Raw genomic sequence first — 53,862 nt, 5'->3', positions numbered from 1 at the left:
CTTCCTGACTGCCTTTGGGCTGACTCTCTGGCCCAATTGCTGTTGGTGGGACTTGAGAAGAAAGCTGCCCTGATCTCCCTCCCAGAGGTTGGGATCTGGCTCAAACCCATCCCTCTTGGGGCCAGGCCTAAGTCTCTGCACCCTGAGTTGGGGAGGGAGAAGGGACCCAGGGGCAGAGGTTTTCTGTTCTCTTCCCAGGCCAGAGGCTATCCCACAGGGTTCTCCATGGGGTGAGGGGCTCCAGGGGTCACCCAGGGCCAGGCCTGCACTCAGAGGAGAGCCTGCTACCAGCAGCAGGAGTGGGGGGCATCTTGGGAAGAGAAGAGGCCTGTAGGGGCAGATGAGCCCCTCCCTCTGTTCCTCCTCTTCTTCCCCCTCCCTTCTCCCATCCTCCAGACCCCCAAAAGACAGCAGGGCTTCGGGACCGCACATGGGATGGGCCCAGGCAGAGTCCCCAGGGCTGAGGGTGGGAGCCCAAAAGCTCCAGGCAGGGAAGGAGCCTGTGTGTTCTCCCAGACAGGGGCGCAGGGAAGTCTAGGGAAAGGGAGCCAAGGCAGGGGTTGGTCAGTGAGGAGATAAAGGAAGCAGCCGCTGAGGGATGGGGCTTTTGGCCTCTAGGATCTCCGGAGAGCAGGACGTCTGGCTCTCAGGCAAGGGGCTGCTGGCAGTTGGCTGTCTCTGGTTTAAGGAAGTTCATTCGTTTGTTAGCGAATATTTGACAGGTAGAGTAGTGTAGGTTAGGCCGGCTGTGCCAGGCAGAAGAGCCTGTCCTGAGAAGACAGCTGGAGGCAGTCATTGGGTATCGGGACTCGTCTCCAGGTTACCGAGGATGTCTTTGTGGGCTTTCATCTGTGATGTAGATGAGTGTGCACAAAGACACTTGGGCGTGACAGGATTTACGTGGAAAAGTCGATGCACAGGGGCAGTCCCACTCTCTCTGGCCTGGGTCCAGTGGCACGAAAAGTCGGTACACCTGGTTGACCGGGTAGAAGATGAACCTTGTCTCTCCTCCCTGTCAGAGGCCTACGTGTGGGCGGGGCCTCTTGAGGGAGGAGGAAGGGGCGGGACGGGGGCGGGGCCGCAGTGAGTGCGGAGGGATGATGGGCGGGGTGGGCCTGCAGCTGGAGCAGGGAACATTGAGGAGGGAGGGGGGAGGCTGGGCTCACACTGGAGGAAACGGTGCCAGAGGAGCGGAGAGGGGGCGGGTCAGTCCCAGGCCCTGAGCAGGCGGCGCGGAGGCCTCTGGGAAGCCGGAAGTGAAGGTGGCTCCTCCCCCTCCTCCTCCTCCACTTCCAGAGATCTTTCCGCTTTGACTCCTTTACGGGCCCTAGAACTCCCTCCGCGCCGCGCATGGAGCCTCGGTAATTATCGCGGGGAGCCGCGGGACAGCGGGAAGGCGGGCCCGAGTGGGAGGGGCCGGAGGTAGAGGAGCCGGGCTCCTGCGGGGAGAACGGGAGGCGGACGTCTCTTCCCGCCGCCAGGGTACAGTCACGGGCAATGTGTGTGTGTGTGTGGGTTATGCTGGACTGAGTTCGAATGCTGCCTTTACGGGACCCTCCTGGCTGGCCCCCTCCCGCCTGTGCCTCCTGGAGCCCAAAGCCCGGAGCCCCGCCCTCCAGGCCCCGGGACGCTGCATCCAGCGGGGCTGGCTGGGGCCGGAAAGGAAGTCGGGCCGCAGCACCAGGTGGCTGGCAGGGCAGGGTTCGAATTGCCTGAGAGGTAGCTGTATCCCCCGGGCTTCTCTGGTCTCTCCCAGGGGTCGACTGTGGCCTCCGGCTTCCTCTTGTTAAAAGGACCTGCCTGGACGGGGTGTTCCGGGAGGGGGAGGGGCAGTAGCAGTTGCAGTTTTACTCGCCCTGTCAGGACCCAGGAGTCCTGCCTCCCAGCCTCTGCTTCAGGTACCCCAACTACGGTCTATTCAAGCTAAACAGGCAGTAATGGCCAGAGAGAGGGCGGAGAGTGAAGAGGAGTGCAGGAGGGCTCCCTGGAGGAGGCGAGATTGTCCTCTGGACCTTAGGGAAGCTGAGGAGGGGGGGAGGAACAGCAGAGAAGGTACTCCTGGCCAAGGAGCTGATGAGTCAGGGGCACTGGGGGAGGGGCCATTAGGGCTGGGAGGCCGAAGAGCATCCTGGGGGATTTGAGGGGGACCAGAGAGAAGAGGAGGGAGCTCTATGGAGAGTATGGGGTTTGCATGGGTCCATCCTGGATTCCAGTCTGCCCTCAGACCCTTCCCGTGCTCTTGAGGGCTCCCCAGCTCCAGAGGGTCCCCGGCACCCTGCCCAGCCTCTAGGGAGACCCCAACACCCCCTCCTCCTTTTCCCCCAGGCTCAGCCTCCCCGGGAGCCCCCGAGTCACCCCAGGGTGCTGCCCACCTTGCTAGGAGCTCTGTTGGCCTTCCCAGACTTCCCTGTTCTGCCTGGGCTCCTCCCTTGGAGGTGGGGGAGGGGAGAAGGGGAGGATTAGAGGGAGGGGCTGAGCTACCCCGCCTTCTCTTCCCAGGCTCTCCCCTGAGGGCAGGCCTGGCCCCAGGGGGTTTGGGCTGAGTCAGAGCTTTTGGCCAGAGAGGGAGCCCGAGGCAGAGAGGATGATGGGAAACACAGACAGGGAGGGGGACCAGGAGGGGCCCCAGGCCAGCTCAGGCTGCTGTGAGGGCAGAGCACGGAGGCCTGGTGGTCAGAGCTGTGGCCAGATCTCCATTCAGGGGCTCTAAAGGGGGGGCAGGACCCTGAGGGGGGAGACGAGGCCAGGAAAGCTGGAGGAGCTTCACGGGGGACTCACTGGGGCTGCTTTGCTGCCTCCACAGGGAGCCTGGAGTGCCCGGGATGGCCCTGCAGACGGACAGACTCCCAGCCCAGGTAAGTGCATTCCGGCCCCCCAGGGGAGCCTGTTGGCGGGACGGTCGGGGTCCCTGCCAGGGACAGCCAGAATCCTAGAGGTGAGGAGCCCCCGAGAGCCCCCCTGTGGCTGTTGTATCCACCCCAGAGGTGACCCCCCCTTCTGCTGAGCCCCCTAACCCAGAGGGAGTCCCAGGAGTTGGGGGGAGCCCAGGAAGGGCCTCACCCAGAAATGGGGCCTTTTTGCCAGGAGAGGAGCTTGAGGGCTCTCGAGCAGAGCCAGCAGCTGCCTCAGGCCTTCTCTGGGCAGTAGATTCCTCCCTGCTCTAGTCCTTCCCTGCTGGGTCAGGCTGCAGAGAAAGGGGCGACTTCCTGAAGTTCTGGGAGTTTTCTGTACATGTAGGGTTGGGGGGTCCTGAGGGAGACGTCCTGGGCTTGTCCCGAAGGCTCAGGGACAAAGAATGGGGCACAGACAGCCTGGAGGGCTTCGAGGTCTGCTAAAATCTGCTTTCAGCAGTCTGTGTAACAGCGCTCTGGGGTGAACGTTCTTATTCTCCTCATTTCTTGCTGGGCTTTGTCTATTGATCCCTCATGGCTAATAAATCAAGATATTTCCTACCCTTCCCCCTTCCCCTCGAGTTTCCACTCACACCTCTCTATCGCCTCCCCCACTCTTTTTTTTTTTTAACCCTTACCTTTCATCTTGGAGTCAATACTCTATTGGCTCCAAGGCAGAAGAGTAGTAAGGGATAGGCAATGGGGGTCAAGTGACTTGCCCAGGGTCACACAGCTGAGAAGTGTCTGAGGCCAGATTTGAACCCAGGACTTCCCATCTCTAGGCCTGGCTCTCAATCCACTGAGCTCCCCAGCTGCCCCCTCTCCTCCCCCACTCTTAGTCACCTTCTGAGCAACTCAGGGGAACTATGAGAGTTCAGAGAAATATTCTTCACTCTTCCTTCCTCCGGTAGGGGGGTTTATTGGGAACAAACAGGATGGGGGTTGAGGTGAAGGGCATGAGGGTGTCCCTAATCTATGAGGAGAATTAGCAGGGTGTGGGAAATGTCAGTTTTGTCACAGCTATCACACAGAGACAGCCAGAGAGATGGAGGACAACAGTTAAATCTTCTTTCTTCTTCAATCTCTGCTTGAGGAATTCAAGTCCAGACTCTGCCAAACCCCAAAGGTCTCTCTCTGCCTAGATCAGAAAAAGCCAGTCTCTTTTTAGTCAGGAACCCAGAGAAGAGGTTTCTCTCTTGGTCAGTGACCCCCAAGAGTCCAAAGTCTCCTCAGTACATCTCCCCCTGCCAGCTCCAACTGCCTCTCCTGGGAACATTCCGTTTGGAATTTTCTTCTTGACTGACAGACAGGTCCTTCACCTTGGTCTGTGTGCCGGGCTTGTCCTGCAAATCCTCTCTTCATGCCTCCTCCATCCCTGGCTGTGGCCTTTGATGCTTTTGGCCTACTTTCTCCTCTTTGATATTCTCTTCTCTCTAGGGTTTTAGGGCTTTGCTCTCCTGGTTTAGCTCCTACCTCTCTGACTTGTGATTCTCTGTCTTCTTGTAGATCTTGTAACAGTAGGGTGAGGGTGAGGGGGTTCCTCCAGCCTTGTCTTTGGCCCTCTACTCTTCTCCATCCGGACTTCTTTACTGGGTGATCTCATCAGCTACGTGGGATGCAAGCACCATCTCTCTGCTGATGAGTCTCAGATCTACATTCCCAATCTCTGTGTTGACTTCCTATCTTTCATCTCAAATTTCCTTACAGGGATTTCACACTAGGTGACCAGGAGACATCCTGAGCTCGGTGTGTTCCAAACATTGTTCTCTCTCACCTAGACAGAACCCCCACCTTCTCTAAAGCTTCCCACCTTCTCTAAAGCTTTATCTTCTTTGTCCTTTCAGGCTCAAAATGAAGGAGTCCCCTTGACTCCTCACTGTCTCTTACCCCCATGTCCAGTATGCACCAGGACCAGTCAGTTTCCCCATTGCAGCATCTCTCCAATAAGCTCCACTCTGTCCTGTGTCACTGCCATCCTCCTGGTGGAGGCCGACATCACCTCCCTCCTGGACTATTAAGACAACCTGCTTCTGGGTCTGTCTGCCACAAGGCTCTCCCCACTCCAAGGCCTGCTCCATTCTCCCACCAAAGTGATTTCCCTACGGCTGAGTTCTGATCGTGTCACTCTTGTACTCCATAAACTGCAGTGGCTCCCTATTCCCTCTAGGATCAAATGGAAAACATCCTGTTTGCTGTTCAAAGCCCTCTTTCTTGTCTTCTTATACAGTACTCCCTGGCCTTTATTCTTGCATCTAGGGACCCTGGCCTCCTGGATTCCTTCAGCTGCAAACGTTAGAAAAAATCACTTATTTTTCTGTCTTAGAATTGATGGTAAACACCTGTTGTGAGTCAGAAGATGACTAAGAGGTCGGCAATTGGGGCTGTGTCAAGTGTCAGAGGTCATATTTGAACCCAGGACCTTCTGTCTCTAGTTCTAGTTCTCTATTCACAGAGTCACCTCACTGCCCCAAAATGGAAAAGGGCTTTTTGTGTTTTCAAACCTTACCTTCCATCTTAGGTTCATTCTACGTTAAATGAGTGATGAGGGCGAGGCAATCACTCGAGTAGGGGAGATCTGTGACCCATGTGTGCGATAGTGGATGAAGAATCAGAATCGTCTGAGTGCCTCCCCGGGCAGTCCTAAACAAAGCTTCAGCTGTATTTTGTTCATGTAAAGGTAGAAGAATGCACAGGAAGTGAGGCAAAAGATGTGTTTTTAAAAAGGAGTTGCAACTTCCTGTGGAGGTTCTTCTGGAGTTCTGAGTTCAAGGCTAGTGAAGAATCTGATTACTGGTCCTGAGTTCTTGGAGCTGGTGTGACTGTTCTTAAATCTCTCCCTTTGAACTACAAGGTGGGTGAGTGAAAAAGGCTGACTCCTTTCCTGGATTTTCTGAAGCAACTAGTCTTAGGAGAGACCTAACCTATTGAGAAAGACTTTGTGTGTCCCCAGATCATTGGCTCAAGTCCAAGACCCCTCCAGCTAAGGAATACTTAGCCCTGCTTCGGTTGAGCCCCAGGGCAGAGCAAAATCCTTAGTGTGTAGGCTAGATATTCTATTTTCTCTAATTTTTCTTACATTAACTATATTTCATAATAAATTGTTAACATAAATCTCTTTGGAATTAATTAAATTCCTGGCAACCCTATTCTTAGATGATCCAGCCCAGTCTTTTATATTAACCCCATACATTTTTTAACACCATTTCAGAACCCAGGTCTTCCTGATTTCAGATCTGGCACCCCATCCACCATGTGATTTGGCTGTATCTAGTTCTAGGCATTTTCAGTGGCTTCACCTCATGTCGTAATAGTTTTCCTCCACATTTCAGATCACTGACCCCTTTAAACTTCCTGTAAGTCCCAACTAATGATCAAAAACTTTCTACAGGAAATGTTCCCTTGTTCCTCTTAGTCAGGTTGCCTTAATTCTTTTCATTCCTCCCTTTCTCTCCTAGACAGCTTACTTTGTGTCCATGTGTCTATGTATTATTTCCATCCCTCACTGGACTGTGAGCTCCTGGAGGGCAAAGACTGTCTTTAGCCTTTTGGGGGATCCCCAGAAGTTCAGAACAGGTGCTAAATTAGAGGTAATGGGAATGAAAGTGTTTGGTCCTTGAGATGTGTAATGGTTAAAATTAATAGTTGGACTTTAATTTATTTGAAATAAAGTGTTCACCAAAAATCATTATATGTCAAGTCAGAAGTTTACTTTCCAGGGAGAGGGGAGACAATAAAGCAGAGAAATGTGGAAGAGGTTAGAGAAAATACCTCTACTAGTCCTAAGCCAAGATGAAACTAGTCTTTCCAGAAACTAGGAAAGGAGTCGGCCCTTTTCACTCACCCACAAAGCCGTCCAGTAGTCTGAACCAAGTTGAAGCCAAGATCTAATCTAAAATCTCCAGCAAAACTCCTTGAAGACCATCCAAGACCATCTCCAAAGGATAATCTCTTCACACTGTCTTCTCCACGACAGTCTCCCAGACTGAGTTCAGGGTTTGCTTTTTCTAATAACTTCTTGTCCCTTCTCTTCACAGGAGACAGAGGTTCCAGAGTTGTCTAGCACTGCCCAAGGGGCAGTGTCTGGGAGACTGACTTTTGACCTTCTGACAGTCAATTTCTCAATAAAAATTTTCACAGTTTCCTGATTGACCAGTGTCTGAGGGTGTGAGCTCTTAAGAGAATTCACACGTTTCTGACTGAGTGGTTACCCACTTTTGAGAATGAGCTTCCAACACTCTTACTTCGTTTTGTGTTCTGGAGTGGTCAGTCATTTTAGCAAGTGACTTAGTGTTCACACGTCACAGATGCCCTGTGTGTATCCGCCTCTTCTCCTTTGTGGTCCCGCAGTCCACCACAAGAAGCATCCTCCTGGAGTAGATGGAGTGCCACACAATTCTTCCCATGATCTCCTCTGTCTTTGTCTTCAGCTTTAGCCTCTCCTTGTCTGTAGATTATAAAAGAAGCCTCTTTCTAATCTCTCTGACGTTCTTCTGCTGCTACTGTTGTCTTCAGCTATTCACTCCTTCATTACTGCTATTTGGGGTATTCAAGAAGTAAAGGATTCCTTCCCTTTGGGCCCTTTTCCTTAAAATACTGCAGACTCCTCTTCATTAGTGAACATTTTCTGTTCTGTCCAACATTGTGAAGCTCACACTTGCAGATATTGGGAGTGAAATTTAACTAAAGGGTAAACTGAGGCAGCTCTCCAAGGAAGATAAGCAGAGGAAAGATGTCTGTCAACAAAAGGAGTCAGAGGCTTGTCTGTTAATGCTCCAAACCCTAAGACCATGATGGTGAACCTGTCCGTGTCCGCACTGAAACTCAGCCATTTTCCATGACACACGAGTGCATGAAGCTCCATACAGAGAAATATAAATATAGGGTTGCATGTTGAGAAGGACATTTTTTCTTGAAGTGACATCACTCTAGTTACTCTTGGTTTTTTGGCAAATTTTCACATGCCAAGCTCAAAAAGTTGAACATCATTTCCCTAAGTAGAAGGCTTGATCTTTTTGATAGGTTTGGTTTAGCACATAACTGTAAGGGTGAAAAAAAGATTAATTTATTAAAAGGTTGGACTGCATTATATTTAAAATAAGGTTGCCAGAATTTAATTTATTCCAGAGATTTATTTACAATTTATTCACAAAGTATAGAAAGAGTGAAATAAAATCAGACAGAGGATAGGATAAGATCTCTAGCCTATACACTAAGTAATTTACTCCTGGCCCATGGTTCCACCTCGTCAGGGAGAGTTAGTCCTTAGCCAGAGAGCGAGGACCTGGGCAAATGTCTCTCAAGAGGTAGGTCTCTCCTGAGGCTGGTCTCTTCAGAAGAACCCAGGAAAGGAGTCAGCTTTTTCACTCACCACGTGTCAGTCCAAAGGAAGAGATATAAGAACAGTCTCACCAGGAACAGGGTCTCAGGTCCAGTCAGCAGATTCTTCTCCAGTCTCCAACCCAAACACAGAACTCCAGACGAAGCCAAAGTCCAGGTTCACCCCTCTGACGATCTCAGACTATTCTCCCATGAATCTCAGAAGATTCTGCCCCACAGGAAAGACGCTTTCTTTTGCGTGACTTCCTGTGTCTTCCCCTAATTTTATGTCTACCAATCAGAATTGAAGCTTTGCTTTAGGACTGCCATGGGGCAGTCAGCTTAATTCTGATTCGTCACCCACTATTGAACATCAAGACTCACACTGAAGCTAGCTGTCCTGGGACACAGCAACCGGGGCACAGACATGTGACTGACTCCTACATCTCATCACTGGGGCCCTTGGCATCCAAGCTGCACTGGAGGTCCCCTAGAGATTTCCCTTCACACAACAGAAACTTGTCAGCTTCCTTCAGGAGCATCCTGGGCTCTTAGAGACTCAGTTTCTACTGCTGGCTCTGACACTGACAATGGGCGGGACTTTGGGCCCCTCCCTTCTCTGTAGGTCAGTTTCCTCCTGTAACTGAGCAGAGGTGGGCTCTTCCTTGTGATGTGACTTTCAGCCCTCTGTGCTCTGCTTGGGCTCTTCTAGGAGGTGGTGACATTCCGGGATGTGGCTGTGGACTTCACGCAGGAGGAGTGGAGTCTCTTGTCCCCTCCCCAGAAGGAGCTGTACAAGGATGTGATGTTGGAGAATGTCCGGAACTTGCTCTCTGTGGGTAAGGAGTCATTAGCTCATTAGTGTCGCTATGGCTGGAGATGAAAGAACAATGCGAGCCCTTCAGGGAGGAACAGACAGGCATAGATGAGGGATCGGATAGACTTTGCCCATGGAAAGGGATTTTCCTTAGCTAGGAGAAGAATGACTTTTCCTGTGATCCTGAGTCCAGAGAGGAAAAGGAAGCAGTTTAGCTGCCTGAGATGGGGAGGATGAGAGAACTTTGCAGAAAGGTTCAGCTTTTGTTCAGTGAAATATGAGGCCAAGTTTTTAGCTCAGAAGGTGAGGTAGGGGTTGGGAAGAAGCCATAAGAGAGAGCTGGAGACCAGAGAAATATTTAGAAGGCTACTGAGCTAGATGGCAAAGCGAATCTAATAGGGAGATGTTACTGGATTGCATTGCCATGATGAGGATCATGATGAGGTCAGAGAGCCTTAATGTAGGATTGAGCCAGGCAGCTGGTTCCCTGATTTTCTTCTTTCCTTGGACATGCAGTCCATGAGCGGGAGTGCAGACTGCTGCCTTCCTTGGAATCTGTCCAAGGCTAAGCTTTCCCTAAATCATCAGCTTAGACCCTTTCCTGTTTGCTGGTGCTCAGTCTTTGCCCTGTTCTTCGATATTTAGGTGACCACAGCACCTCACTTTAAGAAGATAAGAGCCTAGAGTGAGAAGCCTCTGGGATCTTCAGGATTGGGTCTGCTGTACTTCCAATAGAGTTACTGTTGACTACTGAGAAATAAGGGCAAGAGAGGGAAAGAAACACAGATGAGGCCAGTGCATGCATTTGCCTTCTAGAAGAGAGACCAGAATGCAAGGATCCTGGTAGAAGTTGGGCCTGGCATAATCACTGGGCCCAATCAGTAAACATGTATTAAAAAATGAATATCTTCTAGGAATATAATTAAGCCCTGAGTATACAAATGTAAAGGTTAAATTCATGTGAGGACAATGATTATACAAAATTATGTGGTCACCAATATTTATATTTTGAGTCAGAACCTTTATTTACAAATACTTACAAATGGAGAGCATATAATAAAGAAGAGAATTATGAGAAAGGTTAGAGAAAATACCTGTATTAGTCCTCAGCCAGAAGGGCCAGTGTTGAGTAACCACCACACCCTCCTCCAAGATGGAAGTTAATCTCTCCAGAAGTTAGGAAAGGGGTCAGCTTTTTAGTCACCCAGTGGAGTGATCCAAGTCAGTTCAGTAGAAACTGAGGTTTGAGCCCATAATCCAAGCTGTAGTCTCCAGAGAATCTCCCTTGAAAACTATTGAAGACTATATTCTCCAAAATAATCTCTTCCAAGACAATCTCCTCCAGTGGAGTTCAGTTTGGAGCTTGCTTTTATAGTGACTTCTTGTCCCTTCCTCTCTTCATAGGGGCTAATCACAGTTTTCAAATTGTCTAGTGCTGTCCAAGGGGCAGTGTCTCTGGGATTGAATTCTCACCTTCTGAAGGTTAAGTTCTCATCAAAAATATTAATAGATTACTTGCTGATTGAATCAAAAAGAATCAGAGTGTCCTGATTGATTGAATTTCTGAGGGTATGAATCCTCTAAATACCTTGCTTGCTTCTCACCTAGTACTCAATAGGGTGTTTAATGTTTTGTTGATTCAATTTAAATGTAGAGGGAGGAGAGTTAATCCTGTCTTCAGTCTAGGTTGGTACTAAGTATAGGTACTTAAGTTAGTGTTAATTTTGGATTGATAATAAAGGATTCCCTTTCATACAGAGAAAGGGAAACACCATTCTGGGCTTTCGTGGATCTCATAATCTAGAATCCAGACATGGAGGTGGTTTAGAAAGAATCAACAGATCCTCCATATCACCCTGAGATGATTCAGAGAGAAAGGAGTGTTGGGGAAAGGAAATGCATTCAATTCAGTAGGGAAATCAGGAACTAGAGGATTAAAGAGTATGAAAATGTAAGGAGAAAAGCAATCAAAGGAAAAAATAATGCAAATTCTAATGATAAAAATAAATATTACCATTTCCATATGGCCCCTAGTATATGCCTTACTCTTCATAAATATTTTCTCATTAGATCCTCATAGGAACCTTATGAGTCACTTGATATTATTATGTCCATGTTATAATTGAGGAGCCTGAGACCAAAAGAGCTCATTGGACTTGCCCACTGTTAAAAGTTCTAGCATGTTTCTGAGATGAAGGGAGAATGCATCACCACTTGTATTGTGATTTTTAAGAATATGAAAATGCCACCATCTCTATAAAGTAGGAAATAAGAGAACTGTACAAGCTTTCCTGCTAATTTCCTTTCAAAAGGTCCTTACAAAAGGATCATGTATTCAGCTTATTTTATGAGACATGTTTTTAAATATGGGAAATGCCATATTTTTGTTGAAATTTTATTTAATAGAAGGATTTTGAGTGAAAAGAAGCATCTAAGGAAAAGTAATGACTGCTTTCTAGGAGTAGGGAACAACAAAATCTCTTATTCCTGGGATAAATGGAAAAAAAGAGTGCTAAATTTCCTCATCTGATCTCATATACTGGACCAAAAAATAATATCAAAAGCATTCATGAAGAGAATTTCTTAATGCTCACAGAGATGCAAGATGATAAAATAGGAACATTTAGTCTACATGCACACAATGGTGTCATACCTATAAAGAGAGGTTTGAATATATAGACAGTGACAATGAAAGCTAAAAGATTGAAAATGAATTGTCTAGTACTGTAGAAAGCACGCGTAGTCACAAGATTTGGGCTCAGCTAACAAGATTTTGGATTAAGTCACTCATTCAGTTTTTCTGACATCATGGTCTAGGTTAGGAATGTAATAAAACTAAGCTGCCCAAAATTCTAGGTTTGTGATGAAGAGCCAATGAGATCACATGGGAGGCTCTTTGTTATTTAAATTGTTTTTTAGTTTTGAGGTAATGGAATTTTTCAAAGGATGGATGTGCACATTTAAGTTAGAAGACTTCTTACTTCAGAGGATATAGAGCAGTATATGTTCTGATGATGAAGGAAAGGATATAGCTTTATAGGTGTATATGTCACTACATGTGTATGTTTTACTGTTTCCTTAAGTAGAGACAAGATCAGAAATGAAGGTGAATCCAACAGAAGTGAGCCTTCTTTTGGAAGAAATGGACCTACAAAGATTCAAGAGTGATGGTCTTGATAAATTTGCTTCTGGGCAATTCTGTGTTGCACCTCCAAATTCATCTGATAATAAACATCAAAGAATGTACACTGAGGAAACATCTATTGAAAGTAATATGTGCAGGGATACTTTTATGCAGAGGGCCAGTCTCTTTGGACATCAGAGGATGCACACTGGGGAGAAACCTTATGAGTGCAAACAATGTGGAAGGACTTTCAGTCATCGCTCTGTTCTTGTTGTACATCAGAGAATACACACTGGGGAGAAACCTTATGAGTGCAAACAATGTGGACGGACATTCAGTCATCGCTCTGCTCTTGCTGTACATCAGAGAATACACACTGGGGAAAAACGTTATAAATGTAAGCAATGTGGAAAGACATTCACTCGGAACTCTGGTCTTGCTGTACATCAGAGAATACACACTGGGGAGAAACCTTATGAGTGCAAGCAATGTGGAAAGACATTCAGTTATCGCTCTGCTCTTGCTGTACATCAGAGAATACACACTGGGGAAAAACATTATGAATGCAAGCAATGTGGAAAGACATTTACTCGGAGCTCTGGTCTTGCTTATCATCAGAAGCTGCACACTGGGGAGAAACCTTATGAGTGCAAGCAATGTGGAAAAACATTTAGTCATGCCTCCATTCTTTCTGTACATGAGAGAATGCACAGAGGGGAAAAACCCTATGAGTGTAAGCATTGTAGAAAGACGTTCAGTTATAGCTCTGCTCTTGCTGTACATCAGAGAATACACACTGGGGAGAAACCTTACGAATGCAAGCAATGTGGAAAGACATTCACACAGAACTCTACTCTTGCTCATCATCAGAGGGTGCACACTGGGGAGAAACCTTATGAATGCAAACAATGTGGAAAGGCATTCAGTCATACCTCCAGTCTTTCTGTACATCAGAGGGTGCACACTGGGGAGAAACCTTATGAGTGCAAGCAATGTGGAAAGACATTCAGTCGTTACTCCAGTCTTTCTGTACATCAGATGGTGCACACTGGGGAGAAACCTTATGAGTGCAAGCAATGTGGAAAGACATTCAGTCATTCCTCCATTCTTTCTGTACATCAGAGGATGCACACTGGGGAAAAACCTTATGAGTGCAAACAATGTGGAAGGACATTCAGTCATGGCTCTGGTCTTGTTGTACATCAGAGAATACACACTGGGGAGAAACCTTATGAGTGTAAGCAATGTGGAAGGACATTCAGTCATACTTCCATTCTTTCTTTACATCAGAGGGTGCACACTGGGGAGAAACCTTATGAATGCAAGCAATGTGGAAAGACATTCAGTCGTTCCTCCAGTCTTTCTGTACATCAGAGGGTGCACACTGGGGAGAAACCTTATGAATGCAAGCAATGTGGAAAGACATTCAGTCATACCTCCGTTCTTTCTGTACATCAGAGGGTGCACACTGGGGAGAAACCATATGAATGCAAGCAATGTGGAAAGACATTCAGTCATGCCTCCAGTCTTTCTGTACATCGGAGGATGCACACTGGGGAGAAACCATATGAATGCAAGCAATGTGGAAAGAAATTTAGTCATGCCTCCAGTCTTTCTGTACATCAGAGGATACACACTGGTGAGAAACCTTATGAATGCAAGCAATGTGGTAAAACTTTCACTCAGAGATCAGGTCTTGTTCATCATTATAGTGTACACACTGAGGAGCAACCTTATTAATTCAACAAGCGTGGAAATACATTCAGTCAGACCTATTTCTATTGTGTGAAAGCATTTTACCCTCCCCATTTCCAGGGCAATATATCTAGTTTGAGCCTAAACTTGAAGCAGGCGAGCATTGTGTGATGGAAATCAGAGTTAGGATAGAGTGGCAGCAATAGAGCAGTCACGAGATGATTGCAGAATGACATCCCCTTCATCGCTTCCACTGGACTGTCCTCCTGGGTGGTTGAATCAAAGTAGAAAGCCATGATTAACTCCTGAGGTGAGATTTGTGGGTTAGTGGTCAGAGAAATTGGTCAGTTGAGGCAAGAGCAGATATCCAAACACTTTTCTTTCAGTTTTGTTGTTGACTAAACTTTCCTTTGAGCATGGCTAGACCACCTTAATGGTGGCCACAGAATAACAAGCTAAATAGAGTAATGAGGAAAGTATATCCTTCCTATTTTTCCATTCCCTCTACTACCTTAGATTAATTAAGGTGAGTTTAGTGCCAGTCTCATAATTTTTCCTCTTATACTATACACCACAGAAACCAGGCATTTAATACATTGAGCTCTCAACTTGCTAAGAATCAGACAATTTACTCTCTTTTGTCATATACACTCCTAATATTAATGCTAAGATTAAAAATATTAAAATATGTAAAAACAAAATAAATTAAGAGAACTGTAAAGTATATAAAAATGTGTTCACAAAAAATTAATGTCTCAATTGCAAATTAGTTTTTCTGGTAGTTTATTTACAAAAGGAGAGAGAATAAAAGTAGAGAAATGAGAAAGAGCAGTGTAAGAAATCGACTTTAACAAGGTAGATTATTTGCTGCAGCCCTGGTTTTACTCCAGTTGTTTCTTCCTGTGCATTCCTTCCACTTTATGTGGTCCAGTTGTAGCTTTAACTTTGCTTAGGACTTCTCAGAAGACAGCCAGTCATTTCTGATTCATCACCCACTTTAGCACATGTGGGTCATAGATTTCCCCCACTTAAAGATTAAAAGGGGTGTATGCACTTATATGATTAAAACTAAAAATAATCAGGGGATAGCTAATCTCATTTTTCCCAATTTTCCCTGTCAACATTTGGAAGACAAGTCTCCCTAATTAACATAATCAGCTTTTACTGCTAAAAATCTTCTAACTACCAGTGCAATTAATATTGAGCCTTCTAAAAGGAAACTAAAATAGAGATAAGAGGAAAAATAGTAAAACTAGTGTTTTTTAGGCTCATTGACAAAAAGTCAATAGGGGAAATCCTTTTTGGTATAAGAGTATATGTTGAGAAATGTGTTCAACATCCTTCAGTTCAATCAATTATATCCCAAAGTTCATTCTTGGTCTTTTTGATGCAGTGAATGTCTCTAGTCATCTTTCTCCAAACAGTTCATTTTCTGGAATCAAGGACTTATCACGGTTCTTTCCTTGAAATTTTTCTCAAATAATTTTAAATTGTGGGTTTTATGAAAAACACAATCTCGCTGAGGAGTGTGTTGACCAATACCAGGATCAATTCAGGATACATGGTTCAGTTATGGGGTTTTATGAGTCATTTTATCAAAAGAAAAAGCAAAAACATGAAAAGAAAAACAAATAGAAAAAATTTTTGGAGAAAGAGAATTCAAAATAGAAATCAAAATATAAAGTTCTATGTATATCAAAATGTGTTAGTATGTAATGAATTCACAATAGAACCTTGTATTATGGTCCAATTAAAGTAATTTTGGTCCTACAAGTCTGTATCACAAAATGCAGTAATATTGCACTTGACCATTAGCAGCCAGGAGTACAAAGTTTCCATATTAAGAGATTACAAAGGACTAGATTTCAGCAGCAAATGGGAAATAGCATTCCCTGCCTTCATTTCCCTTTTTATCACAAGGATAGGGGAGCCAGGAATTGCCACCAAAGTGAGGTGCTTGGTAGAATGTGGCACAGGGGGAAAGTTGTATCTGATGTATATCTAAATCTTGAACCCCAAAGAAGTTCAAGTTCTCTTGGCAAAGAATCTCATCAATCCCACTGTGATTGTTTGGTCTCCTTGACTTTGTACTTCTTGATACTGTATAATGCCCCTTTTTTTTACCTTCTCCTGGTATTAGGCATACTCATCAATCATAGTCCAATAATATTTATCATTAAATGGCAGGTTATCATAGTCTAAGTCTCTTGGGTATGCATTAGTAGTAGGACAGATATAGTTTAGGTTTTTTAAACTGTAAAATCAGAAAAAAGATTAATATAGATTATATGTATTTTAAGTAAAAGAAATAAGAAAAATCCAAATATTTTATTAAAAGAAAAAGCAATAATAAAATAAAATTTCAGCAACTCATTGTATTCCCAAAAGCAGTCTCCATTTGCCCATGTATTTTTATCTCCAATGCTTTTTTTCAGAATATAATCAATCTGTTTCAATAGAAGGTACACTCTTTAAGTGAGAGCAATGAATCCAAGATTCTTTTTCTCTGATTTTTATAGCTGTTGGGAGTGGTTAACAATATTTGAAATGGACCTTCCTGTGTACTGGAAATTCTTTATGTATAACTTGCCTCCTATTCCAGTCTTGAAGTGGAGTCTATTTTTCCTCCTTATACTGGAGCTACGGATTGATGGAGCTCTCACAGTTTGTTCTGCAATTCCTTTATATCGGAAGTAGAAGTATCTCCCCCTAATAGTGATGCATATGCAGGACTAAAAAGCCTAAAAGACTTGGCCTGTATAGAGGGTATCCAAAATGCATCTCAAATGGTGGGGTGTAGATCTCCCCTGGGCCTGCTTCAAAAACAAAATAGGTCTAGAGGGAGAATTTCAGGCTTTTTAAAATGTCTCGGTGCATAATTTTCCAATCATACTTTTAAGCTCTTTGTTCATTCAACGTGGCCTGAGCTCTGGGGATGATATGGTACATGGAATTTGGGAGTTATCCCTAGACAAGAATATTCCTGGGATCAAACTGAATCACTGAAATGACTCCCCATGTCTGAATCAATATGTGCAGGCAGGCCAAATTGAGGAATAATCTCTTCAGAGCACCTTGGCAACAAAAGCCATGGTGGCTCAGGCAGTAGGAAATACTTCCAGCCATCCGACCATTTGATCCACCATAACTAGACAAAATGTATACTGTCTGGCCTTAGGCAAAGTGATAAAAATCAATTTGCAGGTGCTTAAAAGTCATGTAAACCAGAGGATGCTGTTAAAATTATTAGTGGTTGAACTCTGGATATATTAATCATGTGGTTGCCAAGGATTTAATTTCTAAATCCCAAAATTAATTTCTAAAATAAATGGAATTTATGGCAGTTTATTCACAATATTTACAGTAGAAGGAAGATGTTAAGGCATGAGAGAGAAAGAGAAAACTGGCTTCTTCTGATACCAATTAGAATTTCTAAGCCTCACCCAGGGGAAGAGAGTCTCAAGAAGATGGGCCTTACCTGGAGGCTTCACACCTGAAAAGCGAGGTCACTAAGTCAGCTTTTTACTCACCAATGGTAACAGTCTAAAAGAGGTTTGGGTGTTGGTCTTCTTGTCATTCTCCATCCTTCACTTCAAGCTGGGGTGACTGTCTTCTTCAGTCTTTTTTTTCCCTCTATTTAAAGACCTTTCTCTCTTGTGTCACCTCCTCTAACTTTTCACATCTATCAATCACAGCAGAGGCTTTTCTCCAGGACTGATAACTCTTTAGTTCTTACCTTTGTTGGTTATATTTTATCTATGAGTTACTTAAATCCTCTTTTGTCAAGTTCATCTTTTGTACTTACTTAACACCTTTTTGTAGTTAAAATCTAAAAGTAGATTGTAGCTTACAATTTTATCTTCACAATAAAGAAAGAGCTAAGTACCTTCATTGTTATAATCAGGATATAGCTAATCCAATCTTCACAATGCCCACCAAAAGTTTTCCCAAGAATGCTGTGTTGACTAGGTTTGGCAGGTGGGGCAGACTATATATACTTGAGGAACTATAGTAATTATACCAGAGGATATCCATAATCTCTTAACAGATTGTACATTGCCCTGGATACAGATGTGACTGATTTTATGCATGGATTGGCAGATTTGTTAATAAAAATTTCTAGGGAGCAGGAATTTTCCTTTAGATAACACACATACTCCATTAGTCAGTTTTGTTTTAAAATTTTGTTTCTATTCACTTCCTTTTCATTTTAGGAAAGGGATAAATCTAATTCGTTACTTGTTGCCAAAGTTAAAATTAATTGAGGTCCTTCTAAGGCGGTTAGTTTTGCAGCAGTATCTACCTGGTGGTTCCCTCTATATACAGGGTCAGTTCCAATTGTACGGGCAGAGCAATGACCTATGAATAGGACTTTGGGTTGCTGGAGAGCAGAAAGAACTTCATTAATTATTTCTTTATTTACTATTTATTTTCCAGCTGAGGTTAAAAATCTTCTCTGAAGCCATAACATACCCACTGCATGACAAATTCCAAATGGGTACCCAGAATCTACATAGATTATTGCCCTTTTTTTTTTTGGTAATTTTACAGGCATGTTTTAGGGCTGTAAGTTCTGCACCTTGAGCACTTATATTTAAGGGCAATGAAGCTGACCATACAGTGGGAAATTCTGTCACTGCTGCAGTTCCAGTGTATACCATCCCTCATGGAAGAATAACCATCAGTGAATAAGGCTAGATCTGGGTTGTCGAAAGGAGTGTCCAAGAGATTATCTTGAAGCTTTTCAGCCATAGACGCTACAGATTCACAACTATGCAATGGTTCTCTTGAAACTGGTAAATCAGGAAGCAAGGTGGCAGGATTAAGTGTTGTATAGTGTTTTAAAGTGATATTCTAGTTGCCCATCAAGGTACCTCCATATCTTGTGAGTCTTTGATCTGAAAATGCTTCTGTTCTATGCCTTAGTAACAGTCCTTCTTTATGTCGGCACATTTTTAATGGACATCCCAATATTCAGTCAGCCTCTTTAGTTACTAAAAAAGCTGTGTCAGCTATACCTCTAAGGCAGGTGGTGCTCCTGAAGCTATTGGGTCCAGCTGGGCCAAATAATAAACAACTGGACCCTGAACTGGTCCCAAAGAGAGTTAAAATACTTGAAGGCACCCCTCTCTGCTCATACACAAAGTAAATGTTTTTGTTTTTAACAATCTGGGATGCCTAGAGCAGGGGCAGACAGGATAGCCTGTTTTATATTGCATGGACTTGACAGGTGTTCTGGCTTTAATCCAAGTGCTTCAGGCTGAATCTTTTGTTAATGCTATAAGGGGTTTGGTGATTTCCCCATAGCAGGGAATCCGTGTCTACAAAAACCTGTCACCCCTAAGATTTTTCTTAACTGTTTCTTAGTGGTGGGAGCACTCAATTTTTGAATATTTTCAATGTGCTTACGAGAAATAAAGCACACCAGCAGTTAAAATGAACCCTAAAGATTCGACTTTGGAGAGATAATAGTGAACCTTTGCCTTTCAGAGTTTGTGGCCTCTTTTCATAATTCTAAAAGAAAATATTATTGTCTTGATATGCTGAGGTATTTGGTGAGGTCAAGAGCAAATCATCCACTTATTTAATTAACTGAATATTTTGAAATTTTATATTATCTGTTGGCTCAAAAGTTGTGCACACAGCATAGGGATTTCCACATACTCTTGTGCCAAATGACACCAGGTCCCCTGAGAATCTTTCCATGTAAAGGCAAATATATTCTTGGAAGCCCCATATATACGTATCAAAAGAAAAAATAGCTGAGCACAAGTTCATTACAGTAAAGTAAGTAGCTGTACTGGGAATACAGGAAATTATTGTGTTTGGGTTTGAAACCACAGGATGTCTTGAATTTGCCATGATTATTTATAGTCTTTAATTCTTGGATGAATCTACACATGACTTTTCAATCTGGACCTTTATTTGTTTTTGTTTTTGTTTTTTATGAGTAAAGTGGGTGTATTATCCAATTTTCATGGAAGTATTCCTTGCTCAATTAATGAATTTATTACTGGGGTTATTCCCTCAATTGCCTCTTTTGATTGAGGGTACTGTGGCATGGAAGAAGCTGGCTCACCTCTTTTCTTAATTTGAACAAGAGCAGCTGCTTTAAGTCGGCCTACATTGGAAGAAATGTGGCCCAAAGAGACTTAGGTATATCAGCTGGTATTTCCAATATGGGAGCCTCTCTTACCCCCTGTCTCTCTGAGAGGAGTACAGGGAGCAAATTTAAAGATTACTCGGGTAATTCTAATGACATAGATCCATCTGGGGTGCAAGTTATTCTGGCTTTATGTTTATGTAATAGATCTCTTCCCAGCAGATTTGTGGGGGATCCATACATTAATGGACAAGAATATTCTAAAGATAAGGGTCCCGTGGGTAACATTCGAGGAAAAAATCTGGGGCCCTTTTGAAGTGTTTCTGATATACCTACTACATGTAGAGAGCTAATATAGTTTCGTTTTGCATCTGGTTTAGTCTCTAGGAATATTCTAAATGCCCCAGTATCTAAAAGGCAATCATAGTGCTAGTTTTCCACTTTTAGGGTTACATGGGGTTTATTACTGTTTGTTTGGGAATGTATTGGAATAATTAGCATTAAAATATCAGAATCTGGAAAATCAAAGGTTTCACTTTTTGATTCCAAGACCCTTTTTTCCTCTTCACCCCTTCATAAAGATTCTTGGGCATTTCTCTGGGATCCTCCACAGTGAGGGGGATTTTTTCACCCTGAGTATAGTGTGAACGAGCTCCACTTTTTACTATTGGTGTTGGGTATTTTGTCCTGTGTTCTCATTTTCCTCCTCTGGATGACTATTTCTGTAGTTATTATGATTATTGTTATGTCTGATATTTCTCGGATTACCATTATTCTTAAAATTCATATTATTTGTTATCTGATTCCAGTTTCTACAGACCATCATTAAGTGACTTTTTTTAGTGTCTTTCTGCCCCCCAGTTCTGAGTGACTGTCTTTTCTCCAAGTCCAAGTGACTGTCTTCCAGTCCAGCTCTGAATGACTCTTCCTCAGTGTCTCTGTGTGTCTCTCCACTCTTTAATCACCTTTTTCTCTTGTGTCACCTCCCCTTAATTTTAGGTCTACCAATCAATCCCGCTGATTCACACCAGGACTGCCCACTCTTTCACACGTGGGTCACAGACCTCCCACTCAATGTATGAAATGGGTATTCACACCTTCTTGTGGTTAGTTCACACCTTCTTGTGGTTAGTTCACACCGTTTGTGGTTGAAATGGGTAGATCTACACTTTGAGCATTAAAATCTAAAAATCGACAGGGCATTACAATTTAATCTTCGAAATGAGGGAGGAGCCAAGTACCTTCATTGTTACAATTAGGGGAGAGCTAAATCCAGTCTTTGCACCACACATTCACATCTCAAAAGCCTCAGGGCGCCATCCCCAATTTTACCATTGAGCCAAATGTTCCCTTCACACATCTCCTGTACCAGCTCACTATCCCTCCCCCCAGCTCTTAGTTAGAGGCCTGATGATACGACCTCCATCCCAGGCCACTGTGAATTCATAATTTCAGAAATGGGGATGGGCCTGCCTCATTCTTTGGGTACTCAGTGGGGAAGATCAGGATTGGTATTCAGAAGGTAGCAGCAACCATTTTGATAAGACCCAGAGACAAGTAGGGGAAAGGGTGAAACTTCTTTACTTATTTTGTCAGATAATTTGTATAGTATTGGGATTGGTTGTTCTTTAAACACTTGATAGAATTCCCTTGTGAATCCATCTGGCCCTGGGGGTATTTTCTTAGCAAAGGAGTTTTACTAAGTTCCTTTCATGATACCCATATGGTAATGATTCCAAAGGCAGCAGACCAAGAACCAAGAAAGAAGACTACAGACCAATCTCCATGAATATAGATGCAAAAATCTGAAATAGAATACCATTAAAAAGAAGCCCGCAAGCGACCACAAGCATCATTCACTCTGATCCCATGGGCTTCATATCAGGAATGCAGGGATGGTTTAATATTAGGAAAACCATCCACATAATTGACCGTATCAATAATCAAACCAACAGAAATCACATGATTATCTCAATAAATGCAGTAAAAGCCTTTGAAAAATGCAATATTATTCCTATTGAAAACACTAGAATGTATGGAATAGAAGAGCCTTTCCTCAGAATAATAACCAGTATACATTGAAAACCATCAGCAAGTATCATCTGCAATGGGGATAAGTGAGAAGCCTTCCCAGTAAGGTTGGCCATGAAGCAAGTTTGCCCATAATTACCTCTTCATTCAATGTTGTACTAGAAATACCCGCAGTAGGAATTGGAGAAGAAAGAAATTGGAGGCATTAAAGTAGGCAATGAGGAGAGTAAACTATCACTCTGTGCAGATGAGATGATGGTATGTTTAAAGAACCCCAGAAAATCAACTAAAAGGCTAGTGGAGAGAATGAACAACTTTAGGAAAGTTGTGAGGTACAAGAGAGCCCTCATAAATCGTCAGCATTTCTGTATGTTTCCAACAAAACTCAGCAGCAGCAGCAGATAGAAACTCCAGTATTACCTTTCCTAGGTAGGTACCCAGAAGAGGTTGTTTAAAATGTGAAGGGAGGTGGCAAAGAAATGGAAACTAAAAGGATGTCCTTCGGTTGGGGAATGACTGACCACATCGTGGTCCATGATGGCGATATGATACTATTGTGCCATGAGGAACGATGAGCAGGATGATTGCAGCAAGACCTCCATGGAGTGGCGCAGAGAGAAATAAGTGAAATGAGCAGAATGAGAAGAGCATTGAACACAGTAACAGCAATATTGTGGGACGACCAACTGTGATGGACTTCACTGCTCTCAGCCATGCAATGCTCTGGGGAAATTCTGAGGAACTCATGATAAAGAATGCTGCCCACCTCCAGAGAAAGAACCGTTGGAGTCAGAATTCAGATAAAAGCACCCACATTCCACTTAACTTTATTTAGTTTTGTGTCGCTTTTCTATAAGCTAGGGGAAGTGATATATTTGATGCAAATGACAATGCAATGAATGAAACTGCTAGAAGGCACCCATAAAGGGGCATTCCAGAAATCAGTTGCCTCAGGCCCAGGCTGGCAAGACTATATATATATATATAATCAAATATACATAATTGGATGAAAAAGATCACCAGGTTTTAGTGGGCTACAATCTCCAAAAAAGCTCCAGTCAGACATGACCTTAAGCCACATAGGTTCAGGGATGAGGATTGCAGGCACGCTCTCCTCAGCTCAATTCCAAGAATTTCTGGAAGGCTGCTCAGGTCTGAGTATCACTCTGGGTAATGCATTAATAAGTTTGAGACCGTCTGGAGGACTGAAGCTTATATATTGAGTGCCTCAATTCATAATATATGAAGTTCTATTGAAGAAATTTTAGATGTCTAAAATGGAGACAAATAGGGATAAGAAGTGAGAGGGGTCTTTAAGAATTTAAGATAACATGTGAACGATTAAAGACTTTCTCTGTTTTTCCTCTAAGAGCAAATTAGGAACAGGGTATGAATGGCTAAGAATTTGGGTAAAGAAAAAAAATCGGAATAGGCAAAGGTCTCCAAAAGCTAAAAGTGGCCCAGGGAGAAGAAATCTCATCCTGTCATTCCTCTATTTTCTCTTTTCTTCATTCAACAACCACTTTCCTAAAACAGGCCCTTATCTGTCACCTGGGTTACCACAATAGTTTTCTCATTGGCCTTCTTGCCTCCTCTCTCTCCACTCAGCTGACAAATTGATAGTCTGAAATAAATGGTCTATGCCAACCCCTTTACTCCCCATTCAGTCAACTCCTGTGGTTCATATTAAGCTCCAGGAGCACGTATAACACCCCTCTCTGGCACTTACATCCCCCAAAACTTGATCTTTTCCTACCTTTCTAGTCTTCTTGCTTTTTCGTCCTCTACACTTGCACTCACTCTATAGGACACCCCATCTCTATAGAGTCCTGTCCTGTAGCCTTGAATGCTCTCTGTGTGGCTCTTCTTCCTGATTTCCCTCCTTCCTTCCTTCAATGCTCAGCTGAAATCCCCGAGCGCTCTGCATGGGAATGTCTCCTCCCCACAATTTCACTCCCCTCTGACTTGACCCTCCATTCTTGTCTGATGTATTTCTATTAGAGAATCCCGTTTGTTATTGTTTTTTGCCGTGTTCTCTTCCCTCATTAGAAGGGGAGCTTCTTGAAGGTAGCAGCTGTGGTTTTGTTTCTCTTTCTGTTCTCTGGCCCTTTGCTCAAGGACTGACCCATAATAGTACACATTTCACAAATTCTTCTTTGAGGAAGCCCCAGAGTCTGTGAACAAAGCCTGAATAACGACTTGTGTGTACGATTGGATCCTATATCATTTAATGTCCACCAATCATTATTTATTACGTGCCTAAAATAATCGATTCAATGACTGATATGAACAGGGAGTCATATTAGACCCTGGAAGTGTAAAGAGGAAGAAATGAAAAGATTGCTCGCCTCAAGGAGCTCATACTCTCCTTGCAGATGGGATGCCACCTTGTTCAGGTATTCTTGGGTATGACGGCCCCTTCGCTCCTTTCCCACAGAGATGAGGGTGTTCTTGAAGACGTTACATACGAAATGGGAAGATGAAGAAGAGGACATTTGAGCTGGAGCTCAGCTTCTGGACAGGGTGACAATTTGTGTGAATGGATAGGGCAGAGGGCCATCCAGGTTACCATCACATCTGGGGGATATTAGTGCATGATGGGTAATATTCAGCACATTTAGTACAGAGTGAGCCCTTCATGAAGGCTGGAGTGACCGACGTTCTGGTTCAGTGAAATTTAATGTGATGAATGGGAGCAATCTGTGAATGAACAAGGACAGAGTAACAGCCATGGTGCACCACTCTGCTAACCCAAAGGGATAGCAAAAAGAAATGCAGTCAAAACAAACGGACTCTCAAAGCCCTCGATCTGATGGTGAGAGCACCTCTATTCTCAGGAAGTGCAGGGTCTTTGGGGATGTGTTATATCCACGACAAAGACGAAGTAGCCTGAGAGCTGAATGAGCAGCTGAAGGGATTTGGGAAGTCCTCAGAGAGGAGGTTTGATACTTCAGTTAAATGAGAACAATAAATCACGTGAGATCAAGCTGGGAAAAAAGTACACTGGTGTGAACTTTGCAGGGCTTAGGATGCAGTAAAGTATCATTAATTTACTTATAGATAATCCATTCTAGAAGTATATGGGTATTTATCTAAGTACAATGTTTATCATGTACATGAAAATTTCAAATGGTATTTGTACAATATGTAATTTGCAATTATTCTATTGTAATTGTTCCATGTTACCCACATTTGATCAAATAACAAATTGCGCAATTGGGAATGTTATAACAGTACATTGGATACTGTTCAATTCAGCAGAAATTGTTTCTATTATCCAAAATGTATGTATGTTAATTTTCTTAAATGCTTCATTTTATATTTGCAAAAAACAGCATGTCTTTAGTAGAATCAGACTTATTTAAAAGTTAAATTTTCTGTAAATGGCATTTAAGCTTTTACAAAGAAAAAAGGGATGTAATGGTACTCCCAACCATCAAACTCTTCTACATCCCAGAAGGGATATAGGCTGATCCTATGCAATAACAGTGATAAAGATTACATTGTATGGTAGCCCTGGATTGGGTTGACTATTACCAGGAAATTAAGACTATGAGGGACCCAACAGGATGATAACTTTGGGTCGAGGGTTTGTTTGTATGTCTACAGATAGTGAAAACACCTGGTTCCCCACAAAGCACATCATGCCAGATGACACGAGACCAGGAAGAGAAGCAGACGAACGACACTGAGGACATCAGTCAGCTGCACACCAGCCACACTCCAGACCCGCTGGAAGAAACCATCGCTGGCAACTACAAACACACCAAAGACTGACATTGCACTGCTTTTAATGATATTTACTATTATTCCACTGATGGACCCTTGTCATGCTGACATCTATGGTTCTATTATATACAAACCAAGATCAAGCATGTTAACTTGCATGGACTAAACCCCACTCGTGTATGTTAATGACACCAGAGAGATCCCACACTCCAGAGACGTTAGCCTGGGATCAGAAGGGAATGGCTACGATTGTTCAGATACACCCTTCATTTGTATGTCAATGCTCTATACTGTCAAAAGGAAGTAATTTTGTATGCTTTTAAAATTCAAGCTTGTATTGTAAGAAACGCTACTCTTAACGATGGTGTAGGCATTGGTACGGTTCTCTTAGGAGGAGGAGATAGAAGTGTTCATCCACAGCATAGACCTAGTAACCCTGACAACAAAAAAAACTGTTTAAAGCAGGAGACACTGCCCAGGGAGTTATAATGGACAGATGGTCTTGATCGAACTCCTGGAAAGGAGGAAATGTCAGGCAGAATAGATTTTGAAAACTGTATCTACATCTCTATATAGATGGTGTTCTCAACAATAGCTATATAGCTATTATAACCAACCACCGTTGGTGTGGTTACATAGTAATACCATTGTTGGTCATCACTCCTGAAAACACATCATCAGGGTGATAGCTTTATGGGAACTCTTTCATGCTCACTCCCACCAGCCCCAGAGGTCAGGCAGGCTGCTGTATTTGGGGTCTATCAGCTTCCCCTTCTCATACTGGAAGACTTTCTGGTCTGTGGGAAGTCCAGCCTAAGGGGTAAACTGAGTGCTCAAGGTTGGACAACCTCTGTGGACGCACAGTTGTTGGCCCTCCTCTGTGGAATTGGCTGTTACACACCTACATGGGACAGAGGCATAGTGTACCCTGAGATTCCCCTTTGGCATATATATTTAAAAATGGGAAGAAATCGGCACTAACAAGCTTGTAGAATAAGCACATTGAATATTATACATTTACAGCAATGAATTAATGAGTTACATCAAATTCTATGCAAGAAAGAAGCTGTAGAAACTGCTTCTACATGAAAAGAGACTCAGGCTTCTGGTAACCCTAACATTGGTTTGGTAGAGTGAATTTTTCAAGCATTGGCAATGTTATCTTCTTGGTTATTATATTGATTGGTTTATTTCTAAGGCAGTAGAGGGTTAAATAAGGCTTATATCAGAAACATGCAGCCAGAAGTTGCCATGCCACTCCATTCTCTTCAGTCTTGTTATTTAAACAATTCAGAATGTAAGGTTCATGGGAATATTAGTACTTGTTAAGAATTTGCACCAACTGTTGTATTTATGTTTTTGTCAAGCTTTTCGTGATGACAAATTTTGCACATGTACAATATGAATCTTGGTCAACATACATTAGGGAAATAGAAATCATTTTTGAATGTGAATTCTGACATTACATATTGGCTCAGCTACGACTATGCCACATGAAAGGTGAGCCATTAGTTTAAAATTTTGCATTAATTTAGGGTCATTTTCCATGATCATTCTTTCATATTATATTCCCCATAGATTTTCTTTTCAGTACTAGAAGTAGATTGAAAGCAGCATTAATGCTCTGATCCTGAACTATGAATTAACTAGAAAAATGGAACTTTTTATTTTTGGATGTACCCAAAAGCTTGAGACTACATGAACATGACAGCATTGGTTAAGCTTCCTGGGACTATTCTGAGAGATGATGTCTGATGGCATAAAAAGAGAAGGCAACGGATTCCTCACACTTGGCCAGACAGCCTAAGCCACAGACAGATCCATGTGAGATGGCGTAAGGTTGGAGGTACAAGGTCTCCGTGTTTTGAAACTCATTCACGGGTCGCCCTGGTACCAAACTTCCAACCCTATGTCTATGTGGCAGGCATCTTGGCTTATATATCCCTAAGGCTATGCATGATCAGAACAAGGGAAAGTAAGGAATTCCCTCTCATCACCAGATATAGTCCTTTTCTTTAACCATTTAAGGTCTGACAACTTCTTATAGTCCTGGCTGTACATGGGTAAGATGATGTATCATTCAATGCACCTGTCCTATGGACTATGGGACTGATAGCACATTACTTCAGGATCACTAAGGAGTGAAGATCATTTTCTTATTATTTTTTATTATTATTATTGATTTTTGATGAAACTTTTTACCTTGGATTTTGCTAAATGGAAATGAAGATCATTCTTATTTTTACAGCATTATTGCTATTTTTGACCGAGTTTATAATTTTTTATTCTTAAAGATACACTCTTGTTTTAATTTTGAAACAAAAAGGGGGATATGTAGCATTCCAGGCATGTTGGCATTATTGTATTACCAGACACTTGGTCAGACCTCTTGGTGGTCATTGTGTGATTCATGAGCTGGCTCTTGACTTGGCCACGCTGCCTCTGTTTGGAGCAAGGTCATTAACAGCGCAGGGACTTTCAGCTCGGAGGACACTCATTTGAAAAGAGCATGTCGGGAATCCCCACCTCCTCGGATTTTGTCATTGTCCATTCAACCAATGTTAAGACCTACGCGCTAGGTTACGTATTCATCGATCACCTCTCGATCCACATCTCAATAAATGCTGGCGTGAGGGGCGCTATTCTCTCTCTTGATTCCTTCACCCTCGGAGTTCTCCTCATCTCTCCTCTTACCTTTCCTGGCGACACTGTCGCCCACATGCTTTCTATCTCAGAATTCTTTCTTCCACGTGTTCTCTCATTTCTCATGTTTTCCTTGAATTAATTTTCAAGGGAAAACATCCCAGGAGCAAGCGCCGCTCCCCATATCAATGAACTAGTCTGTGAGTCTTCACTGATCGCCCATCTTCCTCAGGCTCCTTCCTCCTCAAGTTACAACCCACAAAGGAAAGTCATACAGCAACCGCTGGCCGGATTGTTCTAAACATAATAAAAATGATTCACTTTACATCTTGTAATGTACTCTGACTCTTGTTTGGTCACAAATTCTTGTTTTCCTTAGATCTGACAGGTAAACTGTTCTACATTCCCCTAATTCACTTGTCATATCCCTCTTTATGTTTACAACATGTCCCTGTTTTGAACTCATCTTGGTATCGAGTGTAAGATGTTGACCTAAACATCATTTTCTCCATACTGTTTTCCAGTTTTCCCAGCAGTTTTTGCCAAATAGTTGGTTCTTATCCCCAGAGCTGGTCATCTTTAGGTTTATCAAACACTACATTGCTAAGGTCGTTCCTTCTAATCTACTCTCTGGATCCCCTCTTCTGTCCCTCTGCCAGTCACAGATTGTTTTGCTGGTTACCGATTTAGAGTACAGTTGAAGATCCGATACTAGACCACCATCCATTGCATTTTTTATTCGTTCCCTTGACATTCTTGACCTTTTGTTCTTCCAAATGAATTCTTAGTATTTTTTCTAGTTCTATAAAATAGGGTTTTTTGTAGATTGTAGATTTGTAGTATTGCATTGAATAACTAAGTTAATTCAGGCAGGCTTGTCATCTTTATATGTTAGCTCGGCCTGCCCATGAGCAATGGATGTTTTTCAACTTGTTTAGATCTAGTTTTATTAGTGTGAAAAGTGCTTTGTGATTGTGATTCCCCTCCCTTTTCTTAGAATATCTAGCTTCTTTAATACCTATTCAGAATCTTCATTTCTCAGCAGGTCTTTCTCTTATTCAGCTGCTTCCTCTTTTTCCCTCACTGCCCTTAGGCTGACTCTGGCCCAATTGCTCTTGTTGGGATTTGAGAAGAAAGCTGCCCTGATCTCCCTCCCCCCAACCTAGAGCTTGGGATCTGGCTCAGCCCCATCCCTGCTGGAGCCAGGCCCAAGTCTCTGCACCCTGAGTTGGGGAGGGAGAAGGGACCCAGAGGGGCAGAGGTTTTCCCTTCTCTTCCCAGGCCAGAGGCTTCCCCACAGAGATCTCCATGGGGTGAGGGGCCACAGGGGTCACCCAGGGCCAGGCCTGTTACCCGCAGCAGGAATGGGGAGCAGCTTGGGAAGAGAAGAGGTCTGAAGGGGCAGATGAGCCCCTCCCTCTTCCTCCTCTTCTTCCCCCTCCCTTCTCCCATCCTCCCAGACCTCCAAGAGGCAGCAGGGCTTTGGGACCGCACATGGGATGGTCCCAGGCAGAGTCCCCAGGGCTGAGGGTGGAAATCCAAACGCTCCAGGCAGGGAAGGAGCCTGTGTGTTCTCCCAGAAAGGGGAGCAGGGAAGTCTAGGGAAAGGGAACCAAGGCAGGGGTTGGTCAGTGAGGAGATAAAGGAAGCAGCCGCTGAGGGATGGGGCTTTTGGCCTCTAGGATCTCCGGAGAGCAGGACGTCTGGCTCTCAGGCAAGGGGCTGCTGGCAGTTGGCTGTCTGGGTTTTAGGGAGTTCGTTCGTTTGTTAGCGAATATTTGACAGGTAGAGTAGTGTAGGTTAGGCCGGCTGTGCCAGGCAGAAGAGCCTGTCCTGAGAAGACAGCTGGAGTCCGAGGTAGTCATTAGGGATGCTGTATTGGCGAGCCTGGTTGAGGCCGATTGACAGGGTAGAAGATGAATCATGTCTCTCTCCTCTTCTCTCTTCCATCTGACCTTCTTTCTACATGAAGCTGTGGATGAAGCTGCTCTGCTCCCTGTCAGATGCCTACGTTGAACCCTTCCATAGAGAAATGCCGGTGCTTAATGGGGCTTGTTTTCTATCCTGCAGCTTTGCTGGTTGGTCACTCTTTCAGGGACTGGTCAGTGGATTCTCCAGGACTGTCTTATGGCACAGAGGGATCCCTGACTGGCCTCACTGACTGCCTTCACTTCCTCTGCTCTGATTGCGGAAGCGACCCTTCGAGCTCAGCACTGAGGGGGGGGGGGGGCAGCGCTGCTTCCCTCTTCCTGAGGAAGGCTTCTACCTTGTCCCGGGGCCGAGGACACTCCCGGGAGGCTTCCCAGAGACACTCCATGTGATCAGAAGTGATGCCTCGACTTGCCAAGTGCTTTGTTTTTTGAACACTCGGGGCTAGGCAAGGAGGGTTAAGGGACTTGCCCAGGGTCACCCAGCTAGGCAGTGTCTGAGCTAGACTGGAACCCAGGACTTGCCATCTCTGGGCGTGGCTCTCCATGCACTGAGCCTCCCAGCCCTGCCCCCCAGCGTTTTTCGTAGCCCGGGCTGTGATTGGTCCCTGGAAGCAATCATGTGACTTCTCTTCGCTTTGCGATTGGCACGCTCCATCCTACTCTGGTTCCCTAAGAGGGCAGCTGGCTGTCATTCCCGGCCCGAATCCCGCCTGGCGGGAGCCAGCAATGCTTTGGGGGCGGTTCCTTCTTCAGGCCTCGGCAGGGACAGCCAAAGGAAACTGGTCTCTGGTTTGGGCCTTCCCAGCTCGGGGGTCACCGCGAGAGTGTCCCGGAGAGGGTCCGGCGGGCATCCTCGGCTCTATTCCGGGAAGAGTCCATACTGGGCCCGCCTGGGTTGTTCCTCCAAAGGCTCCGCCTGCCCGGAGAGTCATCCTGGGAAGCCCCAGCAGTGCGGGCCCTGGGAGGCGCGGGGGCGGAGGGCGGGCGGGGCCTCAGCCATTGGGATGAAAGAAGGGGCGGGGCCTCCGCGAGTGAGGAGGAATGAAGGAGTGGGGCAGGGCGGGCTCACAGCAGGTGTAGAGGGAGGGAGGGGGAAGGCGGGGCTCACACTGGTGGCTGGAGAGGGAGGCGTGGGAGGAGCGGAGAGGGGGCGGTTCAGTCCCAGTCGCGGAGGCCTCTGGGAAGCAGGAAGTGAAGGTGGCTCCTCCTCCCTCCTCCTCCACTTCTAGACATCTTCCCGCTTTGGCCCCTTTATAGGCAGTAGAACTCCCTCCGCGCCGCGCCTGGAGCCTCGGTAATTATCGCGGGGAGCCGCGGGAAAGCGGGAAGGGGGGCCCGAGGGGGAGGAGGTAGAGGAGCCTGGCGGGAGGCGTACAGCCATGGGCAGTGTTGGGGCTCTTAGGCTGGACTGAGTTCGAATTCTGCCTTTACGGGTCTCTCTGGGCCCGACCCCCTCCCGCTTGTGCCTCCAGGAGCCCAAAGCCCGGAGCCCCGCCCCTTCCCCACGCCCGGGACGCTGCAGCTGGGCGGGGCTGGCTGGGGCCGAAAAGTAAGTCGGGCCCCAGCAGAACTTGGCTGGCAGGGCAGGGTTCGAATCCTCTGCGAGGTACGCTGTATCCCCGGGGCTGCTCTGGTCTCTCACTGGGGTCGACCGTGGCCTCCGGCTTCCTCTTGGGGATCTTCTTTCTTGTTTAAACGACCGGTCTTTTAGGGGTGTTCCGGAAGGGGGCGGGGCAGTATGGGATGCTGTTTTACGCGCCCTTTCCGGACCCAGGAGTCCTGCCTTCCAGCCTCTGCTTCAGGCACCCCAATTACAGTCTATTCAGGCTAAACCGGCAATAATGGCCAGAGAGAGAGCGGAGAGTGAAGAGTTCAGGAGGGTTTCCTGGAGGCTGCGAGATTGTCCTTTGGACTGTAGGGAAGCCGGGAGGGCCGAGGTGTGATCGGGGGAGGGACAGCCAGAGAAGGTACTCCTGGCCAAGGGGCTGATGAGTCCGGGGCACAGGGGGAGGGGCCATTAGGGCTGGGAGGCCGAAGAGCATCCTGGGGGATTTGATGGGGTGGGGCAGAGGGAGGAGGAGGGAGATCTTGGCAGAGTGCTGGGTCTGCATGGTTCCAGTCGGCCTCAGACCCTTCCTGTACTCTTGGGGGCTCCCGGGCTCCAAAGGGGCCCCAGCACTCTCCCCAGCCTCTAGGGAGAACCCAGCACCCCTTCCTCCTGTCTCAGCCTCCCCGGGAGCCCCCGAGTCTCCCCAGGGTGCTGCCTGCTCTGCCTGGGCCCCTCCTGTGGGGGCGTGGGGGAGGGGAGAAGGGAGGGGGCAGAAGAGGAGGAGCAGAGGGAGGGGCTCAGCTGCCCCCCAGACCCTCTTCTCTTCCCAGGCTCTCCCCTGAGGGCAGGCCTGGCCCAGGGGGGATGGGCTGAGCCAGAGCCATTGGCCAGAGAGGATGATGGGAAAGAAGGAGGGAGAGGGGGGCCCAGGAGGGGCTCCAGGCCAGCTCGTGCTGCTCAGAGGGCAGAGCAGGGAGGCCTGGTGGGCAGAGCTGTGGCTGGAGCTCCATTCAGGGGCCCTAAAGGGGGGGCAGGAGCGTGGGGGGGGGGGACGAGACAGGGAAAGCCCGGGGAGCTTCAAGGGGGTTCTCACTGGGGCTGCTTTGCTGCCTCCACAGGGAGCCTGGAGTGCCCGGGATGGCCCTGCAGATGGACAGACTCCCAGCCCAGGTAAGTGCATTCCAGCCCCCCAGGGAAGCCTCGTCGCAGGATGGTCGGTGTCCCTGCCAGGGACAGCCAGAATCCTAGAGGTCAGGAGCCCCCCTCCCCCCCCAGAGCCCACCTGTGGCTGTTGTATCCACCCCAGAGGTGACCCCACCCCTCCCTGACCCAGAGGGAGTCCCAGGAGTTGGGGGGAGCCCAGGAAGGGCCTCACCCAGAAATGGGGCCTTTTTGCCAGGAGAGGAGCTCCGAGGGCTCTCGAGCAGAGCCAGCAGCTGCCTCAGGCCTTCTCTGGGCAGTAGATTCCTCCCTGCTCTAGTCCTTCCCTGCTGGGACAGTCTGCAGAGAAAGGGGCGACTTCCTGACGTTCTGGGAGTTTTCTGTGCATGTAGGGTTGGGGGGTCCTGAGGGAGACATCCTGGGCTTGTCCCGAAGGCTCAGGGACAAAGAATGGGGCACAGACAGCCTGGAGGGCTTCGAGGTCTGCTAAAATCTGCTTTCAGCAGTCTGTGTAACAGTGCTCTGGGGTGAACGTTCTTATTCTCCTCATTTCACTGTTGGGGAAACTGAGGCGAGCAGAGGTTAAGGTTCTCTTTGGATGTTTTTCTGTTTTAAGGAATTGAGCTTTTCCACTTTTTTGGTAATTTACTCTATCAAGAGATGGAATAAGCATTTGGGTCCTTGAACTGCAAAGTAAAACACCTCTGAGACACCCTCTCACGGCTGCCCATTTGGCTATTGTGCCAACACAGGCCAAAGAAAGTGATCACTTTGCAGATTTGTGGACGCTGGTTACCACATGCATTGTTGGTGGAGTTATTGTCCATTGGTTTTTATAGTCCTTTTTCCAGGGTACTTCCTGTCACTCCCCCCACTTTGGGGCTGTCACCCACCTTAGGCAGTGGCTTGTGACCTCCCTTACTTAGTGTTCAGTAAAAGTGTTTTAGTTTTTGATCTGTCAGTGGAGAAATTAAAGAAGGAAATTGAAATGTTAAAGAGATAATTGAAAAATTAGGGAGAGACTATAGCCCCTTTGCGGGAATTCACAAATAAATTAGTAACCTGACACTTCTGTGAGAAGAAGGGCCACAGAATGATGGAATGTAGAACTTTTCTCAAGATGATCCGAAGGAATACTCAGTTTAATAATAACTTTAGAAATAATAACTACAGAAATGTTGATAATGGTCATAGAAACCAGAATTTTAGAAATTATAATAATGACTATAGAAATAAGAACTTTATAAACCAAAATTATAGAAATAGGAATTGGGAAAATAATGACAATGCTCAAAATGAAGAAAATGATAATGCCCAACAATATATAAGAAAAGGTGCTCATACAAAAAATAGTCCAGGTGCTAATGACCCTCAGAGGGGTGCCCTTCAGGAGGGTGCCCAAGGAACATCCCAAACACAATGAAGGTGTTGGGGGGGGGTGTAAGAATTAAATAGGTTGGAGCAAGGGAAATATATAACAATTATGAATATGGTCAAGTCAACTGTGTTTTATAGAAAATTTTAATTAATAGTACAATTAGTAATCAAAGAAAGAGAAATAAAAGAATAAGCATGAAGGACCTCAAGCCAATATGGCCTAGACCTGAGTCTTAAGAGAGAAATCAGTCGGTTTTTTAACACTCACCACAAGGTCTGTCTAAGCAAGGATTCTAGTGACACCAGGCCAACATCATCTCAGCTGCTTTCACCAGATCCCTCTTCCATCTGAATGTTTCAGAATCAGTCTCCTCAGAATGAGTTCTTCAGAATCAGTCCCAGCTCTTCTCTGAGTTCTTATTTTTAAGGGCAAAATCTCCTATGTCACCTCCCCTAAGTTCTTCCATCTACCAATCACTGTAGATGTTTTCCAAAAGACAGCCCATTTTGAATTCACAGCTGAGTAGATTAATCTCTTTAGTAAGTCAGAAAAAAAAATGCTGCTGTGTCGACAAATTTCATTAAGAGAAAACCTCTGAATAAGTTTTCACCTTTTAGGTCTTAAGTAAGTTTACTGTTTAAAATGGGGAATAGTCCCATATAAGTAGCTTCATTGTTTAGCTAGGAGTTTTCTCCCCTAAAGCAGTCTTAAGTATGGGTGGAGTAGGGATCCTCCCATAGCAAGGAGTTTTTCCCCCCTAAAGCAGTCTTAAGTAGAAATCTTCCCATAGCAAGGAGTTTTCCCATTTAAGTAGAATTCTCACTATCTGGTAGGGAATTGTTTCAAGTAGGGAATTGGAGGATTTCCTCAATGTGGAGTAAAATTTTTAACATTCATAAGTCTGTGAAATTTTAAGGTTTACGGGGGGGGGGGGGGGGTGAGGCACATGAATCAGAGGGTGCAACTTTTGATTTTCCGGACCCTGATGTCCTGCTACCCGTTGTCCCTATCCACTGCCCTCCCCATACTAATGAACCCTATGTTACATTAAAGGTGGGTAACACTTATGATTGTCTTTTAGACACTGGAGCTATCAAGTTTGTATTAAAGGATGTACCAGATTTAAATTGTTATTCTGTTGACTCACAATGCGTAGTGGGAGTATCAAGAATACCCCAATGAGTTAAAAAAAACTTGCCCCTGGAATGCTGTCTGTAGGACCCCTAGAGGTACAACATTCCTTCCTTTTGATGCTTGACTCCCCTTTAAATTTGCTGGGGAGGGACCTTCTATGCAAACTCAGAGCCACAATAACTTGCTCCCCAGATGGTTCCTTAACATTGGAAGTACCAGAGGAATCATTAAATTTACTTCCTGTACTTCTCTTGGAGAGCCAGGAGAAAAAGGAGCCTCCCACTTTTGAAATACCTACAGATATACTGGAGTCTCTTTGGGCCACATCTTCTTCCAATGTACACTTATTTAAATCTGCTCTTCCTGTGCAGATAAAAACTAAATCTCCTCCCTTCTAATCCTGCGATCTTTTAACATTAAGCTCACATTTCCTTAAACCCTGTCCAGTAGAGTATGGTGTAGGCTTATGCTCTGAGCCCCATTTCCCGCCAGTTTCCTTCCCAGGTTTACCAGATAAGGAATTTTCTCCCAAATCGCTGGTTTGCCCCTTGACAGGAGGGACTTCCTTTAGCCTGTCCCATTGCTTTATCTCCTTCTTGTCCTACCAGAACCCCAGATTTAGGATGACAGCTGGCTTGTGCCCTGCTCTGAGCTCTGGCCATGCAGCTCCCCAGCTATCCTGGCTCCTTTTCACCATTTTCTCTGCTATGGTCGAGCTTTTGTTGGGCATTACATGATGTGAGTCTCTTCCTGCCTGGCTGGGAAACTGGCCCGCCTGTGCCTGCTGCTTAGCTGAGCTGAGGTTGACCAGAAGCACAGTCAGATCCTGAGCCTGCTGGAAGAAGTTTTCTCCTCATTGTCGGTCTCAGGCCCTCCCTGGGTCTCATCTGCAAACTGGGTCCGTATTGATCCATCAGTTCTGGCTTCCTGGTTCTTTTCATTGCTCACAGTTATTGGGAAGGAGTCGGACCCCTTTCAGGGAACTTCCTCGGTCCCTCTTCCCCATCCCGACTTGGCCCGTCCCTAATCTTTTCTCCAGTTAGAAAGCAGACGACCCCACACTGGATTGTTTCCTTTGCCTTCATTGGTCTGATTTAATTCATCTCTTTGAAGGTAGGTCAGTCTCTTCCCCTGATTTTGAGGTCCAGCCCAGGAAAGCGCCTGGTCTGTATTGGCCAGGCAGTCGTCAGCCGTTAGTAAGTGGATGTGCTCCGAAGAGCAGAGCTTTGAGATTCCGCAGACATTTCAGCTTTCACTGGTCACAGTTAAGCTCTCCACGTTCTACATTGGCCTGGAAATCTGGTCCCTGGGTCAAAGCTATCCCCGTGCTCCAAATGATACACTGGACGCCTCCACCCCTTGATGCTTTTGGCTTTCTCTCTCCTCTTTGATATTCTCTTCTCTAAGATTTTAGGACGTTGTTCTCTCCTGGTTTAGCTCCTACCTCTCTGACTTGTGATTCTCTGTCTTCTAGATCTTGTAACAGTAGGGTGAGGGTGAGGGAGTTCCTCCAGCCCTGTCTTTGACCCTCTACTCTTCTCCATCTGTACTTCTTTACTTGGTGATCTCATCAGCTACGTGGGATGGAAGCACCATCTCTCAGCTGATGAGTCTCAGCATTCCCAATCTCTGTGTTGACTTCCATTATTTCATCTCAGATTTCCTTATAGGGATTTAACAGTAGGTGACCAGGAGACATCTTGAGCTCAGTGTGCTCCAAACACATTGTTCTCTCTCACCTAGACAGAACCCCCACCTTCTCTAAAGCTTTATCTTCTTTGTCCTTTCAGGCTCAAAATCAAGGAGTCCCCCTTGACTCCTCACTGTCCCTTAACAACATATCCAATGTGCACCAGGACCAGTCAGTTTCCCCATTGCAGCATCTCTCCAATAAGCTCCACTCTGTCCTGTGTCACTGCCATCCTCCTGGTGGAGGCCGACATCACCTCCCTCCTGGACTATTAAGACAACCTGCTGCTGGGTCTGTCTGCCACAAGGCTCTCCCCACTCCAAGGCCTGCTCCATTCTCCCACAAGTGTGATTTCATTACGGCTGAGTTCTGATGGTGTCAGTCTTGTACTCCATAAACTGCAGTGGCTCCCTATTCCCTCTAGGAACAAATGGAAAACATTTGAACATGTTTGCTGTTCAAAGGCCTCTTTCTTGTCTTCTTATACATCACTCCCTGGCCTTTATTCTTGCATCTAGGGACCCTGGCCTCCTGGATTCCTTCAGCTGCAAACTTTAGAAAAAATCACTTATTTTTCTGTCTTAGAATTGATGGTAAACACCTGTTGTGAGTCAGAAGATGACTAAGAGGTCGGCAATTGGGGCTGTGTCAAGTGTCAGAGGTCATATTTGAACCCAGGACCTTCTGTCTCTAGTTCTAGTTCTCTATTCACAGAGTCACCTCACTGCCCCAAAATGGAAAAGGGCTTTTTGTGTTTTCAAACCTTACCTTCCATCTTAGGTTCATTCTACGTTAAATGAGTGATGAGGGCGAGGCAATCACTCGAGTAGGGGAGATCTGTGACCCATGTGTGCGATAGTGGATGAAGAATCAGAATCGTCTGAGTGCCTCCCCGGGCAGTCCTAAACAAAGCTTCAGCTGTATTTTGTTCATGTAAAGGTAGAAGAATGCACAGGAAGTGAGGCAAAAGATGTGTTTTTAAAAAGGAGTTACAACTTCCTGTGGAGGTTCTTCTGGAGTTCTGAGTTCAAGGCTAATGAAGAATCTGATTACTGGTCCTGAGTTCTTGGAGCTGGTGTGACTGTTCTTAAATCTCTCCCTTTGAACTACATGGTGGGTGAGTGATAAAGGCTGACTCCTTTCCTGGATTTTCTGAAGCAACTAGTCTTAGGAGAGACCTAACCTATTGAGAAAGACTTTGTGTGTCCCCAGATCATTGGCTCAAGTCCAAGACCCCTCCAGCTAAGGAATACTTAGCCCTGCTTCGGTTGAGCCCCAGGGCAGAGCAAAATCCTTAGTGTGTAGGCTAGATATCCTGTTCTCTCTCTGATTTTTCTTACTTTAATTCTATATTTCATAATAAATTGTTAACATAAATCTTTTGAATTAAATTACTGGTGACCCTATTCTTAGATGATCCAGCCCAGTCTTTTTTATTATCCCCTCACATTTTTTAATGCCATTACAGAACCCACGTCTTCCTGACTCCAGATCTGGCACTCCATTCACCATGTGATTTGGCTGTGTCTAGTTCTACGCATTTTCAGTGGCTTCACCTCACGTCTGTAATAGTTTTCCTCCACATTTCACTGACCCCTTTAAACTTCCTGTAAGTCCCAACTAATGATCAAAAACTTTCTACAGGAAATGTTCCCTTGTTCCTCTTAGTCAGGTTGCCTTAATTCTTTCCATTCCTCCCTTTCTCTCCTAGACATCTTACTTTGTGTCCATGTGTCTATGTATTATTTCCATCCCCCTCTGGACTGTGAGCTCCTGGAGGGCAAAGACTGTCTTTAGCCTTTTGGGGCATCCCCAGAAGTTCAGAACAGGTGCTAAATTAGAGGTAATGGGAATGAAAGTGTTTGGTCCTTGAGATGTGTAAAGGTTAAAACTAATGGTTGGACTTTAATTTATTTGAAATAAAGTGTTCACCAAAATCATATCTCAAGTCAGAAGTTTACTTTCCAAGGAGAGGGGAGACGATAAAGCAGAGAAATGTGAAAGAGGTTAGAGAAAATACCTCTACTAGTCCTAAGCCAAGATGAAACTAGTCTTTCCAGAAACTAGGAAAGGAGTCGGCCCTTTTCACTCACCCACAAAGCCGTCCAGTATTCTGAACCAAGTTGAAGCTGAGATCCAATCTGAAATCTCCAGGAAAGCTCCTCGAACACCATCCAAGACCATCTCCAGAGGATAATCTCTTCACACTGTCTTCTCCACAACAGTCTCCCAGACTGAGTTCTGGACTTGCTTTTTCTGGTACCTTCTTGTCCCTTCTCTTCACAGGAGACAATCAGAGGTTCCAGAGTTGTCTAGCACTGCCCAAGGGGCAGTGTCTGGGAGACTGACTTTTGACCTTCTGACGGTCAATTTCTCAATAAAAATTTTCACAGTTTCCTGATTGACCAGTGTCTGAGGGTGTGAGCTCTTAAGAGAATTCACACGTTTCTGACTGAGTGGTTACCCACTTTTGAGAATGAGCTTCCAACACTCTTACTTCGTTTTGTGTTCTGGAGTGGTCAGTCATTTTAGCAAGTGACTTAGTGTTCACACGTCACAGATGCCCTCTGTGTATCCGCCTCTTCTCCTTTGTGGTCCCTCAGTCCACCACAAGAAGCATCCTCCTGGAGTAGATGGAGTGCCACACAATTCTTCCCATGATCCCCTCTGTCTTTGTCGTCATCTTTAGCCCCTCCTTGTCTGTAGATTATAAAAGAAGCCTCTTTCTGCTCTCTCTGATGTTCTGCTGCTGCTACTGTTGTCTTCAGTTATTCACTCCTTCATTTCTACTACTTGGGATATTCAAGAAGCAAACGATCCCTTCCCTTTGGGCTCTTTTCCTAAAAATACTGCAGACATCATTAGTGAACATTTTCTGTTCTGTCCAACATTGTAAATCTCACATTTGCAGATGTTGTGAGTGAAATTTAACCAAAGGGTAAACTAAGGCAGCTCTCCAAGGAAGATAAGGAGAGGAATACTGTCTGTCAATAAAAGGAGTCAGTGCCTTGTCTCTGTTGATGCTCCAAACCCTAAGACCATGATGGTGAACCCATGATATGGGTGTCAGCCGTGACACTCATAACCATTTTCCATGACACACGAGTGCATGAATCTCCATACAGAGAAGTATAAATATAGGGTTGCATGTTGAGAAGGACATTCTTTTCTTGAAGTGACAGCACCCGAGTTATTTTTGTTTTTTTGGAAAATGTTGACACACCAAGGTCAACAAGTTGCCCATCACTTCCTTAAGCAGAAGGCTTGATCTCTTTGATAGGTTTGGGGTAACACAGAACTGTAAGGGTGAAAAAAGGATTAATTTATAGAAAGATTAGGCTGGATTATATTTTAAAAAGTATCGCCAGAATTTAATTTATTCCAGAGATTTAATTTATAATTTCTTTACAAAGTACAGAAAGAATGAAGTAAAATCAGACAAGATAGGGTAAGATCTCTAGCCTAAACACTAAGTAATTTACTCCTGGCCCCTGGCTCCACCTGGTCAGGGAGAGTTAGTCCTTATCCAGAGAGGCCTCGTCAAAGCGAGGACCTGGGCAAATGTCTCTCAAGAGGTAGGTCTCTCCTCAGGCTGGTCTCTTCAGAAGAACCCAGGAAAGGCGTCAGCTTTTTCACTCACCACGTGTCAGTCCAAAGGAAGAGATTTAAGAACAACCTCACCAGGAACAGGGTCTCAGGTCCAGTCAGCAGATTCTTCTCCAGTCTCCAACCCAAACAGAACTCCAGACAAAGCCAAAGTCCAGGTTCACCCCTCTGAAGATCTCAGACTATTCTCCCATGAATCTCAGCAGATTCTGCCCCACAGGAAAGACATTTTCTTTTGGGTCACTTCCTGTGCCTTCCCCTAATTTTATGTCTACCAATCAGAATTGAAGCTTTGCTTTAGGTCTGCCATGGGGCAGTCAGCTTAATTCTGATTCGTCACCCTCTATTACATATGTGGGTCACAAACCTTCCCACTAAACGATTATGTGGGATGTTTACAGTTTTGGTGATTAGATCTAAAAATGGGCAGGGGAGTTAATTTAATTTTCACCATTGGGGGATAGTTCAATTGAATCTTCACAGAACCAAAAACAGAGAAAGTAAGTGATATTTATCCGAAGATAAGAGGGTCCCCATTGGTCATACAGCTGGGATAATCAGGGACACTGACTGATTGGAATAATGATAAGAGGCCAGTGTGATATTAAAATCACTTTTAAAGATTAATATTAATTTAAAGTCGCCAAGGAATTCACTTATGAAATTCCTAAATGAAACACTCAAGTCAGAATGTAGTTTTATGGTGGTTTAATTACCACGGGTGTGAGAAAGAAGGAGAGGGAGAGAAGGAAAGAAGGGCAAACGAAAAAGGGTTAACTCGACCTTTTGGCAGAGCCAGAGGGAGTTTAGGCCTGGAAGGCCAAGATAGAGAAGAGAATTAGTCCCTTGACTCACGTGACCGATCTGAAGGAAAGCTGTCTGCGGCTCTCCTCCCTGCTCAAGTTCCTAGAACAAACTGGTGCCCAGCCCTGTCCACAGGAAGTGAGAGAACTGCAAATGCTGTTCCCTATCTCACTTCCTGTGCCTCAGAAGTGCCAATCGTGGCTCAAGCTTGGCTTAGGACAGCTCAGGTGGGCAGTCAGTTATTTCTGATTTACCATTGCCTAGCACATGCCCGTATAGTGTGGGTGTGCACAATTTGGGGTGATAGATCAAGCAAGATGGAGATTTAAAAATCACACCAGCAATGCCTCACCCCTCTTTTTCTTCCCAGACTAAGAGATTCTTGTGTGAGTCCAGTGCGAGGTCAGGACCCGACTTTGGGCAGCAACCAGACATGTCTGAGATGGGATGGGGATATAGAAAGACAAGAGATGACTCCCTGGGGCTCGCCTGAGTCTTCCAAGGTCAGCTAATGCCTTGAAATGAGGCTAGAACCGTGATGCAAGTGCCCAAGAGCTGCATTCTGAACTTTACCTATTAAAGGCTGGCTGAGTGTGGAGCTGAGTCAGGAGGCAGAGAAGCAGGACTCGGGCAGTTACCAGACAAAAACAAGTTCCTAGTAAGTAGGATCAATAAGTAAATGATCCGAGATCAGCTCAGCCTTCTCCGAGGATGGGTCACCCAGGCTGCATCCTGAGTCCCCGAGCCCTGTGGAGCACCTTCTCTCCTTTCTGGTGCCTTCCACAGTGTCAGGAGTAAAGACTGATCCGGGGGCTCATTACCAGGTAGATGAACATTTATTAGTAAAGAGAGAGGCAGAGAGGCTCAGGCTCTGGCACGGTGAGGACTCACACTGAAGCTGGCTGCCCCGGGACACAGCAACAGGGCCACAGACATGTGTAAGAGTTAAAATAGTTGGTTGTCATAAACTGTAGTGAGTTAAAATAGTGGAAGACTTAAATTGTAGTCAATAGAAGAGAGGATGAGTAAATTGTGACCACAGAAAATATGTTTTCACTACAGTGTCTTGTTTCCAATCAAATATACGGTGGTCGCTAGGGAAATATTCCCAATTATGAATATACCCAATTCAAGTGGGTTTTATAGAGATTTTAATGAATTAATACAATGAGGAATTAAAGAAGGAGAGAATAAAAGAGGAATAAATATGAAGGGCCTTAGTCAACATGGCCTAGACCTGAGTCTTAAGAGAGAGATCAGTCAGTCTTTAATCACTCACCATAAGATCTGTCCAATCAAGGATTCTAGTGATCAGAGAGACACCAGGCCAGCTCCATCTCAGCTGCCTTCACCAGCTTAATCTGGAATCTGAATGAATCTGAGCTCCTATTTAAAGGGCATTTTCTCCTATGTCACCTCCCCCAAGTCCTCATATCTACCAATCACAGTAGATGTTTAAAGGACAGACCATTCTTAGTTCACACCTGAGTAGACTAGAATCTCTGAGTAAGTTTTTACCTCTTTGCTCCTTGTAAGTCCACAAGTTGCCTGACCTTTATAGGTACTTAGCACCCTTTTATATTAGTCCTAAAATAAACATGGCTTAGGTATGGATTTAAGTACTTTTCATTGTTCAGCAAGGAGTTTTTTCCCCCTAAAGCAGGCTTAAGTATGGGTGGAGTAGAGGTCTCACATTCCTGATCTAAGTAGCTTCACTGCCCAAATGGGGTATGGTCCCAATGGGGAATTTTTAAGGTTCACAGTGTGACTTACACCTGCATCCCAGGGCTGGCTCCCTTGGAATCAAAACTGCAATGGAGGTCTCCTAGAGATTTCCCTTCACACATCAGAAGCTCCTCAGCTTCCTTCAGGAGCATCCTGGGCTCTTACAGACTCAGCTTCTACTGTTGGCTCTGACACTGACAATGGGTGGGACTTTGGGCCCCTCCCTCCTCTGTGGGTCAGTTTCCTCCTGTAACTGACTAGAGGTGGGCTCTTCCTTGTGATGTGACTTTCGGCCCTTTGTGCTCTGACTTGGGCTCCTGTAGGAGGTGGTGAAGTTCCAGGATGTGGCTGTGGACTTCACGCAGGAGGAGTGGCACCTCTTGTCCCCTCCCCAGAAGGAGCTGTACAAGGAGGTGATGCTGGAGAATGCGCGGAACCTGCTCTCTGTGGGTAAGGAGTCATTAGTTCATTAGTGTGGGATTGGCTGAAGATGAAAGAACTTTGGGAGCCCTTCAGGGAGGAATAGACAAGCATAGATGAGGGATGGGATGGACTTCTTTGCTTATGGAAAGAGATTTTCCTTAGATAGAAGAAAGACTTTTCGTCTGATTCTGAGACCATAGAGGAAAAGGAGGCAATTTAGATGGGGAGGATGAGAGAATTTTGCAGAAAGTTTCAGCTTTGGTTCAGTGAAATATGAGGCCAAGTTCTGAGCTCAGAAGGTGAGGTAGGGGTTGGGAAGAAGCCATAAGAGAGAGCTGGAGACCAGAGAAATATTTGGAAGGCTACTGAGCTAGATGGAAAAGGGAATCTAATAGGGAGATATTACTGAATTGCCTTGCCATGGTGAGGACCATGATGAGGTCAGAGAGCCTCAATGTAGGTTGGAGCCAGGCAGCTGGTTCCCTGATTTTCTTCTTTCCTTTGACCTGCAGTCCATGAGCAGGAGTGCAGACAGCTGCCTTGCTTGGAATCTGTTCAAGGCTAAGCTTTCCTTAAATCATCATCCTAGGCCCTTTCCTGTTTTCTGGTGCTCAGTCTTTCCCCTATTCTTGGACATTTAGGTGACCACAGCACCTCACTTTAAGAAGATAAGAGCCTAGAGAGAGAAACTTCTGGAATCCAATAGAGTTACTGTTGACTGCTGAGAAATAAAGGCAAGAGAGAGATAGAAACACAGATGAGGCTAGAGCATGCATTTGGCTTCTTGAAGAGAGAACAGAATGCAAGGATCCCGGTAGAGGTTGGGCGTGACATAATCCCTGGGCCCAATCAGTAAACATGTATTAAAAAATAAATATCTTCTAGGAACATAATTAAGCCGTGAGCATACAAATGTAAAGGTTAAATTTATGCGGGGACAATGATTATACAAAATTATGTGGTTGCCAGTAATTATATCTTGAGTCAGAACCTTTATTTACAAATATTAACAAATGGAGAGGAAACAACAAAGAAGAGAAATATGAGAGATTAGAGAAAATACATGTACTAGTCCTCAGCCAGGAGGGCCAGTGGTGAGTAACCACAACAGCCTCCTCCAAGATGGAAGTTAATCTCTCCAGAAGTTAGGAAAGGGGTCAGCTTTTTAGTCACCCAGTGAAGTAATCCAAGAGTCAGTTTCAGTAGAAACTGAGTTTTGAGCCCATGATCCAAGCTGTAGTCTCCAGAGAATCTCCCTTGAAGACTATCCAAGACTATCTTCACCAAGACAATCTCCTCCAGTGGAGTTCAGTTTGGAGCTTGCTTTTATAGTGACTTCTTGTCCCTTCCTCTTCATAGGGGCCAATCACAGTTTCCAAATTGTCTAGTGCTGTCCAAGGGGCAGTGTCTCTGGGATTGAATTCTCACCTCCTGAAGGTTAGGTTCTCATCAAAAATATTAATAGATTACTGGCTGATTGAATCAAAAAGATTCACAGTTTCCTGATTGATTGAATTTCTGAGGGTATGAATCCTCTAAATACCTTGCTTGCTTCTCACCTAGTACTCAATAGGGTGTTTAATGTTTTGTTGATTCAATTTAAAAGTAGAGAGAGGGGAGTTAATCCTGTCTTCAGTCTAATTTGGTACTAAGTATAGGTACTTAAGTTAGTGTTAACTCAGTATTGATAATAAAGTAAAGAATTCCCTTTCACACACGAAAGGGAAACACCAGTCTGGGCTTTTGTGGAGTTCATAATCTAGAACATAGACATGAAGGTGGTTTAGAAAGAAGCAACATATTCTCCATCTCACCGTGATATGATCCAGGGAGAAAGGAGTGTTGGGGAAAGGAAATGCATTTAATTCAGCAGGGAATTCAGGAACTAGAAGATTAAGGAGAATCACAATGTAAAGAGAAAAGCAATCAAAGGAAAAAACAATCCAAATTCTAATGATAAAAAAAAACATTACCATTTGCATATGGCACCTAGTATATGTCCTATACTTCATAAATATTTTCTCATTAGATTCTCATAGGAACCCTAGGAGTCACTTGATAATATCATGTCCATGTTATGATTGAGGAGCCTGAGACCAAAAGAGCTCATTGGACTTGCCTACCTTTAAAAGTTCTAGCAGGTTTCTGAGATAAAGAGAGAATGCATCACCACTTGTAATGTGATTTTTAAGACTATGAAAATGCCAGCTTCTCTATAAAGTAGGAAATAAGAAGAGAATTATGCAAGATTTCCTGCTCATTTCCTTTCACAAGGTCTTTACAAAAGGATGATGTATTCATTTTACTGCATGAGACATATTTTTAAATATGGGAAATGCCATATTTTTCTTGAAATTGTATTTAATACAAGGATTTTGAGTGAAAAGAGGCATCTAAAGAAAAGTAATGATGCTTTCAAGGAGTATGGAACAACAAAATCTCTTATGCCTTGGATAAATGCAAAAAAATAGTGCTAAATTTCCTCATCTGATCTCAGATACTGGACCAAAAAGTAAGATTGAAAGCAATCATGAATGAATTACTTAATGTTTATCGAGATGCGAGATGATAAAATAATAGGAACATTTAGTCTACATGCACACAGTGGTGTCATACCTATAAAGAGAGGATTGAATATATAGACCCTGAGAATGAAAGCTAAAACATTGAAAATTAATTGTCCAGTACTGTAGAAAGCACCCCTAGTCACCTGATTTGGGGTCAGCTGCCATGATTTTAGATTAAGTCACTCATTTAGCCTTTCTGACATCATCGTCTACGTTAGGAATGTAATAAAACTAAGCTGCCCAAAATTCCAGGTTTGTGATGAAGAGCCAATGAGATCACATGGGAGGCTCTTTGTTATTTAAATTGTTTTTTAGTTTTGAGGTAATGGCATTTTTCAAAGGATGGATTGTGCCCATTTAAGTTAGAAGACTTTTCTTCTTACTTCAAAGGATAGAGTAGTTTATGTTCTGACAATGAAGGAAAGGAGATTGCTTTATAGGTGTATATGTCACTAAATATGTATGTTTTACTGTTTCCTTTAGGAGAGATCAGACCTGAAATGAAGGTCAATCCAACAGAAGTTAGCCTTTCTTTGGAAGAAATGGACTTACAAAGATTCATGAGTGATGGTCTTGATAACTTTGCTTCTGTGAAGTTCTGTTTTGCACCTCAAAATTCATCTGATAATGAACATCAAAGAATATACACTGAAGAAAAATCTATTGAAAGTAATCTGTGTGGGGATACTTTTATGCACAGGGCCAGTCTCTTTGGACATCAGAGGATGCACACTGGGGAGAAACCTTATGAGTGCAAACAATGTAGAAGGACATTCACTTATAGCTCTGCTCTTACTGTACATCAGAGAATACACACTGGGGAGAAACCTTATGAATGCAAGCAATGTGGAAAGACATTCACTCAAAGATCTGGTCTTGCTTATCATCAGATGGTGCACACTGGGGAGAAACCTTATGAATGCAAGCAATGTGGAAAGACATTTAGTCGTCACTCCATTCTTACTGTACATCAGAGGATGCACAGTGTGGAGAAACCTTATAAATGCCAGCAATGTGGAAAGACATTCACTCAATTTTATGGTCTAGTTAATCATCAGAGGAGGCATACTGGGGAGAAACCTTATGAATGCAAGCAATGTGGAAAGACATTCAGTCATACCTCCTGTCTTTCTGTACATCAGAGGCTGCACACTGGGGAGAAACCTCATGAGTGCAAACAATGTGGAAGGACATTCACTTATAGCTCTGCTCTTGCTGTACATCAGAGAATACACACTGGGGAGAAACCTTACGAATGCAAGCAATGTGGAAAGACATTCACTCAGAGATCGGGTCTTGCTTATCATCAGATGGTGCACACTGGGGAGAAACCTTATGAATGCAAGCAATGTGGAAAGACATTTAGTCGGAGCTGTGATCTTGCTTCTCATCAGAGGGCGCACACTGGGGAAAAACCTTATGAATGCAAGCAGTGTGGAAAGACATTCACTCAATTGTCTGGTCTAGGTTATCACCAGCGGATGCACTCTGGGGAGAAACCTTATGAGTGCAAGCAGTGTGGAAAGACATTTAGTCACACCTCCATTCTTTCTGTACATCAGAGGATGCACACTGGGGAGAAACCTTATGAGTGCAAAGAATGTGGAAGGACATTCAGTCATAGCTCTGGTCTTGCTGTACATCAGAGAATACACACTGGGGAGAAACCTTACGAATGCAAGCAATGTGGAAAGACATTCACTCAGAGATCTGGTCTTGCTCATCATCATAGGGTGCACACTGGGGAGAAACCTTATGAATGCAAGCAATGTGGAAAGACATTTAGTCGGAGCTGTGATCTTGCTTCTCATCAGAGGGCGCACACTGGGGAGAAACCTTATGAGTGCAAGCAATGTGGAAAGACATTCAGTTATACCTCCAGTCTTTCTGTACATCAGAGGATGCACACTGGTGAGAAACCTTATGAGTGCAAGCAGTGTGGAAAGACATTCAGTTATACCTCCAGTATTTCTGTACATCAGAGGATGCACACTCGTGAGAAACCTTATAAACCAAAGTAATGTGGTAAGAGTTTCACTCAGAGATCAGGTCTAGCTTATCATCAGAGGATGCACACTGAGGAGAATCCTTATGAGTGCAGACAATGTGGAAGGACATTTAGTCATAGCTCTGCTCTTGCTGTACATCAGAGGATACACACTGGGGAGAAACCTTATGAATGCTAGCAACGTGGAAAGACATTTACTCAGAGCTCTGGTCTTGCTTATCATCAGAGGGTGCATACTGAGGAGCAATCTTATGAATGCAAGCAATGTGGAAATACATTTAGTCAGACCTATTTCTATTTTGTGAAACAATTTGCGTGCCCCATTTCTGGGGAAATATATCTAATGTGAGCCTAAACTTGAATCAGGCAAGGATTGTTTGATGGAAATCAGAGTTAGGATGGAGTTGCAGCAATAGAGCGATCATGAGATAATTGCGGAATGATGTCCCCTGCATGGGTCCTCCTAGACACTCTGATTGGGTGGCTGAGTCAAAATAGAAAGCCATGGTTGACTCTTGAGGTGAGATTTGTGGGTTACTGCACAAATTGTTTGATGAATTCAGGCAAGAGCAGATATTCAAGCTCTTTTATTTCACTTTTGTTGCTCACTAAACTTTCCTTTGACCATGGCTAGAGCACCTTAATGGTGGCCAAGGAATAACAAGCTAAATGGAGTAATGAGGAAAGTATCTCTCTCGTATTTTTCCATTTCCTCTACTACCTTACATTAATTGAGTTTAGAGCCAGTCTCATAATCTTTCCTCTCATACTATACACCACGGAAACCAGGTATTCAATACATTGAGCTCTCAACTTGCTCAGAATCAGACAGTTTACTCTCTTTTGTCATAAACACTCCTAAGATTAATGTAAAGATTTAAAAAATTAAAACATATAAAAATAAAATGAATTAAGAAAACTGTAAAGTATATAAAAATGTGTTAAAAAATAAATGTCTCAATTGAAAATTAGATTTTATGGTAGTTTATTTACAAAAGGAGAGAGAATAAAAGTAGAGAAATGAGAAAGGGCAGAGTAAAAAATCTAGTTTAACAAGCTAGATTATTTGCTGCAGCCCTGGTTTTACTCATGTTGGGCTAATTAGTCCTCAACTGGAGGGCCTTCAACCTTCAACCAAGGGCTGATATTGAACAAAACAAGGACTCTATCAATGAAGCCTTTTCCAAGATGGAGGCCTCTCCAGAGGCTAGTCCCTCTGGAAAACCAGGAAAAGGAGTCAGCTTTTTCAAATATCTACTCTGTATTTCCAAGGGAATGTCCAACTGCTGCCTCAGCAATGTCAGAATCTCAGGTCTACAAGGCAAATCCTTTCACCAGCCTCTAGCTTGAACTCCAAACTCCAAAGAACTACTCCTAGAAAGCTGCACCTGCTTTTAAAGACATTTCTTTTGAATTTCTTCCTGTGCATTCCTTCCACTTTATGTGGTGCAGTTGTAGCTTTAGCTTTGCTTAGGACTGCCCAGATGACAGTCAGTCATTTCTGATTCATCACCCACTTTAGCACATGAGGGTCACAGATTTCCCCCACATTAACATAAAAAAGGGTGTATGCACTTCTGTAATTAAAACTAAAAATAAGCAGGTGATAGCTAATCCCATTTTCACAATTCTACCTGTGAACATTTGGGAGACTAGTCTCCCTAATTGATTAAAATAATCAGCTTATATTTCTAAAAATCTTCTAATTGTGAATGTTAAAAGATTCTCAGACTCTACCTTAGAACATTTGGTTAAGACCATTTCCCATTTTAAACAGTGAAGCTACTTAGATCTAAAATGTGAGAACTCTACTTAGATCAGAAATGGGAAGACTTCTACTCCACCCGTACTTAAGACTGCTTTAGGGGAGAAAACTCCTTGCTGAACAATGAAAAATACTTACACCCATACTTAAGCCATGCATATTTTTAGAATTAATACAAAGGGGTCCTAAGTACCTATTAAAGGTCAGGCAACTTGTAAACTTGCCAGGACAAAAAGGTGAGAACCTTACTCAGAGATTCTAACCTACTCAGGTGTGGATTACTAAAGGGATTAATCTACTCAGCTGTGAATTCAGAATGGGCTGTCCTTTGGAAACCGTCTACTGTGATTGGTAGATGGAAGAACTTAGGGGAGGTGACATAGGAGAAAACCCCCTATATAAGAAAAAGGACAGACTGTTGAAGGAGAAGCTCTTGAGAAGGAGTCTCTTGAGAGACAGGCTCTAAGGAGGTTGTTGAGAGAAGGACAATCTCTAAGGAGGTCTCTCAAGGGAGGCTGACTGTGGCTGGAACTCCCTTTGGGGAAACTCTGTCCCCCTGAATCCTCGCTTGAACAGATCTTATGGTGAGTGATAACTCACTGACTGATCTTTTAGGGCTTAGGCCTGTGTTGGCCAGGGCTGCCCGGACCGGCCTATTCTTTCTCATTTATTTCCTTTTTCTCTCTCTCTCATTCTTTGATTCCTCATTGTATTATTAATTAAATTCTCTATAAAACCCAGTTGACTTGGGTATATTCATAATTGGGAATATTTCCCTGGCGACCACCATATATTTGATGTAAAACAAGACACTGTAGTGAAAACATATTTCCTGCGGTCACAAATTACTCACCCACTCTTATATCTACTACAGTTTATATCTTCCACTATTTTACTCACTACAGTTTGCAACATCAATCATCTTTAATTATTACAGTAATCAATATTGAGCCTTCTAAAAAGAAACTAATATAGAGATAAGAGGAAATAGAGAGTAAGACCAGTGTTTTCTAGGCTCTTTGACAAAAAGTCAATGGGGTAAGTCCCCTTTGGTATTAAAGTGTATGTTAAGAAATGTGTTCAGGGGACTTCTGGTCAAGATTGCGGCTTAGAGGCAGCAAAAATTCAGACCTCTGAAAACTTTTCCTTACCGATCACAAATTGAATGCTCCTAGGGCACTGAAATTCAAACTGAACAACAGGACAGACCCGGGGAACCCTCTTTCTGGACTCAGATCAAAAGGTATGCCCCCAAAAGCCAGAATCCTAGATCACTCGGATCTAAGGGGAAGGCAGAAGGAAGTTCATAGGACCCATCCCCCCCCAACCCAGAGAGTTGCGCCTGTGGCTGCTGCGAGAACCTCAGGGCCATCAAAAGGGCCTCAGGGCTGGCTATTCTGAAGGGCACATTTTGAAAGCAACCTGAGCCAGTCTCAGGGGCTCCTAACCCATGGCAGGGTAACAGAGATGGGGGGATCCTGTAGCCCCCTGACTGGTCCTTTCATCTGAGTCTCACAGGAGGTTCCTGCTTCAGGGCACATTCAGTCCAACCCAGCTGAATCTAATCCCATCAGGAGCCCTCAGAGCTTCTGAAAGGACAGAAACCTCAGGTCCGGCAAAGGAGTTGCTCCAAAAGGCGAAGGGCTTCTGCAGAGGAGGTTTTTTGCTTTGGGGCTCATCCAGCCCAACCCAGCTGAACTTAATCCAATCAGGAGCCCTCAGAGGTCAGGGATGCCAGGAACCCTCCCCCCTTAGAGTGCAGGGTCTTCTGAAAGAACAGAAATCTCAGGGCCGGCAAAGGCACTGAGGTACCTTGCGGACAGTGCTGTGCCAGGCTCAGAGCACCAGTTTAAACCACCAGTTTAAAAGGTTATGGCAAAAGAAGAAAGGTCAGAATTAGGGGAGGATATCAAAATGCTGGGCAATTCACAAGTGACAATCATAACTTTGAACGTGAATGGGATGAACTCATCCATAAAACAGACGAATAGCAGAATGGATTAGAATCCAAAACCCTACCATATGTCGTCTTCAAGAAACACACATGAGGTGGTATATACTCACAGGGTCAGAATTAAAGGTTTGAGTAAGATCTGTTGGGCCTCGACTGATAGAAAGAAGACAGGAGTTGCAATCATGATATCTGACAACGCTAAAGCAAAAATAGACCTGATTAAAAGGGTTAGGGAAGGTAACTATATTTTGTTAAAAGGAACTTTAGATAATGAGAAAATATCACTAATCAAAATGTATGCACCAAATGGTATAGCACCTAAATTTCTAATGAAGAAACTAGGAGAATTGAAGGAAGAAATAGACAGTAAAACCATATTAGTGGGAGATTTGAACCAACCACTATCAAATTTACATAAATCAAATCAAAAAATGAATAAGAAAGAGGTAAAAGAAGTGAATGAAATCTTAGAAAAAAATTAGAGTTAATAGACATATGGAGAAAAATAAATAAGGACAAAAAGGAATACACCTCAGCACCACAAGGCACATTCACCAAGATTGACCAGACCCTAGGTCACAGAAACATGGCATACAAATGCAGAAAAGCAGAAATAATAAATGCAGCCTTTTCAGATCACAAGGCAATAAAAATAATGATCAGTAAGGGTACATGGAAAGCCAAATAAAAAAATTAATTGGAAATTAAATAATATGATACTCCAAGATAGATTAGTTAGAGAACAAATCATAGAAACAATAATTTCATCGAGGAAAATGACAATGTTGAGACATCCTTTCAACCCTTACGGGATGCAGCCAAAGCAGTAATCAGAGGTAAATTCATATCCCTAAGTGCATATATTAACAAACTAGAGAGGGCAGAGATCAATGAATTGGAAATGCAAATAAAAAAACTTGAAAGCGAACAAATTAATAACTCCCAGAAGAAAACCAAACTAGAAATACTAAAAATTAATAAAACAAAAGTGATAGAACTATTAAATTAATAAATAAGACTAGAAGCTGGTACTTTGAGAAAACAAGCAAAATAGATAAAGTACTGGTCAATCTAATTAAAAAAAGGAAAGAAGAAAAGGAAATGAACAGCATCAAAGATGAAAAGGGGGACATCACCTCCAATGAAGTGGAAATTAAGGCAATCATTAAAAATTCCTTTGCCCAATTATATGGCAATAAATATACCAATCTAGGCGATATGCACAAATATATACAAAAATATAAACTGCCTAGACTAACAGAAGAAATAGAAATAGAATTCTTAAATAATCCCATATCAGAAAATGAAATCCAACAGGCCATCAAAGAACTCCCAAAGAAAAAATCCCCAGGGCCTGATGGATTCACAAGTGAACAGCTAATCCCAATACTATACAAACTATTTGACATAATAAGCAAAGAGGGAGTTCTACCAAACTCCTTTTATGACACAAACATGGTACTGATTCCAAAGCCAGGAAGTTCAAAAACAGAGAAAGAAAATTATAGACCAATCTCCCTGATGAATATAGATGCAAAAATCTTAAATAGGATACTAGCAAAAAGACTCCAGCAAGTGATCAGAAGGGTCATCCACCATGATCAAGTAGGATTTATACCAGGAATGCAGGGCTGGTTCAATATTAGGACAACCATCCACATAATTGACCATATCAACAAGCAAACCAACAAAAATCACATGATTATTTCAATAGATGCAGAAAAAGCCTTTGATAAAATACAACACCCATTCTTATTAATAACACTAGAAAGCATAGGAAAAGAAGGGTCATTCCTAAAAATAATAAACAGTATATAT

The 53,862-nt window shown here is 44.0% G+C and overlaps 2 protein-coding genes across 5 annotated transcripts; both read left to right on the top strand.

Moving 5' to 3' along the window:
• The first annotated feature begins 1,214 nt into the window (after nucleotides 1–1,214).
• LOC100617920 (zinc finger protein 420-like) lies at nucleotides 1,215–28,674 on the top strand. 2 transcript variants are annotated; one of them, XM_056825114.1, is made up of 4 exons: nucleotides 1,215–1,361; nucleotides 2,804–2,855; nucleotides 8,920–9,046; nucleotides 12,111–28,674. In XM_056825114.1, the coding sequence occupies exons 1-4, from the start codon at nucleotides 1,351–1,353 to the stop codon at nucleotides 13,886–13,888; spliced, it is 1,968 nt and encodes a 655-aa protein (XP_056681092.1). In that variant the 5' UTR covers nucleotides 1,215–1,350; the 3' UTR covers nucleotides 13,889–28,674. The 2 variants fall into 2 exon arrangements, with proteins under 2 accessions (XP_056681092.1, XP_016284300.2); XM_016428814.2 differs by having other exon boundaries at nucleotides 12,108–28,674.
• A 2,756-nt stretch (nucleotides 28,675–31,430) lies between these two features.
• Nucleotides 31,431–52,538, top strand: LOC103099138 (zinc finger protein 420-like). 3 transcript variants are annotated; one of them, XM_056825149.1, is made up of 4 exons: nucleotides 31,431–31,574; nucleotides 32,948–32,999; nucleotides 43,651–43,777; nucleotides 46,801–52,538. In XM_056825149.1, the coding sequence occupies exons 2-4, from the start codon at nucleotides 32,967–32,969 to the stop codon at nucleotides 48,336–48,338; spliced, it is 1,698 nt and encodes a 565-aa protein (XP_056681127.1). In that variant the 5' UTR covers nucleotides 31,431–31,574; nucleotides 32,948–32,966; the 3' UTR covers nucleotides 48,339–52,538. The 3 variants fall into 3 exon arrangements, with proteins under 3 accessions (XP_056681127.1, XP_056681137.1, XP_056681129.1); XM_056825151.1 differs by lacking the exon at nucleotides 31,431–31,574 and adding an exon at nucleotides 31,635–31,829; XM_056825159.1 differs by lacking the exon at nucleotides 43,651–43,777 and having other exon boundaries at nucleotides 31,440–31,574.
• Nucleotides 52,539–53,862: the final 1,324 nt, after the last annotated feature.

Source organism: Monodelphis domestica, chromosome 1 (assembly GCF_027887165.1).
Source record: "Monodelphis domestica isolate mMonDom1 chromosome 1, mMonDom1.pri, whole genome shotgun sequence".
Lineage (NCBI taxonomy): Eukaryota > Metazoa > Chordata > Mammalia > Didelphimorphia > Didelphidae > Monodelphis > Monodelphis domestica.
Note: the sequence above shows the minus strand (reverse complement) of the source record. Positions and strands in the feature narration are given on the sequence as shown.

Coding starts and splice junctions, on each gene's coding strand:
- LOC100617920 (XM_016428814.2), top strand. Junction 2,856..8,919: donor CGGACAGACTCCCAGCCCAG/GTAAGTGCATTC, acceptor GGGCTCTTCTAG/GAGGTGGTGACATTCCGGGA. Junction 9,047..12,107: donor CCGGAACTTGCTCTCTGTGG/GTAAGGAGTCAT, acceptor TGTTTCCTTAAG/TAGAGACAAGATCAGAAATG.
- LOC103099138 (XM_056825149.1), top strand. CDS start 32,967: ATGGCCCTGCAGATGGACAGACTCCCAGCCCAG. Junction 33,000..43,650: donor TGGACAGACTCCCAGCCCAG/GTAAGTGCATTC, acceptor GGGCTCCTGTAG/GAGGTGGTGAAGTTCCAGGA. Junction 43,778..46,800: donor GCGGAACCTGCTCTCTGTGG/GTAAGGAGTCAT, acceptor TGTTTCCTTTAG/GAGAGATCAGACCTGAAATG.